This window comes from Panicum virgatum, chromosome 1K, assembly GCF_016808335.1.
Source record: "Panicum virgatum strain AP13 chromosome 1K, P.virgatum_v5, whole genome shotgun sequence".
Taxonomy (NCBI): Eukaryota; Viridiplantae; Streptophyta; class Magnoliopsida; order Poales; family Poaceae; genus Panicum; species Panicum virgatum.
In genome coordinates this window covers 34,681,236-34,753,324 of record NC_053136.1, presented here as the reverse complement: position 1 = coordinate 34,753,324, position 72,089 = coordinate 34,681,236, and the positions used below count along the sequence as shown (strand labels likewise).

Here is a 72,089-nt window from a genome sequence, read left to right as displayed (position 1 = left end):
TGCCGTCTTGTCACATCTTTTTGAAATGTTGGAAGAGCACTGCTATTGGGTTGTCATTTTTTGTCACGTATGTCTGGGCAAATAATGCGACATTTGGGAAACCCGTGATCACCGTGCTGAGCAGTGGCAACCTGTGATCTCGTACTCGCAGCTAGATACACTATGGTTCCTATTTTGAGCTATTCGAGCTTTTTAGCAGCAGACCATGATGTATTTATTAGTTCTTAATTCTTATCGTTATATTAATGTGTGTTTTTTAGTATTCTAGTGACATGAAAAGCTCCGAAAATATTAAGAAAAAGTTCAAAGATTTCATAGACTCCCGGCTACAACTGCAAATTAATGGTAAAGGCTACAACACACAGAGTTAAGCTCTCAACTTAAAACATAAACAACTAATTGCAGTGGCATGTGCACGCGACAAGATAATTTCTTGTTGCATCTAAACCTACCATGCATTATGGAATGTAAAATGCCGGGATTACATGGTACTACTCTACTGAGTGCACCTAGGATATTTGCCCTTCCTAATTGCTTCGGGCCCGGCTTCCTTCGCACTGCGTGCCCTCTCTCGCTTTCTCTCCCTGCCAGCTTCTCGTTCGGCCGCCGCCTTACGATCCACCTCCTCCATCCTCTTGCGGATCTCTTCTTGCTCTTTGTTGCGCTTCTCCTCTTGCTGTTCCTCGTGCTTCATTCGGCGCCAACGTTCTGCAGCCCATCTTGCTTTTTGTTCCACAATGTCCTTTGCCTGCTGCGACTGCACGGTGTCGAACCACTGCATAAAATCACAAAGAGGCGGAGGAGACTTTGTCCAACACAAGTTAGAATCATAACTCAATGTTAGGTCATATAGAAAAATAGCGTATGTTGTTCTGCTACCTTGGCCCGGTCTTTGCCATATCGTTTAGGTGGATCATATTCGTAGTTCTCACACATAAAGAACCTCATGCCGTAGTCATCTCCTAAAATCTCAGATTGCATGAACTTGCATAACGAACCGCAGAAGCACATTGGCACATCAATTCCTTTGGGTACGGTGGCTTTACACTTGCTCCACGGAATGTAGGTTGATCCTGACGAAGACATTGGCGCTATAGTGTGGTGCGCCAAATAACAAACAATAATTTAAGCAATGCACATATCGTATACCAAATCGATGCGTGAAAATATAGGTACTGTTATAATTCTATTGTCTTATACTGCAATATTAATAAGGTACTATAATAATTCTATTCTAATGTATAATTATTTTATTTGAAAAAGTCTGTAATAGTACTCAAATTGCAATACTAAACCAGTGTTCTAAAGCACCAAATCTAATTCAGCTAATCTGCTAATTAAATTAAATTGTTATACAATATCAACGAATTTATACGGAAGTTACCGGTAGATCACAAGTGCGGAATTCGGCAGAGCTTCGCCGCTTCCCTTCTTCTCACCCCTCTCTTTTTTCTGGATTTTTTTGGATTTTTTGAGGTCAAATGAGAGGAGAGAATGAGGGGGAGGCCTTATATAGGCGGCCTGACCCGGTCGCCCGTGGGGGGGGGGGGGGGCGACAGGCCCCCTGTCGCCCGCAGGAGGGGCGACCGGCCCCCCTGGCGCCTGTAGGCTAGGCCCACCGGCTGGTCGCCCCTGGGGTGGGCGACAGGGGCCTGTCGCCCGTTGGGGGGGGCGACAGGCCCCCCTCTTTTTTCTCTAGGGACTTCTTTGCAATTTTGAAGAAAAAAAATTACATTTGAGCCCTGTCGCCCCCATAGGGCGACCGGATTATATTTTTGAAATTTTTCAAAATGGACATATATTTTTGAAATTTTAATTTTTTTTTAAATATAAAAAAGAAAAAATTCCTGCCTTGTACTACTAGTAGTAGACTACTAGTGCAGCAGCCCCGCCCCCTTGTGGCCCATGAGTCTGTCCACGAACGGCCAGTTCGTTACCTGTTGGGCCGCGGGTACACGGACTGTGGGCCGAGAAATCTGGTGCTGCTAAACCATGACTCGGCCCAAGGTTGGAGTACATGTCGACGGGCCGGCCAGCGGCCACTGACTCGGCGGTACCTTTTGTGGTTGCCGAGCTAAAAAGTCGCTCCTATTATTTCCAACCTGGAAACGAACCTCCAGCAGGTCATTCCAGAACTCTCCAGACACAGGGGAACAAGAGGAATCTGACGTGGAACCAAGATGTCCCGCACCTCCGGACACGAAGGTGCTAAGCACGGACTTCAAAGTCTTTGACTGTGTTTAGATGGTACTGTAGCATATTTCATTATTATTTGACCATTAATATCCAATCATAGATTAATTAGTATCATTAGATTCATCTCGTATGAATTAGTTAAACTATGTAATTAGTTATTTTTTAAACTGTATATAATGCTCTATGCATGTGTCCGAAAATTCAATGTAACGAATACTGTGCAAACTTTTCAGTGAACTACCTCCGGATCTGACCGGACACGTTGGTCCACCTCGTTGCTCTTCAGGGTACAGCTCACCCGTTTGTCAATTGTCACTCCCTGCCGCCCGGGCAGCCGCGGTGAGCCGATGCCCTCTTCAAACGGAGCACCTATCACCATGGAATGGAAAAGAAAAAAACAAACTAGTATGTTGACTTGAATTTTGCAAAACAAAAAAGAATGATAACTTGAAACACGAAGATCCATCCCTGGCGACATTCCAATACGACTGAGATTTCTAGATAGAGCGAGTTAGCTGCAACAGCGCTAGCTGCACGTTGCTGCTGCAAACATGTCGATCGATTACCCCATGTGATCGACGTGGTGCTATTAATTTCCGGGCCGTAATCTAGCTAGCCTCACCTTCCCATCAGACGGTTTGCAGCGCTGTGAAACAAGCAATCTCTACCCATCAAACTAATCACGAGCTTCCAACACACCTCTGTCTCGGGCTATGGAAGCAGCAACAAAGCCGCATATCGATCGGTCAATTTGGCCAACAACTGGATAGCATGAGGATCGATGATTCCTCCTCCTGGCCGCAAAGGGAGAAGCTCGGCCAGCTAGACTCATTCACGTCGTGCTCGACTGCTGCATGTGTGGTGGAAATGAGATGGTAATAAAGGAATTTTGGTCTACGACTGGGCGTCGCACTTACTTAGGGCACCTGCTGTGCTGGTTCAAACCGAACTGACAGAGTTCGCTTAGGTATGCTCCAATTCGAGAGTCCATATCACGTTCGATTAATAATACTTTGAAGAATAATATAAAAAAATTCTAATCGATGATGAAATTCCACGCAACACCTAATAGGCGAGGCAGTGCGTGGTTCGACTTGTCCGCAGAATCCGATTTTGGCTCTGGCAAGGAACGGTCGACCTCTGCAGTAGTGTGCTCAATTCTGCAAATCCCATCGTGTTTTTCCCACTATTCGCTTTGGGAGTACATAAATGCAAATAGTCTATTGATGCTGCGGAGATAAAAATGCTCTTGATAAGACCGTCCACAGTGGAAGGAGGAAATGAAGTAGCAAATACACTGTTTGGCACTGTAGATGCACTGTTTGGCACTGTAGACAGAGAGGGCGTGGGAAACGAGGAGGGAGCAAATTTGCTCTTGCTCCCTCCGCTGTGGTCAGCCTTAGGTTGTGTCCAACGGTTATCGCCGGTTGCTGGCTCAGAGCCAATTCCTTATATATCATTGAGAAATATAGGTGATCTCCTACGTGTCATTGAAAATTACCACATCCGTTATATGTCATTATTTATAATTTTTCATCCCCTGTAGCTCGATCAAGCTCGACGTAGTAAATGTAGCTGCTGCCGTGACCTCGTGATGCGTGGATCGACGGCCGCCGATGAGATGGCGAGAGGCGACGACGTCAAGGCGAGTGCTAACATGTGGGTTCTCCTATCCGACAATGATTCCAGCCACAGCAAGGTGGCGGCAGTCAAGCGGAGGCTTGATGGCGTGAAGGCCAAGGACAAGGGGCCCGCCACCGGGGATAGGTGCTAGGCCATGGCCAACGGCGAGCCGGAGAGCAGTGGAGTCAGTGGCGACGCTGCAAGGCACGATCGCGAGGACAAGCAGGTGCGGAACAATCGCAACTAGAAGCAGAAGAAGCCGCAGGCGGCGACCAGTGGCGAGGCGAGCACCATCCTAACCGTCGGGGAGCGCCAGAACCAGGTAAAGAAGGGATCCCAACTGAGAACACTCATGGGATTAACCTCACCCGTGCTGTAGCACAAATATAAAAATAACGGGGTGACAATACCCTTGTGCACATACGAACCTTCACTCCCCATCTCTCTTTTTTCTACAGCATGGGGTCTTGCGAACCTCATTGATGTACAATGTTTTTAATATAATAACTTACTGTTCTTATTAAAACAACTTGGTAATAGAGCATCGTGCTACAGTAAACAGCCGCTACAGTGTCGTTTCTCCTCACAAACTACTATTCAACCAGCTGCTACAGTGTTCTCCCCATCCCAGCCGAACAGGCTGTATATTCTTTGATTCATCATTCATATGTGATTTCTGATGTGCGAATTAGAATAGTTGAAACAGAATTAATTAATGCCTTGCTAATTTAGTGTCATCCTAATTTTGTTGCAGGCTTATTCATCAAGCGTGTGAAGACACCAAATTGAGATAGAGACACCTCATAGTGTCATTGCAGATATCTGATAGTTCAATAACCAATTTCTAACCATGGAAATGGAAGGATTATTTTTCCTTCTCCTCATCAATACCGTGGCAGTCTACTCCTCCACAGTAGGTGCCGCAACAACATCAAAATCAAGCGATGCAGGTGTCGTTGTTTAGCCGCCAAGCCTACTACGGATATCCCCGGAGTAGTTGATTGTAGGCAGGGAGTCGCCGAATCTGGAACTTGAAGATAAACGCAAAGATACAAGACACAAATTTAGACAGGTTCAGGCCGCCAGAATAGCGTAATACCCTATGTCCTGTGTGGTGGTTTGGTATATTGCGCCATGCGCTGGTATGTTTGGCTCTATAGAGATTATTGTTGGTTCTATGCCGATCTAAGTACCCATCCTCCTTTATATAGTCCAAAGAGTGGGATACTAGATGGTCTACAAGTAGAAGTCCTAGAAGGATTACAAAGTAGAGGTTACAGACAAGTCCATACAAGTTCTTCCTTCCTTGCGGTGTGCATAATTTTGTGGGCCCGGGTCTGATAGCAGGTGCTATCGTAGATTTCACCCAAACAATTGTCCATCCGGCTGCCATCCTGGGTCCATGGAGGCGATGTGTATGTCGTGGCACCTTTGTGGGCATCTCTTGTGACAGCTCTGGATGGATCACAAGCATTAACCTCACTGAATAGAGCTGGTCTAAGCCTCTGACCCCCTAGGCATCCTCCCTCAGTGCGCTCGAGATCTTGAAACTTGGTGGAAACAAGTTGACTGGCACCATACCGTCACTCGTTGGGATGGATTCACCGCATTGCCTTATGATTTCTTTTATGGACCGATTTCTCCGATGAAATGGACAATCTCCCCTTGGTGCCATGGCTCATCCCTAATGCTATTGCTGATTGGACCGTACTCCAGATGTTCATAGCCTTCAATGTGTCTATTATCAGTGCATTGCATGTAGCTCTTGTAATAAATTTGAAGTCTCTCACTATGTTGTGGCTTTTATACAACTACGACTGGTAGCTTGCAAGCCTGGCTACCCGAGTTGAGTTCGTTGGAGATCATAGGCTTGAACAACTAGGATGTCATATAAGAAGTTTTCAAGAAAGATTGATGCCTTCACATCGTTTAAGAAATTAAGGCAGTTGTGTGTGTGTGTGTGTGGGGGGGGGGGGGGGGGGGGGGGGGCACTGATCTTTCTATTTCCCTTCGTGCAGGCCAACAACCCAAAATAACGGGCAAGCCACACGGTTAGTTTCTTAAGATGTTATAATTAGCACACATGTGCGATTGCAAAAAAGTTTGCATGTTCACATTATCTATTAGTAGTAGTATATTTATTTATCAAACGAAACAACTTTATTTCAGTCAGTTGGACGTGCGTCGTTCTTTGAAACAATTGAAACCCTTCCTTACCAAGATTAGCCCCACCTTACTCATCGTGAAGGGGGTGCAGACCTATTTTTGATATAAAGAAAATATTTCTACCAAAATACTAATACTTTTTACACCATCAATTTGCTATACCAACTTCTTATACCCACGTATTATTTTTTTATCACATATTTTAATGCATTCGCCTATAATTCACATCGCGTCATTATTTAATTTGGAAGGATAATAATTCACACCATTGTTTCATTCTATATATACTATAAATATCGAACATAATTGAAAACTTTTTTCACCCAAATTGGCTTCACGGTACCCCTCATGTCGGACTCGACTGTAAGGAGCGAGGGAGGTGAGAGATGGTGGAGACTCATAGAAACAGCACGTTTGTTTCTGCCAACAACTAAATTATTTTGTCACCGCACCCACCTCTTACCCGCCTGCCATACCCACTCATGATCCTTCCTCAGTCCCCGTCAATAACGTTTCTCGGCCTTTGTACCCTTCTCGTGCTGCGCTCCTCTTCTCCTAATTGAATCCGCAGCCCCTTGCCCCCTTGGACGCCATACCTTCAACCGAAGCAGGCCGCCCCCTTCGATCCCATGTCTTCCGCCGAAGCAGAATCAGCAGCGCTGCAGCGGCCCTATCTCCGAGAGGAGACATGGCAGTGGCGGCGGCACAATCCACCTTCCCTGCGCCTACGTCCAACAGCAGCACCATCGTCATCCTCGTGGTGAACCTAATCTTTCAGCACGGCCATGGCAGCCGACATCTCGCATGTAATGGGCGATCGTCGGCATCGCCACCGCTGAGGGTAGGTGTAACAGCGCAGGTGCGCTGCGCCCGTCATGCTCGATGGATATGCCGCCTCCGCCACCGCCGAGGGGAGGTGTAACAACGCAGGTGCGCTGCGCCCGTCATGCTTGATGGATATGCCGGTGCCGCCGCCGCCGCCGCCCATCGTCACATCCATAACGTCTTACGTGTTTGATAAAATGCTGCAGTGCTAGCTTTGCTCACTTGTTTTTCTCCTTTGCTTGCTTTCACACTCAGAGGCTCTGAGATCTCCTACTTCTCTGGCGCAAAGAAGGACAACCTATACTCTCGCTGGATTTGGGGTCGCTTGACAGGTAGGTGGGTCATCGAGAAAAAAAAAAGATAGCATCATATCGTAGTCCCTAGGCATGTACAACCCACAGACGGGGTCATCTCCAAGGGACTAGAATCTGACATAGAGACAATTAAAAAAACAGATGATACAATCCACAGACCGTGAGTTATCTACAAGCAACTTAATGTTTTGCATGTAGTCAAGATCAATTGTAAATACCATTTTGTATAATATTGTGTTGCTATTTGCAGATATCAGATAGTAGTTTAGAACCATGCTATTTTCAGAACTAGACTAGATAATATAGAAGAATTAGATAATCCAAGAAAGATAGAATAACCAAGAAAAGTAAAAAAAACAGCATGCATGCTCGCAGGCACTAACAGCCACTAAAACAATGGCAGCTACAAATTAGATAGTTTCTGAACTGAAGAACCACATACGTATTTTCAGAACTTCTATTTTCTGAATTGAACAAAATTGCAGTCATACAATTTCAATCTTCAGAAGCTGCTACCAATGATAGTAACGTGTCTACTTGGAGACCAAACTGAACTTACAGGATACCGCAGGACCATGTCACTGCAAGCTACTTCATTTCGATTGATAAATCAAAGTAAGAACCGAAACAATAAAAAAAATTCAGAAGCAGACCCCATCCTGCTGATAGTTGTACATTCAGGTAACAGTTTTCGATTCTTTCTGGGATCAAAATAACTACAATCACTGAATAGGCAGCATAACAATGGTTGTCAAAGGAGATAATTTCTGAAGCCAAACATAACTGCAATTACTGAATAGGCAGTATATTGAAGTTCCTAAACATAAGCATGTCACACATCTAACTGAAAGCAGATAGCTCTTTCATCAGAACATAGAAGCTCGAGAAGAATGGCCTCTTGTAGATCTGCTCGACAATCACATATGCCTTGATCTTGCTCGCAGCGTTGAAGGCCTAGCCGTAGCTCGAAGATGTCTTCTCGGTTGCCGTTGCTGCCTTCTCCCCCACCGCGCCGGCCAGTGGCGCCGCCGCTGCCAAGATCCATGGCGGAGTCGAGGATGGCGATGGGTGGTGCAGAGGGGGCGTCGAGGCAACGGAGGAGGAGAGAGGAGAGCGCACGCACACGAGATCTGGTCGGCGTCGAGTCGAAGAGATGAGCCATACAACGCCGATGGAGCCGCCTTCTCCACCTCGGAGCACGGGCTGCTCCCGTCGACGCGGCCTCCGTCTCCAAGCCACAACAGAGTGCTTTCTGCAAAATCAACGACGAAGAGACGAGCCGAGGAGACACGTTGCACGTGCCCTACCTACAACGGGTCGTCGTGACCCGTCGACATGCAGTGGATTTTTGCGTTTAGCCCCCCCTTGACCCACATTAACTCCCGAGCCGTCGCCTGGTTCGTCTACAAGCGACGGCCCGTGCTCCCAGGCGCGGCGACGGAGAAGGCGATCATTGTATGACGCGCTGCGGGGAAAAGACGAGCATGGATCCGTTGTGCGCGCGGAGGAGTTTTTGATTCACGCCAAAGGTTCCTGCCAGCCGCAAGGGTCTCTAGCAGGGTATGGTGCTTGCTAGTAATGGCCGCAAGATTTGGGATTCCCATCACGGTGAGGCTCGGATAGGCCAAGGGATAGACATGGACGTAGCTGCGAAGGTTGCGGCACCGGGGGCACGAGGAATCGATCGGAGGTGAGGTGTGGGCATGGAATTTTGGCCGGCCAAATTAGAGCTCCGTGGCTTCAACCGTGAGAAGAAAATAAAGACGGGAGACGGAGATGCACGAGGGGGAGAAAAGGCTGTGCTGGAAGATGAACAGTACAAGCAAGCCAGCAATAAATAGATGCTTAGTAATACTTGTGTGTTCATAATTTCGTAAAATCCATAGTAAAATAAATAATGGTCCAAATAATCTCAAACTTGTTTTCGGGCATTAAATCACCATGAGTTTGCGTGTTAAAGGATGAATTAATCACTCTACAGACAGTCAAACAGACAGCTCATTGTACAAGCTGTTCAGCTGTCTGTTTGTGACAAAAAGACAGCAGCTGTCTATACTGTTGTACTTGCCCGCGTCATAATAAACCTGCCAGATATTCTTGTTTGGTAGTTTTTCCCAACTACTTTAACTTATTTATAATAATCTTTTTTACTAAATTATGTTACCCATGATGATGTGATTGTTCCTAGGGATGCTGGGCGCGCAAGCTGTTCAACTATACCAGGTCCACAACAAGGCTTGTGACAACACACGGTTTAGGAGAATCTATCATACATGTAGATATTCTAAACATCAAAATACATTGCCATGATATATCATGAATTTCTTTTGGGTTCATTGTTCAAAAATTTTCTGTTCTAATTAGGCGCAGGGCATTATCCAATGTGGAGCGAGCAGACAACAAGGTACGCACACGAGATTGCTGTTTCTAGGTGGTAACCCAGATTAGGATGACTGTACTTCAGTTTTAGTTAACTTGGGTGTCTGTTAAAATGGTTTTTTGTAGGAATTGTCCAAGAATATGTTTTAATATGGCCAAAATCCCTTCTAAATTTACCTTGTTTATTTTAAAATCTCTTATATTGAAGTGCACCTTTTGACACTGAATGACTGAATCGAGCTTCTGTGTTTGTTTGATTACATGACTTTTTATGAGCTTTACGCATGTCGCATGCTGGTCTTGGTTGTTGCATGTTGAGCTGGTGGTTTGCTGCCGGATGAGAGGCAATTCGTTCGGTTTAATCTTCCTGGTTTCTCTTGTGCTTCTTGTAAAGGAAAGATGTTCAAGTATCTAGCTATCTACTATTTAATTTCCCATCATTACTCATTTTAAGATTTTAAGAAATGAAAGTAGGACAATTCAAGTTGATTTATGCTATTTTGATAGCCACTATGCTGTTCCAAGCTGTTTGGAAATTCATGCTCAGTTGTTTTGAAAATCCCTTGTTCTGAAAATTGGAGCTTCAGTTGTTTTGATAGCAATTAGAGCATTGGGATGGCAATTTGTACCCATAGACAAATAGAGTATGCTTTTCATGGAATGATTTAGTCAAATAGAGGAAAGCAGCATAACTACTTAATAAGTGGTTTTAAGTTTATGACTGACATGTGGCGTTAGCTTTGGTATGTTGGGATAGAAAAAACAAATAAATGGCAAATTTTTAGCTGCAAAATTTGTTAATATTATGCAATCAGCCATACAATTTTTATGTAAACACATCAGGCTAATATATGATTTTCGTGTTCACAGCCATAGTCCGCGGACGTTTTATTCTGCATATTTGTGTTATTGAAACAATTAAATATTAGCAGATTTTCTGGCTAATGTGCAGGCCAATGCTGTGAAAACATTTGCAATTGGAAATAACTATTTAGGCCTTTTTTAGAACAAATTGATAATTGTTTTTTGCGAGGATGAATACCTGTTGATATCTGCAATTAATGTGTTTTAGAGAAACAAACATAGCAAATTTATATTGCCTTTGAGGTTTTGATGGAAAGTTTTTTTTTACCTAATTGCTTGTGCTTTTGTCGCTTCAGTGTTATTATTAAGTCTGTCGTTGTGCAAAATCAAGGCTAAGATTTTTCACCATATATGCACAATCAAATGAAAAATAAAATATGTATTCATTTAGTGAGCTTAGAACATCCTGGCTTTATTACACTATGTGGTTTTTCCCCTATAGCCACAAAATGTTTAGGCATCACCACTAATTTGGGTGCAATAGGGGGGTTCTATGGCACCGAAACAGTGATTCGGTTGTAATATGCGTGCCTATAACTACTCATAAATTGTGTTGCGATATTTATTTTTTGTGTTGCAACAGAGTGACGCTAATGCAGCCATTTTTATGTTTTGTGTTGCAATTGGTTGGGAATTCCGCTACATCTTTTCTGAGTTGCATTAGCATGTCGTGTGTTGCAATAGAAAGGTGCTATGGCAGCCATACTAGCGTTGGTTGCTTCTGAACGGCAATATAGCAACGTCTGATTTGGGTTGCAAATTTTTTGGTGCGTTGTTGCAATACATGGGGGGAGTAACATCCCAAAAATTCAACAAATTAAATCACGAACTAATTTTTTTTCAAAAGTTTTTCGTCGTTGAGCTCAAATCATTTTTCCCGCCCGATTTCCCGATCTTCCGAAAAACTCGATCCCGACATCCGAATCCATCGCCGTCCCGTCTCCCTGTTCGCCTTGTCCCGCGCGTCACGCCCGACCGGCGCGCATGCGCGTCCGACCGCGGTCGCCGCCGCGAATCTCTCTATCTTTTTCTCTCTCTCCCACTCTCCTTCTCTTTTTCTTTTTCTCTTTTTCTTTTTCCTTTTTTCTTTTCCTTTTTCCTTTTCTCTTTTATTTTTCCTCCCCCTCTCTCTCCTTCCTCCCTCTCCTCTACCGCGCGCCCCCGAGCGCCGCTCAGCTCGCTGCCGCCCTTACCCCACGCGCTGCCGCGCGCACCGCCTCTCCCGTCCACGCGCGCGTGTGCACGCCCCTGCACGCCGAGCCCCTCGCCGCCTCGACGCGCGCCCTGCCCACACGTGCGCACGCGCACCGCGTGGCCGCGCCGCCGAGCGGCACTATGGAGCAACAGCGCCGCCGCCTCGCTGCCCGAGCCCCGCTTCTCGCGAGCAAGAACACAGCAGCCGGCCCCCCTTCCTCCATGTGCTCGTCCTCCCTGCGCGTCCTTGCTGCCCGAACCATCGCGTCGCTGCCGCGAATCGCGCTGCCGCACGTCGCGACGACGAACGCCATTAAAGGCGCACCGCGCCGCTCGCCAGCCTCCACCGGCGCCCCTCCCCTCCACCGCCTCGCCACTCCTACAAATAGGCCCCGGCGCCGCCCACGGCCACCACAACCACCTCCGCCACCTCCAGCCCCCCCTTCCTAGCTCTGTAGCGCCGCCGCCGCGAGCTTCTCTGTCCACGGCCGCCCGCCGCCGTGGAGGGCCGTCCAGAAGCCACCACTGCCCAAGGTGAGTGGGGGAATCGACTCCACAGGGTCCCCTAGTGCTTTTCCCCCTCTCCTTGACCACCGCCGCACCTCCGGGACACCGGCCCAGGGCCGCTGCCGCCCGCCCTCCATCGTGGCTAGGCCACCATGGACCACCTCCGCCCGAGCTGTGGCCGGGGATCGACCGTACGAGCCTCCCTGCCCCTTTTCCCCTCCTCCCGACCGCCCCCGAGGCCCAGGCCGCCGGCGAGGGCCACCGCCGGTGACCCCGCGCCGCTCCTCTGTTTTCCAGCGAGGGGAAGGGGAGGAAGAAAGGAAATTTTTCCTTTAGACCCCTGCCTTTCCTTTTAATTCTTAAGAACCCTCCCACCTCTCAAGTGCTTTTAGAAAAGAGACCTTCCTATTTTTCTTATTCACAAATAAACCCTTCCACCATATAAACTTAATACTAAATAAGCCCCTACACCTTTTAGTATGCCCCAAATATTTCTAGAAATTACAACTAAGTCCTTTTCTATTCCAAAACTATTTACAAATGAGCCACTGGATCCTTATTTAACCCTAAACCCCTCTTCGGCCTATCATTTCATGCGCCAAACAATCTCTGATCGATCTGAAACTTTACCACGCCAATCCTAACATAGTTTTGGCCATGCCATTAGGAAACCGCCCAAAAATATTACTCCTATCTCCATATCTTAATTGTTTATGATTCGAGCTCAACGATAAAACTTTTATTTCTTTTTCTTGATTGTGTGCTTGTTTGTATGCGTCGTAGATCACGACGTGAATGAGGGAGAACCCATCAATGAGCAGTACTGCGAGCAAGTGAACAAGGACCAGTTCCGCGACCCCGAACCTGAAGGACAGTACCTCGATCAGGACTTCCCGGAAGGCTTTGAGAACGGCAAGTTCAATCCCGCCCTTTGATGCATATTTTGTCCTAGTTTTTATAAACACAACCTATTGGCCTGTTCTACAGAACTGCATATGTTTTGCTTGCTAAAAACATGGTTGGATAGCCACCCCTTGATTTGTTATAACCATTCCTTGACCACCTAGATTAATGTCTGAATGTGATGTGTTTGGACGTTAATCGCTGCTAGAACGCTTAGGACCTTAAACACGATATGACTTGTTTTATAAAAAGAAAATGTGTGAGTGTGTGTGGGAAGGGAAAATGTGAAATTTTCGAAGGATGAGTTTAGGCAGGATGGATGGCATTTTTGTGTGATTTGCCGAATGGTGTGCTCTAACCTGTGTGGTTAAGCAAGGAAGGGAGATATACGTCTTGTCACAATTAAGGACCGAGTTGGTGTGTCGTCTCACCTAACTCCACTATCGTGCAAACCACTCGACCGTTGAATGAGCAACGGCTTAGCATAAACCCCACTAGTTAGTCTGATAGCCATCAGGAGAGCTGAGAGCAACAGGTGATCAAGGAGAAGGGATTAGCTCTGTGTGACTTATGCCCTGGTTAAAACCTCTGTGATAGGTCAATAACCCCTTGGTGGATCCTGTGATGGCTAGTCAGATCTAGCTAAGGTGGGTAATGGCTTTGTTGGTCGAGCTGTGGTACCCCGCTTGTGGGTAAAGTTGCACACCTCTGCAGAGTTAAGAATCTATTCGAATAGCCGTGCCCACGGTACTGGGCGAGTTATGGTGTGGTCACATAACTAGTGTTTCTTCTGGGATTGGATGGGTTGGCGTGAGTGGTTTTGGAAAAGTGTCCGGCAGTTGTGCCGTGCGCTACGGCGGATGAGGAGTCCGGTAGCAGCTTAAAAATTAGATCCTGTGTGGGTCAACACTACGTGTTACCCGGTACAAGTAAAATTTGCTTTGAAAATCCTTTCTTTCAAATGAACCCCTGCATAAAAATTTGCTTTCCGCAAATTAAACCTAGCCTTATTCTTGAATTACCCTACGCATTATATTCTATTTATACCCCTCCGTGGGTGTGGTTGGACTTGCTAAGTACGTTTGTACTCACCCCATTCTTAATTTTTAAAGAGGAAGATCCAGACTTCATTCCCGAAGACGTTGAGTAGTGGTTCCGTCCTGTACCAAACCTTGCCTATGGATAGGGTCACCCGCAGGAAGTTCTGTATGGCGCAAGACTCTGATGACCCCCTCTTCGTAGTTAATATCATTGTGTGGGTGTTAGTTGTTATTCTCGCGATAGTGGCGCTTCAGTGCCCACTTCCGCGTAGAGTTGTACGGTGATGTATTATCTGATGTAATAAAAGTGTTATCAGCCTCCTGGGACTGATATTGTATCACTTTTAAGTCTTCTCTTATGAGGGGATGCTTCAGGGGGCTATTGCTTCCTTTCTTGCCTCAAGATGCAATATCATGTACGTATTGCCACGAAATTTTGTGGTTGCACTAGCTGTTGTAGTCGTTGCAATTGTATCAGACTTATTGCAACGAGGTCTTCCTTGGTTGCACTTAAATTTGTCTATCGCCACGCTTTTTGTTCCTACAGGAGAGCAACGATCAGATCGGGGCTCATCCTTGATCGAGACCCGATCGAATTCCAAGTCTGATACAATTGCACATAGATGTCATATATAATTGCATAGACTCATCGGGGGGCAGCGCAGGTTCTCCACGACATCTAGATCTCCATCTGGATCGGAAGGCGTATACCCACGACATCAACCAACATCTGCGGTGCCACTGGTACGGTTGTCTTGATCTCGTATATATCTCCCCTGCATATATATGCATATTGCTAGATCATGGTCTCTAGGTCATTTCAAACATGCATGCAGATTAATGGTATCACACGAAGATAGGAGTTGGATGCGCTTGCCTCGACATTCAGAGGTGTGGAAGAGGAATTTCCGATCTTTTATTCAAACCTTTGGCACATCATCGCGAGGTCTTGCATCTATTGCGTGCCCATGTACTTCATGTCAATGCATGATCAGACATAACTTGTTTGAGATTCAAATTCATTTAGTGAATAGAGGGTTTGCTGATTGTTTCATCAATAATGAAATCGAAGGCCAAACTAGTTCATCAGTTGAGGGTCGTGTGAATCATGATGTCAGTCCTGATCTCAATAATGCTGAACCTGAAGATGCACAACCTACAGCTGATACAACACCTTATTTTGGAGAAGACGACGAATAAGACGCATGTGATGACCGTGCTTCCACTAATACTCTGATTAGAAATATTATCAGTGGCTCTATACATGGACAAATCATAGATGCTGAGGAGCCAAATAAGAATGCAGATATATTTTTGAAACTATTAGAGCAGGCAAAGAAGGAATTGTATTCAGGATGCAAAAATGCAACTAAGGTCTCTTTTATCGTGGAGCTTTTTCAGATAAAGTGCTTGTATGGAATTAGTAACGCAGCGTTGGAGGCCATACTTAATCTGTTTTCAAAGATTCTCCCTGAAGGCCATTGTCTTCCTGACTCCTTGGATAAAGTGCAAAGGGTGGTTCGAGACCTAGGCTTGTACTATGTCAAGATACACGCATGTAAGAATGATTGTGTGTTATTTTTTGAGGAATACGCAAGTCTGGAGAAATGTCCCATTTGTAAGGAGTCAAGGTGGAGAGTTGTAGAGAAAACCTATGATAATGACAATACAGGTGGTGGTACTACTGTTAAGAAGCGGTTACCAGTTAAAATCCTATGCTACTTTCCTCTTATTCCTCGACTGCAGAGAATGTATATGTCGAAGCGCACATCAGAGGAATTGCAGTGGCACAAGAAAGAATTGGTCAATGATGGAAGAATGCGTCACCCTGATGACTCATTGGCATAGAAGCACGTGGATAAATAATATAGCTGGTTTGCAGAGGAAGGTCGTAATATTAGGCTGGGTCTTGCTTCTGATGTCTTCAATCCCTTTGGGATGCAAAATGTTACATACTCCATATGAGCTGTTATCCTAATACCTTACAATTTGCCTCCATGGTTGTGTCAGAAACAATCTAATTGGTTGTTGTCAATGTTGATACCTGGTCCAAAATCTCCTGGAATGGATATTGATGTATATTTGAGGCCCCTTATATTGGAGCTCAATGAGCTTTGGGAAAAGGGTGTTACAACATGGGATGCAGGGACTAGGAAGAATTTTAAATTGCATGCTCTTCTTCTTTGGACAATTAATGACTTCCCAGCTTATGCTATGCTTTCTGGTTGGAGCACGAAAGGAAAGTTTGCATGTCCATACTGCCACAAAGATACTGAGTATTTATGGTTGAAACATGGGAGGAAGCACGGCTACATGGGACATCGACGTTTCTTGCCCCGGACCATCCATGGCGCAACAACAAGGTCAGCTTCAACAACAAGGTCGAAACCAGGGAGGCACCAGTACCACTGACTGGTGCACAGGTACTTGAGCAAGTTTGAAAGTTTTGAACAAGTGAAATTTGGAAAGACGACAGCATCAAAAAAAGGAAGAGCGACGAAGACAAAAGATGGCACAACTAGAGGAAGAAGAGTATTTTTTTTGAGCTCTCTTACTGGTCTTCTTTGCTCATCAGGCATAATTTGGACGTCATGCACATTGAGAAAAATATATGCGAGAGCATATTAGACACTCTTCTTGAATTGGAAGGTAAATGTAAGGACGGGGAGAAGGGCCGGCTTGACATGGAGCATCTACGGATATGACCAGATCAGCATTTTTGCCAGAAGCTGTTGTCATCGCATTGATTCAGCTTAGTAATTTCTTCGATGCACTATGTTCCAAGGAGCTGGTGGAAGCAGACTTGAACAGACTTAGCAGTTCAATTAGGGAGGCTGTTTGTCGACTTGAGATGCTATTCCCACCTTCATTTTTTGATATCATGATGCATTTGCCTGTTCATCTAGCTGAAGAAGCTAAACTTGGCGGGCCCATGTGTTACAGATGGATGTATCCAGTGGAGCGGTACCTACGTACTGCGAAGGGATATGTGAGGAACAAGGCGTACCTTGAAGGTTCAATAGCCGAGGGATACATACTCGAGGAGTGCCTTACATTTTGCTCAAAATTCTTGGACGTGGACACGAATCTGAATTGTGTTGAACGACATGAAAGAATTGCTGTGAATGAGCCACCATCTGGTCTGAGCATATTTGATGAAATGGATTACAAGAGGAGAGGACAGACTATCGAGATCATTGAAGCAAATGAGATGTTGAAGATGAGGCACTACATAATTTCAAATTGTGATGAAGCTAGACCATGGATCGAGTAAGATACGTTACTCAACATCATTACTTTTAAATTTTAAACTAACAGTAATATTCATTTCTATGCAGTGCGCATTTGGAAGAATTGAAGAAATATGGATCACGAAATCTTAATAAGCGGCACGAGGATCAAATTGTAAGATGGTTCGAAGGCAAGATCAGAGATCTATATGCGAAAGGGGAAGTAAGTTCAGAGATGTTTGCACTTGTTCAAGGACCAGACAGTCGAGCTCGTACATTGCATAGATGTCATATCAATAATTGGTTGTTTCGAACCGCTGACATTGAGAAAAGCCTCGTAGCACAAAACAGTGGTGTGCTTGTCAAGGGCGACAGTACTAGTGGCAACATGAACTGGTATGGGGTGATTAAAAGAATGATCTCACTAGAATTTTCTGGACAAAAAAAAAGTTATTTTGTTCCAGTGTGACTGGTTTGATGTGCCTGCTGCCACTACCAACAGAGACAGAGGATACAATAAGGATCAATTTGGGGTTATTGATATCGATACTACTCGATACAGGTATAAGAATGAACCCTATATTCTGGCGGCACAGGCAGAGCTGGTGTTTTATGTGAATCTGGTAAACAAACCTGGTTGGAGCAGTGTTATTGCGTTGAAACCAAGGGACTTGTTTGCCATGCCTGAATTAGAACTTGAGGACTCAATTGATGTGGGTATCGAAGGCATTAATTTACTCGGTGGACAGCATGATTTGACGAATTAGACAAGATCGGACAAGGAAGGCAAAACCAGGGATGTCTCAGTTATTACTCAGCTGCAGGTCCAAGCAGTTGATGAACCAGACGATGCGGTCTTTGATGTTGATGATGAAGATGATGAAGATGACACATACATTGGTGATGGAGTTGTTGCACCAGTTGCTTCTGCGGTACAAGGCCAAGATGATGACTTTTTTATTTGATAATTGCACGATTTTGTTTGGCGTCTCAAGAGACAATGAGCCATTTAATTTGTTTGGCGTCCTCATAGAGAGTCTACAAATTTTTTAAATTTTGTTCATGAATGTGGTTGTAGGGTGACCACACAAATTCAGTCGCGTAATGATCTGCACTTATAATATTGTATTCTTATTTTTATCTGTGAATAAGTGATGTTTAATAGCTTAGTAATAGTTTCAAATCAAATTCTACAAATTTTTTTGAAATAATTTGATTTTTTTTTGAATTTGGTCCGATATTTCTGATATATCTTGTTTATCCTATTTATCTATGACCTCCGATAAATTTTTATTTCCGATAATGAAAACTTTGGTCCGGCTGTCAAATTTCCGTTAAGTCTTGACCATTGTCCAACGTATGTATACTGATTTGTGGGTCATGTGTGAGCCAAGACGTGGCTGGGTCCACGCGTCAGGGACATAAGGGGATTCAATTCTGTGGAGGACTGTCCCAACCCACTCAAAACATAAAGAATAACCGCCGCCCCTTCGTCTCGCACTCCCCCATTCGCCTCTCTACAGTGCAGACTCGGATCACTACCACCCCACAGTCAGCCCCTCACGCGATCCCATCTAGCGGAGGCCAGCAGATCGAAGATGGCCGACTCGTACTCGATGGCGGAGTCCAGGGTTTTGGTGCGCCGTCATGCAAGGAGTCGGGCACCAAAGCCCGCATTGGCGGCAGCATCGAGGCGCCCGGAGACGGTGGCGGCGGCGGTTGCGAGGGGTCCAGCGGTGGCGGCGGCAGCGGCGGCGGTGGCGGAGTGGGAGTGCTTCCCCGATGTTCCGCCAGGATTCAAGAAAGCGGACGCTGACCCCGCTCGGATGGCTCTGAAGTGCAAGGCCGACGAGGGTTTTCTGCACCCCAACAACAAGAAGGCCAAGAACGAGGATGCTTCATCGGACGAGGAGGAGGAGTACCCTCCAAAATTTCCGAATTTCGACTGGCTACGTCCGGTAAGTTTTGTTCCTCCTACCAAATTGCCCCCTTTACAAATCGAGAACTCAATTTTTGATTCTCCAGATTATTCAGTGTAATTAATTTCTGCATTTAATCAGTGTAGAACTATGTTCATTCATTTCAAGTATTACATAATTCAGTATTAATTCATGACTCGGTTTCTTAATTCAGGGATGTGGGCCGAAGGTGACGTATGAGCTGAACTTTCCGCGAGTGAGGCTCTTCGTTGAATGCACTGAAGACAGCGATGATGAGCTCTGCCGGCCCCTCACGCGTAGGGCCCCTCCTAACGCCGAGGTATTTGCTTCATTCCCTATGTTCCATATGCCCATATTAATGTACTTATCTCTGATAATGCATACTTAAAACATGTCAGATCGAGGCTATGGTGGAGGACCTTCGCGTGGCGATCAAGCGTTGGGTTTATTTCTGCCCATAGGATACGAGTCAGCTTGAAGCAGTAGCTAGGAGCCATGTTTTAGCTTTTGTGTAATCACCAAGTAGGAATCATGGCTCGCTTTTGTGTAATGGACTCATGAACAAGTAGGTTTGATGAATTGGGAAGTCCTTTTGTGTAATGACCCTTGTGAAGTGGCATTACTTCAGTGTAAATATATGGTCCCTCACCTTTACTGAATTAACTAAATATATGGTCCCTCGTATTACTGTGTTCATATGTTTAGAAGTTTTGCAGTTTGATGCTTGGTACTCGTGGCGCAGGTTCTGCAGCGAGGAGTGTCGGATCCGCAACGAGTGTGATTGGTTCTTCTACACAGTCATGGAAACGTTGAATGAAAAAAACTTTGCCAGGCAAAAATCCCCATGACTCTACCAAATGCAAAAGACCAACTTCCCAGTGTGGCAACTTCTCCTATCTTAAGCTACAGCTGAGTAGACCAAATTTTATGTGTACTAGTGTGGTATGAGGCACAAAAAACTGTACTATTTTTGTTGATGATAGAATCATATGAAGTTTAATTTCTTTAGTTTTTTTCATTGTGTTAAACGAGTGCTGTTTGGTGAATACTTAAATTTGAAGTGCTTTTTTTTGGACTCTAATCTGAATTCCCCACTTCCATCTTCGCCTCCGTATATTCCAATCTAGTTAATGCGGCGGGTCCCACAAGTCGATGCCGCTGCTACTGTTCCCGCGCTCAGAAACCGAGGAGACGCGGCGAAACCATCAAGAACACGCCCTTCCCCTTCCCCTTCCCCTACCATCAAATTGGGGTTTTCTCATTTGTTCCTCACATCCAATCGATCAGCATCCCCTCCTCACAGCCTCCCAGCGCGTGCCCTCTGCATCCTTCGTCTTCCTCACATCTGATGGAGAATCTCCCGACTGATATTGCAGTTGAGATCGCTGCCCGCCTCGCCGAGTCATCAGACTTCGCGGTTTCCGAGGTCGGCTCCCTGAGGGCGACCTGCAAGAAACTGCGGCAGGTTTGCCGTATGCCGCAGGTCGGGCGGCGCCTTGCAGTGCATCCCCTGTTGCCGATTGGGTCGTGGGATTTGTACTACGACAACGGCTTCCGCCAGAACCTCATCATCAATTTGTCCAAGGTCGGCAACCCGGTGGCGTGCTTCTTCGCGGGGATGCGCGTGTTCTTGGTGGAGGCGCACGGCGATCTCCGGCCTAGCCTCGACATGCTCGAGTGCGCTGCCAAGGCCGGGCATCAAGTCGCCATGTATGTCCTCACCGTGTACAAGTACAGGCCCAACAGCGGTGCCGAAGAAGATGCCAGTGCCATAGAGCTATTCAAGAAGATTGAGGACGATGACGCAGGGGCGGGAGCACCGGTGACATGGGCGAACACGGCTTGTGCGCGGTTTCGCCAGCAGGCCCTGCTGGTGTCGGCGAACGTGGTGCCCCTAACTCCTCGTAGGGTTCCCTTGCAGAAGCCGGTGTCTCGCATTCACAGCGACCATCGATGCGCCAGCCGGCCCATGTGTGGTTCGGACGCCGCCTGGGAAGGACACCAACTCTTTTGCAGTGAGGAGTGTAGGATTAGATCAGAGAGCGCAGCTTACTTCAATTCAGTATGGCCTTGATTATTGTAGCTAAGGTAGCAATGCAGGTTGGTTATCTGTGTGTAGTGATATATTTTGCTGAAGATCTTGCAGACTAGATGCATCAGAAAAGGCATTCAGGAATTTAGTTAACATGTTTGCTTTATAAAGTAGCAAATGGCATTGCGGACAACACTTTAGTTGGACTGGTACAATCTTAGTTTATCTGCAACTTTGTGATTGGTTATATATTTTGCTGAATATCTTGCAGACTAGATGCACCAGAAAGACATTCAGGATTATATTTTAGTTAACATGTTTGCTTTCTTTCTTAGCTGCTACTCATCAGGAATTCAGTTAACATCAAGAGTTCAATTGTTCTGACAGTTCAATTGACTACTTTCTTATTTCAGTTAACATGATTTCAGTTAATATTAGGAATTCAGTGAGGAGAGGGATGATGAAGACAAGAGGTTCTTAGATCATATCAGGTGATGGTCCTTCACTTGAAGCAGTTCGGCATGCTCTCGGGCGGAACTTCAAGAAGTTCAGCAAATAAACTTGAAGCATGTCTCTGAAGTTGTGTCTTTGGTCGATGTGTCTCTGAACTTGTGTCGATGTGGATCATGTTTGTGATCCTTAATTAGTGTGGTGTCCTCGTGGCTCGGGAAGCCTATGTGTAAACTCAGTCCTCATATATCGTATGCACTGGTTGCCTATCCTTAGTTGGTTACTTAATTTGTGTGATGCATGTTACTCTGGTACTAAATTTTTGTGATGCATGTTATTCTGGTACTGTCTATCTGGATGATCTTGCGTGATCTAGAAGAATATTATTCTGGATGATCTTGTTATTCTGGATGATCTTGTGTGATCCGGGTTCAGTTAAATAGTTAAATAGTTAACTACTTTAATTTATATAGAAACATTATTAATAAAACTCGATAAAGTTCAATCATTCGTCTTTACAAATATAAATTAAATAGAGTGGGACCCGCACTTCAGCGGGACACACGAAAACTCACTCCTCAAATACGCCAAGCGTTCCGAAAATTTTGTAGCCATCGATTTGGAAAGTGGCGCCAGTTTTTCCATCCGAAATTTTTAAGAAAGCGCCAAACTACCGCGCTATCATCACTGGCCCACGTTGTTGCGAAATGCCGCGTTATTTGACTACTACTCGTGCGTCTTTCCCTCCCTAATCCCCTCGCAAAACCAATCTAGATTGGTCAGTTAGGGTTAGTCGACGACAGGCGCCGCCAAGTTGGTTCCCGCCTTCCACCACGTAGGCGAAGAGGATGTCGACGTCGAGCGAGGCGGCAAGGGGGCCCCTTACTCGTCGGAAACGCTGCAAACACCTGCGTCGGCGTCGGCGATGCTACCTCCAATGTTCACACCAACCTCTGGCATGGCGACTGATGGAGCTCCCATCTCTAGCAGGCCTAGGGCAACGACTTTGCTCTTTGGGTCAGCTTCGTCCCAAAGAGCATCACAGCGTTCGGCCGATGAAGATGCACTCATCGACGGCCAAGATCCAGAATATTTCCTACCTTCGTCTCAGGACGAGACCGAGACCAGGTACACTGTTTCCCCTTTCGATCATAGCCTGCTACTGCCACCCTAGATTTCATGCATTTGTGCAGGCACTGCTACCTTAAATTTCATGCATTATTTGTGCACGCGATTTACTGCAAATTACTGCAAATAATTGAAATGCCATTGATGAATACGCAGAACCGATGATAGATAGATCATGCATGTCGTTTGCAAGGGGAGTGAGGAGGGAGAAGAACGTGTTAAGACCTATAGAGCTTACTTGGGTCAAATCACGATTGGTAACTTAACATCAATGAAATCAAAATTGAGGTATCGGTCCAGGGACTACATGTACTACAAGAAGAGAAGTGTTGAAGCTCCTACGGAAGCAACACTTAATGAGATCGAGTTTGATTTTGATGTAGATACAATGATAAAGAGTAACGAGGAAGAGAGGGAGGTCAGAATAGTTTTGTCAAATAATCCAATAGCAAACCCGTCTGTAGCCATAACACAAGTAAAATCCAATAGAGTTTCCTCAGATCATGATGAAGAAGAAGAAGTGCAAGAATCTGAATTAGATGCATACAAAAATTGACTAGCTTATATGTATACAAGGAACCAAGCCATGGATGAGTTATAGTAAAGCAAAATATTATACACACACACACACACACACACTATTCTACACCTCTACACCCAGCTGGCCCACCCTCCCCCCGCGTCAGACCCGCTTGGCCCATCTTGGCCCAGCACGCCCCCAATACCCCATCGCCCCCTCACCAAACCCACCCCCGATCCCGATTCAAATCACCGCGGCGGCGCGAGCGGGATGGAGCGCGGCGGACTCGAGCGGCGGATGCACAGCACCGAGGCGGTGGCAGCGGCAAGGAGCGTGGCGCGGAGGTGGCTTGCGGGGCGCAGGAGCTGCGGCGGCGTCGAGTATTGGTGCGCGGAGGCTGCGGCGGCATCGAGCCGCGGGGCACGGAGGCTACGGTGGCTCGGAAGAGGCGGAGGCGTCGAGCAGCGGAGCGTGGAGGCTGCGGCGGCATGGCGCGGAGGTAGCTCGTCGGCGTCCTCGACCGTCGTCCCTATCCCCACGTCAGGCCCTTGCACAGCGGCCGCGGCGACCTCAAATTGCGAGGGGTGCGGGATGAAGGCTTCCCTCTCCTACGTGCCTAGCGCTCCCTCTCCTGCTATGCCCCGAGGGTGTGAGCGGTGGCGACGGGAGTTCGAGCGGTCGCGGTGGCCTCGAGCGTGCCCCGCTGGGCATCGAGCAGGCCTCCTCCCTCCCGTGTTCCTCTATGCTCACCGCATGTTACTCTGGTGAGCAGTATGCTTCTAATTTTTTCCCCAATCCTCCGATCTGAAATTGGTGTGCATATATGTGCAAATCGAGCAGTAATCAGATTCTCTGATTAGGCGACCCATCCTGATATGCTTATTCCGATCTTCTAGTATCAGATTTAGTGAGTGTGAGACTGAAAGGTGTGTAGAATTGTGATAGTATCCTTTCAAAAATGCTTTTCCTACGTATGTCTTGGATTAAAATTATCCGTTATTCAGTATTTTTATTATGTCCATCCATTTGATTTTCTCATATTTTTCTGGGTGATTCGGGATTTTCACCAACAACTTTTTTCATACATTCATTTCGATTCAATAATGAAATAATGATGAGATTCAGTAATTCAGTATTTTTATTGAGTTAGTACAGTAGTTGTGTTAGCATCTGCTATCAGTAATTTTTTATTAGGTTAGTAATACCAGGGCTTTTTGTTGCTTAGGCTAAGTAATATTCCTAACACCACCTTTTTCTTTGTTGGCAATTACTAAATGCTGATGCTCAAAATTGATTAGTTAGGTCAGCAGAGTCAGTAATTAGTTAGGTTTAGTGTTTAAACCAGCATTTTTTTCCGACTCCTCCGAGGATAATCTGAACCGAGTAGGTAGTTTAGTAGTTCAGTAATGAAATACTAGACTATCGAATTACATAGATTGGAATAGAAATAGAGCTCAGCGAATAAAATTACTGAAACTAAAAAAAACTATTGAGCTCAATCATCTCATGAATCATCTAGAGCCAGATGCTCAACATAGTTTTGAATAGGCTAATTACTGAATCATCTGCACAATTTTTTTGACCAATATATGTTCTAAATTTTCTCAGGGGTATATTGAAAATGGAAACATGTTGATCCCATCGAGCTAGTCATTAAGCAAGCAACGACTCTAACAAATTGAGGTGAGAACAGCGAGCAATGCTTAATATCCAAAATAACATGCCCATTTTTTGACGGCGACTACTGAATACTTCAATACTCTAAACCGTGTTCAATGTTGGCTAGTTAGGATTTAGTATTACTTCCTCTAGTAGTTCTGGTAAGCATTTTCAGTTCAGTAATTTGTTATTGCAACCATAGTAGTTGTTTGATCCAGTAGCTCATTACTTTATTATTTCAGTAGTACCAAAATAGTTGTGTTAGCATCTACTAGTATCTGTAATTTTCAGTCATTACTAAACCTTTGATGCTCTGAGTTAGCATAATAGTACAGTAGTCATTAGTCATTACTGAACTACTGGATCAAATAACGAAATACCAGAGTAGTGAACTACATGAGATTGATAGAGCTCAGTAACAAAAACTACTGAAACTAAACAAATTATTGAGCTCGTGAAATTTTATATCCGGTAGCTCAACATAGTTTGAATAAGCTAATTACTGAACCATCTAAAGCATGCCCATATTTTGTCGATGATTACCGAATATTTTGATGCTCTAAACTGTGCCCAATGTTGGCTAGGTAGGCTAGTAGTTTTTGTTTGGAATTAGTATCAATACTTTTTAGGTTTCATAGATAGTCCAGTATTTTTTTATCACTGATGGATGACAAAGAACTAAACCTCAATTTCTTCGGATATGGGGTCATCCTACCGCTCTCATCTTCGGTATGTCTCAAGTAATCTAGTAATACTTACAAATATCAGTAATCCCTTGGTACCCTAGAATTACTTGCGTATTTTTCAGTAATTCTCTGTAAACCAGTAATACTATGTAGCACTTCAGTTATTCTCAGTAAAGCATTAATCTAGTAATTTAGTATCATGCTGGTCTTGCTAAGTTTTTCTCAATGATCTTTTCAGTTTTATTACTGGCGGCAGGTTCATGTGGGCATGGCACCCCCTTTCCAACTCTGTCACCTCATGCACATGACAGTGATACTACTGAACATCACAAGGGAGTGGGTTCCAAGTGAAGAAAAAGAGGCCTCAAGTGTATTTTTAAGATTCTTTTTTAGGGCTACACGATACAATTTAATCGTGAATAATATGTGTAAATTTCTGTAGTCACCACCGAACAATAATATATGCATATGTTTGGATTCAGTAATCCATAGGAAGCTTTTTATTTTTATATTATGCACTTCTCCATTATCTTCCTTGTGTTGCTGGTGGATTGTTATTTCTAGTAACACCATACCATTGTACATGCTTGGATTCAGTAAATCGGAGGGGGGGGGCAGGGATGGTTTTATGTGAATTCAGTAATTTGGATGCATATATAGCCTCTGTGTTTTGATTCAATTACCAAGAGACTGGAGAAAAATATTCAGTTGATTTATGCAATATGTATGTAGTAATTTCTTCAGTTATTCAGTATTTTTATTCATCCAATAAATCCATAATTTCTTTTGTGATCCAGTAATGCAGTTGTCTTGTATTCAATAATCCAGAGCTACAATAATAAATATTCAGTAATTTAGTACTACATGTTCATCAACATTGTGTGGGACCTACATGTTCACCAACACTGCATGTTGGTGTAGTAATAAATATTCAGTAATCTAGCAATACCTGTCCTTCTTGATGACAAAACTATCAAACTCGACACACACTGTAGAACTCATATGCAGCATCCAATTACTCAAAGTAATTTTTCAATTAACAGTACGGTTGTGAATGGATTATTCTCCTTCAGTAATTTTTGTTAATCCCTTCGCATAGCCTTAGCTTCACCTCTGCTGCTGATCCCCACGCGTGCGCTGCATCCCATCCGTGCTAGGCTGCGCCACTGCTCCCGCGGCCGCCCGTCTCGCAGGGCGAGCTGCGCGCGCTTGCCGCCGTTGTTCACCGCGCACGGCCGTCACGTGGCCCCTCTGCGGACTTTGCTCTATCGCACACCCGCAGCTCCTCGGACAGGCGCTGCTGGCCTGCCCCGCTGCCGCCTCCCACATGCCGCACCACATCGTAGCGGCCTCCTGTGCCTGCCAGCTCCTCCTCTGCCCGCAATTACTGAGAGAGAAGCACAATTGACTCCTGAATTTGCTGCTCCCGTGCAACTGGACGCTGCTGCTCCTGGAATTCCCCAACGCCGCACGTTCCTCGCCGCCCAAGCACGTCGCGCCGCCGCCTACCCACCAGCAGGCCCACGCTGCTGTTGTAAATATGCCCCAGAAGCAATCATATTTTCTTGTATTCATGATTAACAAAGTGTTCCTTGAATATCCATGGATGACAACTTGTATTGATTAATGCTTATGTGAAATATTTGTGAAACTCTTTACTTATATGGACATTCTAAAATATTCCTAATCGGAGTTCATGTGAGGACACACATGAATATTAGACTAGCACATGTATTAGTTGATTGACTACGTTTCACAAGTCATGGACATGGGGATGTCAAACTAATAATGTGGGTTCATGTGAGACATGAGACAGAACTGACCCAACACGAGATGACGACTTCTCATTACACAATATGTACGCTGTGTCCTAAGACCTGAGATCGTCATATGTACTCAACATGTGAACCGATTTACTTAGGAGCCATCAAACGCTACACCGTAACAGGGTAGTTATAAAGGTGGCTTTCGGGTCTGTCAAGAAGCATGCTGTGAGACATAGTCGGTCAAGATGAGATTTGTCCATCTCTATAAGAGAGAGATATCTCTGGGCCCCTCGAGTGATTCGGATAAAAAAATGCATGGCCATGATAGGGTTAAGAGTTAACCAAGGATTCCGAATCACAAAATCGAGAAAGAGTGGTTGGCTTTAAGCTAGACCAAATATCGTGAGTTAACCAAGGATTCCGAATCACAGAATCGAGAAAGAGTGATATGATCTTTATATGCGCATAGGAGTTGACATGTCTTGCTAGAGGCCACTGTCTACTATTGGGCCGAATAAGAGTACTCGGGCCATGTCTATTCGCATGTGAGCCCATAGGGTCACACACTTAAGGGAAAAGGTCTGATAAGGATGAGATCCGAATTAGACTGGGCTTAGGTGCACTAATGCGTCATTTAGTCCCAAAAGGGGGCACCCAAGGTGGGGCCCAAGGCAGCCCACCTAAGGGGCTATATAAACATATCTCATGCTTCGGATATGTGCATATGGAGATATGCGTAGTTTCAGATCGATCTATGACCTAGTTTCGTAAACTAGCTGTGAAGGTTGTGCAACGACATACTCCTACCGGTCGGTTTTCGGCCATCGGAGTTAAGTGATGCACATAAACCCGGTCGCTGCGGTTGGAGATCAATGTGATTGGTCGAATCGAAACTTTGAGCATAAGCCAGATGCATGAGATGCATAGGGCAGTAGATTGGATCTACTACGAATTCTGTTTTGTTGCAAAAGCGTGTTTTACAGTAAAACAGTCATAACTTTTGCATACGAACTCCGATTTAGGCGAACTTTATATCGATTTGTATCTACAGAAAAAGTTAGACTTGGTTCAGAACAATTGCTATTTTCGCAAAATTTAGATTTGTGAAATTCAGCCCAGAAGATAGAGTTTTCGGCATTTTAAGTTCGGACGTCGGAATCGCATAACTCTATTTTGCAGGTTTTGTGATCGGTATGACCTCTATGTGTATGTGATGCATGTGTGTAATTGTTTCATGACCTACGTGTCGTGCTTATGACAATTCGGCCAGAGCCATATGAATTGTTGCATTTGATGTAATGGCATGCGTGACAATCTGTGATGATCCAAGTCGTGAATGTAATTTTATTTACTAGCTATTAGGTGTAATAGCAAGTTCTAGTTCTTGGAGTTTTCATCACATGAAGGATGGTGCACATGTACATGGAGATGGAGATCAACATGGTGAACAAGTTCCATGAAGATGGAGATCTACATGGCGAACAAGTTCTATGGAGATGGGATCACCAGAAAAACAAGGGCCATACTGATTCACAATTATGTGCTTGCCGTTCTTGACGTTTTACTACTACGTGTGTCATAGTAGAAGTAGAACGATCCCTCACAAACTTCGAGATATCATGCCCTACCAACTAAACCTTGCACTGTCACATGTCTTGTACGATTGGTGGTGGGTCTATGAAATTAGGGCACCACTGGTTTTCCTTGACTAGACAGACTGTATCGGATACATGCACGCATAAAGGGTTGGTTAGCTTGACAAGGTCATCTTAACGGTTAAGGACCTAGGGGCATAAAGGTTGGGAGCGAGACATGGAGATGTCACCCAACAACAAGAGTCATATGTGATATGATTAGCAAAGAGTTGCTTACCGATCTATCTAGTTTTCTAGCAGTGATGCTAAAGCTTACTAGTCGACTTGATAGTTGTGGGTCTTGAATCGCTAAGAAACAATAGAAGGATATTGATTTTAGTGGGAGTAAATTCTGTTAATTGCTTAATATCGTTCACTCCATCATGAATACGTTTGTCTTAGTATTTTGCATTATTATTTTGTTGTAGATCATGGTCCGCAATAACACCCAATCCTTTTCATTGCGTTCGGTCCTTGAGAAGGACAAACTGAATGGGACTAACTATGCGGATTGGATCCGCAATCTGAGAATTGTTCTCAGGGCAGAGAAAAAGGAAGATGTTCTAGATACCCCATTACCAGAACATCCTGCTTATGATGCACCTGCTGAGGAAAAGACTGCTTACAGAAAGGCTTGTGACAACAACCTTGAAGTAAGCTACCTTATGCTCACTTGCATGGAACCTGACATACAGATGCAGTTCGAGACAAACCATGAGGCACACGATATGATCGTGGCGCTTCAGGACATGTTTCAAACTCAGGTCAGGACTGAAAGGTTCAATGTGTCCAAGGCCTTTGTCGAGAGCAAGCTGGCAGAAGGCGCTGCAGTGGGTCCGCATGTAATCAAGATGGTTGGTTACACACAGAGGTTGGAGAAGCCGGGCTTCCCACTTGGCCAAGAGTTGGCCACTGATTTTATTCTCGCCTCTTTACCGCCAAGCTATGGGAACTTCATCTCGAACTACCACATGCACGGGGCTGAGAAGGGCTTGAATGAGTTGTGCGGCATGCTCAAGACGGCAGAGAGTGACATCAAGAAAAGCACAAGTGGTGGCCATGTGATGGCTGTCCAGAATAACCTTACTTTCAAGAAGAAAGGTTCTTCTTGAAAGAAGAAGAAGGGCAAGGCTAAGGTTGCGAACCCCAAGCCAAACCCTACACCCAAGGCTAAACCTGGACCAGCTGCAGACAAGGAGTGCTTTCATTGTCACCAGCCAGGACACTGGAAGAGGAACTGCAAGCTGTACCTAGCCACACAGAAGAATCGTTCTTCCACCTCGGGTACGCTTGTTGTTCATACTACAGAAATATTTCTCGCTGACTCTTATGTTAATTCTTGGGTATTTGATACCGGATCGGTTGCTCATATATGCAATTCGATACATGGAATGACAAAGAGTAGAAGCGTTGAAAGAGGAGAAGTTGACTTCCGCGTCGGCAATAATGCAAGAGTTGCTGTAGTGGCCGTCGGGACGATGCAACTTCACCTACCATTAGGATTTGTCTTGGAGCTTAGTAATTGTTATTTTGTTCCTAGTTTGAGTCGAAATATTCTGTCTCCTTCATGTTTGATGAAGGATGGTTATTCTTTTGCGAGTGAAAACAATGGTTGTGCTATCTCTAAGAATAATATGTTTGTGGCTTTTGCGTCCATTGTGAATGGGCTATTTGTTTTAAATCTTGATGATTCACCTATCTGTAATATTAATGCTAAAAGGCCTCGGCTTGCTGATTTGAATCCTACCTACATGTGGCATTGTTGTCTCGGTCATATAAGCGAGAAACGCATGAAGAAGTTCCATTCGGATGGACTTCTAACTTCGTTTGATTTTGAGTCATACGAGACATGCGAAGCTTGTTTGCTAGGCAAGATGATCAAGATGACATTCACAGGTTTTCCAAAGAGAGCATCGGATTTACTAGAACTCATACATACTGATGTATGTGGACCAATGAGCTCGATTGCTAGAGGTGGATTCCAATACTTCATAAGTTTCACTGATGACTTGAGTAGATATGGCTATGTCTACTTGATGAAGCATAAGTCTGAAATTTTTGAAAAATTCAAAGAATTTCAGAGTGAAGTTGAAAATCAGTGTGGCAAGAAAATTAAAACTTTATGATCTGATCGTGGAGGTGAATATCTGAGCCACGAGTTTAGCAATCATCTAAAGAGTTGCGGAATTGTTCCACAACTTACGCCGCCTGGAACACCTCAGAGAAACAGTGTGTTTGAGCGATGTAATCGAACTCTGTTGGACATGGTTCGATCAATGATGAGCCAGTCGAACCTACCGTTATCGTTTTGGGGTTACGCTCTAGAAACAGCAGCTTTCACATTAAATAGGGTGCCATCAAAATCCGTAGATAAGACACCATATGAGATATGGACTGGCAAGACTCCCATTTTGTCTTTTCTAAAGATTTGGGGTTGTTAATCATTTGTCAAACGACTCCAGTCTGACAAGCTTGCACCCAAATCGGATAAGTGCATATTCGTGGGATACCCAAAGGAGACCTTAGGGTATTACTTCTACAATTGATCTAAGGGCAAAGTGTTTGTCGCTCGGAACGGAGTTTTCCTAGAGAAAGAGTTTCTCAAAGGAGAGAAAAGTGGAAGAACAGTGCAACTCGAAGAAGTTCGAGATGAGCCAATAGAACAAGACTCTACAAGTGACGCTAATGTAGCTGAACAAGTTGAGATGCCTATGGCAACAGAAGCACCTCCGCAACCATGAAGGTCAGCAAGGCTCTGCGCAGCGCGGGAATTATTATTGTTAGACAATGATGAGCCTGCAACATATGCAGAGGCGATGGCAGATCCTGACTCTGAGAAATGGCAAGATGCCATGAAATCCGAAATAGAATCCATGAAGTCAAATCAAGTTTGGAACTTGATAGACCCGCCTGATGGTGTGAGAACCATCGAGTGCAAATGGATCTATAAGAAGAAGAAAGATATAGATGGAAATGTTCACATCTATAAAGCTCGACTTGTCGCAAAAGGTTTTCGACAAGTTCAAGGAGTTGACTACGACGAGACTTTCTCACCCGTGACGATGCTTAAATCTGTTCGGATTATTCTAGCTATTGCTGCATATTTCAATTATGAAATATGGCAGATGCATGTCAAAACAGCTTTCCTTAATGGAAATCTGACCGAGGATGTGTATATGATGCAGCCCGAGGGTTTTGTCGATCCGACCAATGATGGAAAGATATGCAAGCTTCAAAAATCCATTTATAGATTAAAGCAAGCATCTCAGAGTTGGAATATTCGTTTTGATAAAGTAGTCAAAGGGTTTGGCTTCATTAAAAATGAAGAAAAAGCTTGTGTTTATAAGAAGGAAAGTGGGAGCTATGTTGCATTTCTAATCTTGTATGTAGATGACATACTGCTGATTGGAAATAATATTCCTATGCTTGAGTCCGTAAAGACTTCATTGAAAAATAGTTTTTCGATGAAGGATTTAGGAGAAGCAGCATACATACTGGGCATCAAGATCTATAGAGATAGATCAAAGAGGCTTATAGGATTAAGCCAAGATACTTACATTGACAAAGTGTTGAAGCGGTTCAACATGGAAGAGGCAAAGAAAGGATTATTGCCTATGTCACATGGCATACATCTTAGCAAGACTCAGTGTCCTACGACGACTGATGAGCGAGAGCGCATGAGCAAAGTTCCATATGCCTCAGCAATTGGATCTATCATGTATGCAATGATAAGTACACGCCCAAATGTTTCTTATACTCTAAGTGTTACGAGCAGATAGCAGTCTGATCCGGGTGAGAGTCACTAGATAGCTGTGAAGAACATTCTTAAGTACTTAAGAAGAACTAAGAATGCGATTTTGGTCTATGGAGGTGAGGAAGAGCTCGTTGTAACGGGTTACACCGACGCTAGCTTCCAAACTGACAAAGATGATTCAAAGTCCCAATCAGGTTACATGTTCACAATAAATGGTGGTGCTGTTAGCTGGAAGAGTTCCAAGCAGGAGACGGTGGCCGATTCTACGACAAAGGCCGAGTACATCGCAACTTCGGAAGCTGCGAAGGAAGGTGTTTGGATAAGGAAGTTCCTTATTGAGCTTGGTGTGTTTCCTAATGCCTCTAGCCCGCTGGGTCTCTACTGTGACAACAATGGAGCCATTGCGCAAGCCAATGAGCCAAGGAATCACCAGAAGAGCAAACACGTTATGCGGCGATTTCATCTCATTCGAGAGTTCATCGATCGGGGTGAGATCAAGATATGCAAAATACACACGAACCTGAACATTTCAGATCCGTTGACAAAACCCCTTCCACAGCCCAAGCATGAGAGGCACACAAGAGCAATGGGTATTAGATACATTCTGGATTGACTCTAGTGCAAGTGGGAGACTGTTGGAAATATGCCCTAGAGGTAATCATATTTCCTTGTATTCATGATTAACAAAGTGTTCCTTGAATATCCATGGATGACAACTTGTATTGATTAATGCTTATGTGAAGTATTTGTGAAACTCTTTACTTGTATGGATATTCTAAAATATTCCTAGTCGGAGTTCATGTGAGGACACACATGAATATTAGACTAGCACATGTATTAGTTGATTGACTACGTTTCACAAGTCATGGACATGGGGATGTCAAACTAATAATGTGGGTTCATGTGAAACATGAGACATAACTGACCCAACACGAGATGACGACTTCTCATTACACAATATGTACGCTGTGTCCTAAGACCTGAGATCGTCGTATGTACTCAACATGTGAACCGACTTACTTAGGAGCCATCAAACGCTACACCGTAACAGGGTAGTTATAAATGTGGCTTTCGGGTCTGTCAAGAAGCATGTTGTGAGACATAGTCGGTCAAGATGGGATTTGCCCCTCTCTATAAGAGATATATATATATATATATCTCTGGGCCCCTCGAGTGATTCGGATCAAGAAATGCATGACCATACTAGGGTTAAGAGTTAACCAAGGATTCCGAATCACAGGATCGAGAAAGAGTGGTCGGCTTTAAGCTAGACCAAATATCGTGAGGCAAAGGGAACAGCATGTATATGATATTGTGGCGGCTCGTCTGATATGATCTTTACGTGCGCATAGGAGTTGACATATTTTGCTAGAGGCCACTGTCTACTATTGGGCCGAGTAAGAGTACTCGGGCCATGTCTATTCGCATGTGAGCCCATAGGGTCACACACTTAAGAGAAAGAAGTCTGATAAGGATGAGATCCGAATTAGACTGGGCTTAGGTGCACTAATGAGCCATTTAAGCCCAAAAGGGGGCACCCAAGGTGGGGCCCAAGGCAGCCCACCTAAGGGGCTATATAAACAGAGGAGGGGGCACCTAAAAACCCTAACCCTGGACATCGCATATTAGATATGGAACTGGTGAAGATATGGAAAGGGTGGCATATTAGAGAGATCCAGAAACTGGTGAAGAGCCCAATGATATGGAACTTTGGTTTATAACTCACACAAAGGATGGGCACTGGAAAGACCAAGAATCTAGGAATGTCTACGTGAGTTCTCACTGAATTTGTACATACATTACTATATATAGTCCATGCAAATATAGAATGCAAGCAAATTCTTGTTCAACTAACTCCTCCATCTGTGCCTTGTAAATGTTAGGACAAAGCAAGCAACCTTATTACTGAGGCGGAATCAAATGCAGAGGAAAACTTCGTTACCCAAAAGGAAAAGAATGAGATTTTCCAGAAGGCATACAAGGCAATCACAGAGTGCAAATCAACCAAGTTGCATGGTAATGGGTACCTGGCAAAAAAAACCCAACTAGAAGGCAGCAGCTGAATGCGGATCGCCAGGAACAAATTCGTAGGGAGGAGCAACAGCATCAGGAACACGTCGAGCTCATGGAATCATTTGGGCAGCTACAACAACAAATGTCAACATGGGAAGCTGACAGGAAGCCGAAAGGAGAGAACATGCACGACAAATTGAAGAAATTAACAAGGCTAGAGAGGCGGATAAAGAAGAGCTTAGGCGAGAGTTCCTATCAATGATGCAAGCAGCAAATGGACAGGCACCATCTCAGCAGGTACTAGTCAAACTAGTTATTGAATGACTTTCTTTCCATAGGTTCTATATCTAAATGTATGTATTCTTTCATATATTGTCCAGCCAACAGCTGTCCAGCCAAACAACAATGTCGCTGCATCTGCAGAGGTGGCGGCGGTTGCATCAAACATGAGTACTGAAGAAGTACAGACAAACTCACCGAATGTGCTCTCTTCTAGTCAGGTTGTTCGTGAATTGACAACTTTTTACTTCTATCATCAGATACAGAACAAAATCGAACCTAATTTTTTCCTTCCAAATTTTTTGTTCCCTGAAGTCGGTAGTAAACCAAGGGCAGCTAGCATTCGCACTACAAGAAGTAGTAAAGCTGGTGAAACACATTCCGTCCCGCCCGCAGCATACGTTTCATCACAACAGTTATAGGAAAAAGCTGCAAATAGGAAACGACAAAACGCCAAGAAGACAGGAGGTGAAATTTTTGTACTCTACCTGCTGTGAATGTTTCTGTTTCAGCTGTCAAAGTGTTTATAGTTGTGTTAATTATTTGCTGTCATTCTGATAATTTTATGATTCGCAATGAAACTTTGGCTTGATACATGCTGTTGTTGCACCCTTTCCATTATTACAGATTATTTGATGCTTACAAATGCTATTAATTCTTTTCAGGAAACTAAGCCATTTCGAATGGAGCAAACAGGTGATGGGACCTTCTTGGAGTCACTCTTTGCTGATCAAGTGATGTGATCGTCTTGAAGTCATCCCAATAATGTGTTGAAACAATGTCCTGTTAAAAACTTATTAGTATTATCAGTTAATGGTTGAATGTTGTTTCATGAATTATAAATGCATAATTATTATTGATCCTGTATTTTAATGTTTTCAATTATTGCTGCTACAAATAAATGAGTGTGGCAGAATAGACATATGGCGACCTACAAAACTATGGCAGCAACACCTTTTGTTGCAAAAGAGAATTCATCCTATCGCAACCCATATTTTTCGGTGTCACAAAGGCTTGTGGCAATAGTAAGTTCCACTTGTAGCAACCATGTATTATGGTAGTAATAGAGACATGAACTTTTGGCAACCAAAATATTTTCGAAGCAACAACGTAGGAAACATCTTACAACCAATCAATCTAGGTGGCATTAGCGTGCTCCACATATTGCCTCCAACCTATATAATTTGGTGGTAATAGAATATTCCACCTATAACAACCATCCTTGCTGCGTGGCAATAGAGGCTACCACCTATAGCACTGTAATCAACTTCGTGGTAATAAAGGGAACTACATATAGCAACCAAACAACTTTTGTGGCAATAGATAACACCACATATAGCACCGAAATCAACTTCGTGGTAATAGAGGGAACCACATATAGCACTCAAAACACTTTCGTGGCAATAGAGGTGCTTCCCCCTATAGCAACCACAACTAGAGTATAGCAATACAATACTTTGCAACGCAAGATTTTACAAATTGCAACGCATTGGGTACGATGTAATTGCACCTATGGCAACACCAGATGTGTCGTATTATGATAATTTGCAACCAACACGAGCGAGGACGTAGATGCTAGTTGCAACGTCTCATTGTGTTGTAATAGAAAAACTAATGCAACATAAAAAAGACATGCGTCGCTACAGGCTAATGCAGCGAGACATATAGCTGCGTTTTCTTACGACACAAATTGGTTGCAATTGCGGCTATTACAACCAAATATGACATATTGCAACACATTTCGTGCGTTGTATTAGGGGGGAAATCTAGTAGTGTTAGGACATTTCATCTCCCTGGTTTACATTGTACACTCTGAACTTTGGAAACATCTTCTATTTATTTTCACCATAAATTTGGAATGGAAATGAAATAAGTTAGCAAGAGAGTGAGAGATTGCAACCACTGAGCTCGATAGGTGACCATTGGTCTGCACTTTTTGCATCAGTAGTATATTTAGCACTACTTTTCTGATAATTACATGCTCAATGTCATGATTAGATGCCTGATGTTATTTTCATTATACTCAGGTGAATCTTCATGATGGCTAGATACAGAAAAACTTTCAAACAAATTGGCATAGTTTGAAAGACCGCCAAAGCCACCACACTCAAAAATCCCAGGTTTCGTCAAGCTAAAAAATACCAAGGGAGAGGATGATGGACCCATGGGAGACCAACCATCAAGGCCCAACAGTCGCCGCCGCTGCATCCCGGCTAGCTCTAGCGTTGGTGGCCGGCACAGAACTTGCTCCACCAGCTGCAGCTAGCAGAGCTGTCGATCTAAGAGGATGCATCTCAATATGCGCGAATCCATTATGGCGCGCGAGCGTCAGCAAGCGTGCTGGCGCTCGATTCCAGACCGCCCAATGTTTCACGTGGGTGGAGCCTGCTGAACTATTTTTTATTTCTCATCCAATTCATTTCCTTGCACGCATCCAATTTCTTTCCTCACATGTTAATATGGCTTGTGTTAACTAACTTTTCCATGCGCACATCGCAAGCTGTAAGATATAAAAGTCTAGTTATGTAATTTAGAGTCACATACTCTTTTCTTTACCTTTTTTTCAATCTTTTTTTGTTTTACCTTCTTTATGTTTTGTTTTACCTTCTTTATGTTTTGTTTTCAATGTTCTTTTTGACAAATACTGAGTTCAAAGTAAGCTAAAAAGTTAACTCGATAAGTTGTATTTTTACAAGTTGTATCATGAACTTATGCATCAAAGTTGTGTGAGAAGTTTTGGTGAAAATTATGTTCAAAGTTATCATTTGGTAAGGAGGTTGGAAGAAGTTATGCGTAAAATTTATAGGTGTCATGTTAAAAAATTATCCTACAAAAAGTTGGTTGAAAAAAGTTATGCATAAAGTTACAAGTATAGTAAAAGTTGTGCTGAAAAATTATCATCTAGAAGTAATAGTTATGCGTAAAAATTTATACGTGTCAGTTAAAAAATTGACCTACAAAAAGTTGGTTGGAAAAAAGTTACAAGTATAGTAAAAGTTGTGATGAAAAATTATCATCTAGAAGTAATAGTTATGCTGGAAAATATCATCCAATAGTTGTCTAAAAAAAGTTATACATACAACTTTTACTCATAACTGTTTCAGCCTACCTTTACTCATAACTTTTACCCATAACTTTTACTCAAATCTGAACATAACTTCTATGTAAATGTTATCAGAAAAAATTCTCACACAACTTTGATGCATAAGTTTGGCATGCGTGTGTAAAAAAATACAACTTCTCGATATAACTTTTTATCATAATTTGTATGGAAATATTTGTCATAAAAACATCTTCCAAACACAAGGTAAAAGAAGGTAAACAAAAAAGATAAAAGAAAAGAAAAGAAAGAGAATACTAGATATCGCACAATGTAAAGGAAAAAATTAGAAAGGAAAAGAAAAAATAAAGTAATTGATACCAGGCACATCACGTATGCAACTGGTATGAGAATATGAATTCCAACTAGACTAGACGACAAAAGCATATACACGTAACCATCTGACTGTAATTGGATTTGAGGGAAAAGATGCTTCGTGTGGAAAAAGAAAAACAGAAGGGAAAAACAGTTGAGGGCCAGGTGCATGCGGTCGGATCGATCGCCGTGAAGCTCGCTAACGGACGCCATAACTACCTGTCGGAGACCGCGCGCTGGAATCGCTCCTGGCGCGTGCGCTGATTAGCATCCCCCTCAATATGAGGTACAGAAAGCCTGGTCGTCTGGTTCTATTCTTATTACAAAATCTCTACTTAATAGTTATTAACTCATAGCATATTCTTGATCACTCTTTAAGCCGTGGATTAAGGTACCATAATTTGTGCCGCACTGATACTATGAATTGGTAAACTGGCACAATACTATATTTGATACGTTTATACTACTATAGATCACACTAATCTGATAAATTGTATTATCTGTTTGCTTAGAATTGTTGTTCAGAGAATATTTACACAGTTAACATATCTACTTTTCATTTATTTTTGAAAACACGTGCGTATCGCACGTGCACCTTACTAGTGGGACAAAAAAACATGTATTAAGAAAAATAAATGAGATTGTCGTTTGATGGAAGAAATATTAAATTACGTGCCATACATCTCCACTGGTCACCTGGAAATTTCATGGCGGGCCTGGCACGTGTTGCCTTCGCACGGGCCATTTTCCGATCCCGTTCCGTCGAATCTCATCCCCGCGTGCAGATGCAGGATCATCCCAGCGGGCGCCGCGTGGCACACTCGCTGAATGCACACGCGTCCCTCTCGTCGACCAGGTCGCCGGCCGTTTCCTGCGGTTTCGGGCTTTCGCCGGGTGTTTAAACAGGGACTTCAAAAAAGTCCCAGGGATTTTTATTAGTATTTAGAAGTATTAAATAAATATTAATTATAAAACTAACTCAGAACCCTTGGGCTAAACTAAGAGACGAATCTAATGATGTATCTTAATCTATGATTAGCGAATGGTTACTGTAGCACTACTGTACAAAAATTATGAATTAATTAGGCTCATTAGATTCGTCTCGCGAAAAAGCACTCAGCTGTCAAAAAACATTTATAAACAAATTTTATTTAATAATATAAAATAGTAAGATTCTTTTTGATGTGATAGGAACTTTTGAAAAAAATCCTGGAGCCAAACAGGCCCTAAGCATCGTGCAGCCGTGTGCACGCGGCCGCCGTGGGGGCGCTGCCACTAGCTATCCCACTGGCCGCTTGCGACGGCGAGTGGCGGCAGACTGGCCGGCATGCGCGTGGACTGGCCCGAGTAGACCAGTGGGACGTACATGGCCGGGCTGTGGCCGACGGCGACCCCCTGCCCCTGCTCGGTACGTGTGCTGCGTCCGCGACACCAGATGACCTCGAGCGCCGCGCGGCCTCGGCTCCGCAAACACCTGGGTGGAGCTCGACGGCCGGCCAGTCACAACCGCCAGGCAAGGCGTCCACCTGGCCCCCCCGCGTGATCGCGGCCGCTTTGGCGGCTCTTGAGCTCCTCCGCCGCCCCGGCCGCCCGGCGCCCCCTCTCTCAATTCCCTATATAGCCCGGCCCCGGCCCCGCGGGGCTAGTCATCAACTCATCCCGCTGCTCCGCTCGAGGACGTACGATGCCCTCCTCCGCGCCTCGCCACCACGGCGCCGCCGGCCACGCGCTGCTCGCCGCGCTCCTCGCGTCCGCGCTCGTCGCCGCGCGGGCGCAGGACGGCGGCGGCGACGCGCCCGGCGGCCAGGAACAGAACCAGCAGGACCAGGTCAGCACGGCGATGGTCGCGCTCCTCGCGGCCGTCGTCGCGGTGTTCGTCTTCATCGCCTCCGCCACCATGTACCTCCGCCACTGCAGCGGCAGCGCGCCGCCGCCCGCCGACAGCCGCGCGGCCGTCGGCGCCTTCTCCGCTTCGCGTTCGTCGCGGTTGTGGTGGCGGCCGCGGCGGCGCGCCCCGCGCGGGCTCGACGCCGGGGCCGTCGAGGCGTTCCCCACCATGACGTACGCCGAGGCCAAGGCGCTGCGCGTCGGGAATGGCGGCGACGGCGGCGGCGCGCTCGAGTGCGCGGTGTGCCTCAGCGAGTTCGAGGACGGGGAGCGGCTCCGGGTGCTGCTGCCCTGGTGCAGCCACGCCTTCCACCCGGACTGCATCGGCGCGTGGCTCGCCGGCCACGTCACCTGCCCCGTCTGCCGCTGCAACCTCGAGCCTCGAAACAAGGATGCCACCACCAGCAGGGACGGGGAAGAGCCGACGGGTAGTTTGCCGCCGATTCCGGTAGCGAGCAGCATCTCCAGCGACACCGCGGCCGCGTGGCAGCGCGCCGGCCCGCTGCCGGTGGCCGTGGTGATCGACGTGGCCGCCGAGGAGGAGGAGTGGCGGCAGGAGGCGCTGGAGCTGCACCGGATCGGGACCCAGCGGCGGGCCATGCGGTCGCGGTCGGGGAGCGGGCCGGCGACGATGGCGCCGCCGCAGCTCCCCCGGCGGCAATCCCTTGCGGCGCGGCTGGACCGCGACCTGGAGCGCTTCACGCTGCGGCTGCCGGAGCACGTGCGCAGGGAGATCGTCGCCGCCGCGGCCGAGCACAGCCTGCAGCTGCGCCGCGAGCGAGGAGCCGCGGGAGGCGGCGGCCGCAGCGCGCCCCTCGTCGGGCTCGGGCGGCCGGGCGGGTGGCAGTCGCTCCTCGGGACGGCCTTCTCCGGGAGGCTGTCCTTTTCGGCGCCGAGGGTACCGGCGAGCTGCTCCGGCGGCGGAGAGGTGCCGTCCTCCTCGTCGTCTTACTCGAGGCTGAGAGGGAAGCGCGTGGCCGCCGTCGATGCCGACGACGACGTTGCTGCTACGGGGAGCAGCAGCAGCCCTGACAGCGCTGGAGTTGGGGGCGGCGGTGAAAAAGGTGGCGGCGACAGCGGACGTGGACAAGGAAGTTAAAAAAGTAGGGCGGGAACGGAAGATTTCGAGCGTAGTAAAAACTTGAAAGAAAAGGCAGTTACGGTGCTGGTTGGACGTAGGCTGAGGCCGTGTTTAGTTTATTTGGCCAAAATTTTTTGAAACAGAATCTTACTATTTCAAAGTACTAAATGAAGTTTATTTATAAAACTTTATAAAACTTTTTACACGGATGAATTGTAAATCACGAGATAAATCTAATGAACATACTTAATCCATAACTAATTCATAATTAGCAGATGGTTACCGTAGCATCACTGTTGCAAATCATGAATTAAGTAGGTTCATTAGATTCGTCTTGTGATTTACAATCCACCCATACAAAAAATTTTGTAAAAAAACTTCATTTAATACATCATGCATATGTCCAAATATTTAATGTGACGTTTTTTGGAGTAAAATTTTTTAATCTAAACACAGCTTGAGAACAGAGGATTTTAAGCCAGGCAGCAAGTATCTACAGATGTCTGAACATAGATAAATTTTTACTTTGTAGTCAGTTCCGTTCTGTTTCTATGCATTTTAGGCCCTGTTTAGTTTCTAAAAAATTTCCTACAGTACCCGTCACATCGAATCTTCGGACATATGTATGGAGCAATAAATGTAGTTGAAAAAATAATCAATTACACAGTATAACTGATTAGCACGAGATGAATCTTTTAAGTCTAATTAATTCATGCTTTGACATTATTTGTCAAGTATCAACGAAATGTGCTACAATACCAAAATCCAATTTTTTTTACCAACTAAACACACCCCTACTAGAAGACATCCACGGCCGTGTCTGGTTTGTCTTGAAAAAAATTTCATGAAAACTTTTCGCGCCTTTGACCTTTGATTAGAGGTGTTAAATAAAGTCTAATTGCAAAACCACCTCCACACTATGGTACTGTAGCAGTTACTCTAACTAATGAGGTTTTTGACCGAACGATTAGAAAATGATTAGACGTGGTTACTGTAGCATCACTGTAGCCAATTATGATAAAACTTGACTCATTATATTCGTCTCGAAAAGTTACGTCTAGTGAAAAGATTTCATAAATAAAATTCATTTAGCACTTCATGCATGTATTTGTCTTTTTGTGAAAAAAAATCGTGTGGGAATACAAACACGACCCACATTAACCATCTCCCCTGCCTCCTGCACCATCCACCGCCTATCCGCATTATCCTTTCCGCCTTCCCGGCCCCTCGCCTTCGGAGCATTCCCAAACATCCGGACGATATCTATCATTGATTATATTATTGTATAAGTTTTAGCTTAAGTGGCACTACAATAAACGGAAGACATAAAGTCAAAGGACGAAATTAGGTCATGTGCAAGACTCGGTTTCATCACAAAATCGAAGACACTAGTTGGTTTGTATCGACATAAGGTAGTATCTTCATGATAGATGGAGAAACAAATACCATATGATAAATGGATAGGGCAAAAAATAAATTCATCACGACACTAAGAAATCATGTGTTGCAAAGTTTAGTCTCTGAAAGAGATATCTTGCTTATGTGGTAGCATAGACATAATCTCATTTTATGCACATCATAATATGTTGGAATTGCCCTCGTACTCCTTGCGTCCAATGGTGCCCGTGCCCCCTTCGATCCTCCATCAGACCATCACTTATCCAGAGATATGCCTTAGTCCAGTCTCAGTGTTTAGGTCATAAGAGTGTCATGACATTAAATTTATTAATATGTATCAATAATATAATGAGAGAGAATATGAGAGTATCATAAAATATGAAAGGAGTGTCATGATGATGACTCTCCACAGTTAAGATTTCAGTTTAGATAACTGTGTCGATGACACTCCCACTAAAACTGACCTTAGATCACTACCAAGCCAAGCGTCCGTCATCCCTGGCTGGCTGATTGGCTCTTCCCTACCAAGCAAGTAAGGCTGGACGAAAAGCTCGTGGCTCGCTAGCTCGCTCGGCTCGGCTCATTAGTGGCTCGGCTCGGATCGGCTCGTTGAAAAAAATTAACAAGCCGAGCCAAGGTTTTAGCTCGGCATTTTATCGAGCCGGCTCGCAAGCCGCTCACGAGCTGAAACGAGCCAGCCCAAGTTACTAAGTCGGCCCAGGAATCAAGCAGTCCAGCTGCCCAACTCCCCCCCCAAAGGCCCAACCAACGAAACGTTGAAACCCTAAACTCCCAGCCCCTCCCTTCCCCCTGCGCTTCTTGCGCAAGCCGCCACATAGCACCGCCCTGCAGTCCCACACCTCCGCCGGCCGCCGCCACCGGGCCTGTAGCCCCGCTCGCTGCCCGCCAGGCCGCCACAGCGACGCACTGCACAGTCTACACTGCACCCCCATCGCCACCGGCCTGCTCCTTGTCCGCCATGCCAGATGCCACCATAGCGCCGCCCCGCCGCCCTGCACCCCTGCCGCCACCGGCCACGGCTCTGGTTCTATCTTGCAGTCCTGTGCACCTCCGACGATCCGGCCTGCCCCCTGCACTGCCCAGCCCCTACGCTACTCGGTGTGATGGCGACCGGGGCTGGCCCCCTCTCCCCACAGCCATGGAGGAAGACCCTCGAGACCAAGCGCAGGAGAACCCAGACTCTAGGCTTTGGCTTGAAAAAAATCAAATTTAACTCTACCCTCGCATTCAAATAAGGTCATAGCTACGAGTTCCTTTGGCCTCCCACCTGTCCTCACGAACTGGAGTCGGCTAGCTGCGCTCCTACCGCGTCTCGCACGCCAGGTCATCTGGTGTCAGAGTAGCGGGGGTTAGCTGGATCATCATTTAGGCCCTGTTTAGTTTGTTTTATCTGTAAACGCAAAAAAAAATTGCGTGGAAATCTTGCCAATTTGAAGTACTAAATGAACTCTATTTATAATTTTTTTTGCACATATGAGTTGTAAATCGCGAGACGAATCTAATGATGCTAATTAATCCATGATTAATCAATAATTAGCGGATGGTTATTGTAGCATCATTGTTGCAAATCATGGATTAGGTAGGCTCATTAGATTCGTCTCGCGATTTACAGCCCAACTATGCAAAAAAATTTGTAAATAGAATTCATTTAGTACTTCAAATTAGTAAGATTCTTTTTCACTTTAATGCGTTTACGGTTTTTTTGCGGTTACAGGGTGGGAACTAAAAAGACCTTAATGTTTGGAGCAGCTGTGCCTGTGATAGCAACATGCAACCAATGGGAACCAGCAGCGCTGCGCCAGAGCACATACCGCCCGTGTCGCGCCGGCGACTCACCAGTCGCCCGTTTTCCTTCTCTCTCCTATTTCTCTCTCCCACGTCAGATTGTGCTGATGTGTTCTGCCCATTCGGCAGCTGATTTGGCCTTAGATGAAACGCAAAAAAAATTATGATGAAATCTTGCTAATTTGAAGTACTAAATAAAGTTTATTTACAATTTTTTTCACAGATGGGTTGTAAATTGCGAGACGAATCTAATGATGCTAATTAATTCATGATTAATTCATAATTAGCGGATGATTACTGTAGCATCACTTTTGCAAATCATGGACTAAGTAGACTCATTAGATTCGTCTCGCGATTTACAGCCCATCCATACAAAAAGTTTTGTAAATAGACTTCATTTAGTACTCCATGCATATGTCCAAACATTCGATGTGATGTTTTTTTTGCATTTACGGGGTTTACGAGTTGTGATCTAAACAGAACCATAATACTTGCTCTAACTAAGTTTGGAGTTAGATGAGTCCCAAAAAATCAAATTTAACTCTACCCTCGCATTCAAATAAGGTCATAGCTACGAGTTCCTTTGGCCTCCCACCTGTCCTCACGAACTGGAGTCGGCTAGCTGCGCTCCTACCGCGTCATCACAAAGGGTGCGCTCCAGCACGCAGAACGGGAAATCTGATAAGATTGTCATGCTCTGAATTTCAGTGCATGTAGTATCCAGCAATGGAGTGAACCTGTTCAAACTTGCTCTCCAAATTTTTTTTCTGGCACTTGCATGGAGACTTAAATCTAGACGAAATAAAAAACGCATTGCGACTGCTGTCTGTAAATAGCGAGACGAATCTAATGAACCTAATTAGGCTGTAATTAGATGCTAAATTGCTACAGTAATGCTACAGTAAATAACCTCTAATACCAGATTAATTAGGCTCATTAGATTCGTCTCGCGATTTACAGACGAGTTCTATAATTATTTTTGTAATTAATCTATATTTAGTACTTCAAATATTGAAAGATGTCATTTCAAAATTTTTACAGCCTGCAACCAAACACGGCCTTGGTGTATGCGATCTGCGTGCATTTCCTAGACTCTACTGTCTACGGACGACCTTCGGCCTGATTTTTACGTGCACCCAGGGCCAGGGCACAAAAACGGGGACCACCGGAAAAAGCCAAGCACCACCAACCAGGCAACCATGACTACTCCGACATGCACGGGCTCTAGACGTACTACGGAAACAGAAGCGCAGAGTTGCAAAGCCAGCTAGCGCGGCGAGCTGGTCAAGCGCGTCAAGCTGTTTGAAATAGAGTTGAGACAACACCGAGTTAAAGACAGCTGGTTACAACACCAAGCGTGCTTGGTCCACTGAAGAAATGAACTGTACGTCTGTACGTACGTCTGTACACCAGTATAACTTATTAACTTGTGTGTGTGCGGCCATTTTTCTGCCATTTCGAAGAGAACCTCTAGATCGCCGGAACAAAAAAATCTGCTTATGAAAACTTATCAATCAGTCTAAAATAACTAATGGTGAGATCCGGATGATTAGCAGCCCTAGTTTAATTCTGGCAGAGGGCTGCCGGCCAAGAAGCCCAACTTAGTCCGGTCGTGGTCGCCGATCGGCCCAAGTTGGAGTGCTTGTCCACGCACCATTTATTATTTTATTATTTGGCCAACAAATGAAGCTTCCACATTCCCTCTCAAGGCTTAGAAATTCTCACGTTAATCGGAGAAAATAAGAGAAATTAAAATTACCCACCACTGCCATTATGATAAAAATCAACCCAAAATATCCCTGTGTCTGACTAAATATAGCCCACCGCACCATTATAAAGAAATTAATCCAACTTATGTTATTATGATAAAAATCGACTCAAAATACCTCTATGTCTAACTAAATATAGTCCACCACGCTATTATAAAGAAATTAATCCAATATTTAACATAGTAATGAGACTCTAACAACTAGCATTGGCTAAGTTAAGAGATTCTTAAAAATTACAATCATAATTTTTAATTTCTACAGACATAAACATTGATAAAAAATTTCGGACAAGCTTCAGAAAAATATTTGCACACCATAGCACCACGCTGGAAAAAATAGAAAAGTTGTAGCCTCACATTGTACTAAGATATCTTATTATTTGACCAACAAACGGAGCCTCCACGTTTGATCTCAAGGCCTAAAAATTATCACGTTAATCGGAAAAAATAAGAGATATTGAAATTACCCACCACTGCCATTACGATAAAAAATGGCGCAAAATACCATTGTGTTTGACTAAGTATAGCCCACCATGCCATTATAAATAAACTAATCCAATATATAATATAGTAATGAGACTCCAAACAACTAGCGGTGGGTAAGCTAGAATATTCTTAAAAATTGCTATCATAATTTTTAATTTCTGCAGGCATAAACATTGATAAAAAAAATTCGGACAAGCTTCAGAAAAATATTTGCACACCACAGCACGACGCTGAAAAAAGTAAAAAAAAATTGTAACCTCACAGTTTACTGAGAAATACTATTATTTTAGTTGAATAATTGTAATATTATTTTTAGCATACAATCGAAACATGTACAGACAAAGTTAATATGTGTTCTGTTTACTGACATTTCAGTCAAAAGTTATGTTGAAACTAATAAATGGTGCTAAAAAAACCAGAAACAACCTTATGTCAACTATTGTTTATTTTACTGTCTTAGTCAAATCAGTTGCAACATATTTGAATTGATTAAATGAGTACCGAAGGGTAAGAGAGGAACAAAATAGGTAAACTAAATTCATATTCCATTGGAAATGATAAGGGGGATGAGAAAAAATAAGAAAAAAGGAAAAGAAAAATGAGAAAAAGAAAGGCCATAAGCTTGCGCGGATACGGAGTGGACGACGCGGAAGAGTGGAGTGTGGAGTGTGGCGGAACTTTATTGGATTAGGGGCAACAACGAAGAAATGAATGGTCGGGGTGAATAGGATTCACACGCTCTATCGATTCTACGAATTAAGCTGGAAATGAGAGAGTAAACCTCTTCTTTTTGTCTCTCCCCTTGAGCAACTAAGATAATAGCAAACAAGAAACAACAACACCAGCAAGTGAGTACCATTAAGACGCCAAGAAGCTGCCGCAAATCATTGACATAGAATTCAAATTAAATAAATAAATAAATTATGCTACAACATTAATTGTTACACATAAATCTAAAAAAATGCTTAAAATTTTCTTATGTAAAAAATAATACTACCTCCAAATGAATATTATCTATTTGTCATTGACGCGATCCTCAAAACACAACTTTGAGTACTATTAAAAAAATTTACACTTTAGTGAAACTAAATATTTTTTAATCAACATATACAACAACAAACTAAGAACTATCTCAAAATGGTATCCAATTCAAACGTAGGAGTATGAAAATAAAATCAAATTATTGATCCTCAAAATAGCTTTAATAGATCTTGATTTTCGTAAAAAATGCTTTATGAAAGCTGATTAAAAAAGTGTAACTTTAAATATACTTAAGCCACAAAAATAATAAATATAAATAATTTAATAATTTAAAATATAATATTAGAGATGGTAATATCTAGCCGCGACAGTTCTACTGTTTGTCGGTCAGTCAAACATACTGGACGTCGCGCCGTGCTTCCATTTTTTATTTTCTTCAGCCCTGTTTAGTTTGCGAAATTTTTTGAGTTTTGATACCGTAGCACTTTCGTTATTATTTAATAATTAATATTCAATTATGTAATAATTAGGCTTAAAAGATTCATCTCGTGCTAATCAGTTAAACTATGTCATTAATTATTTTTTCAACTATATTTAGTGCTCCATGTATGTGTCCAAAAATTTGATGTGACGGATACCGTAGAAATTTTTTTAGAACTAAACAGGGCCTCAGTATAATTCACTTTCCCTGTCTTTGCTGTCCATTTGTGTACCAACTTGAAATGCCGACATGAAGATGAAGCTGCAGTCTGTTGTTTTCTAGGACGGTCCAACAGCTTCGGCTTTTCATGTTGACCTCCTAGAGCGCTTCCAAAAAGCATGTTGTTTGTATGGTTATTTTCTTCTATCTTAATTATAAAGATGCGCAAATCTTTTGTGTATTTGATAAAAAAAGATGAAGCTGCAGTCTATTGTCGATCGAGAAGAATTCGGCTAAGAACAACTCCAACAGATTGATCTTCCCCTTTCTCATTTCCACTTTTTCTCAATATAGAGGATTGATGTTGAAAAAATCTACTCCAGCAGATTGATTTTTCATCTCTCTTTCCTCTTTATTTTTTTTTCAATCCCCAATCATTTCTCTCCAATCGCCAATAGAAAGGGGAGACATCGCATCTCCTTTTCCATATAGAAAGGGGAGAAAATCAATCTGCTGGAGCACTTCTTCCATATATATTGAAATTAAGAAAGAAGATTTCCCTATATGGTGAGAAAGAGGAAAGGAAAAAATCAATCTGTTGGAGTTGCTCTAACTCCGGCCGTCGCCGTCTTGCCGGTGTCCACGCGGGGATCTATCGATCCCAAATCAAAGCCAGGCGCAGCGCGCTAGATCTAGATGAACTCCAGAAGGAGGCGACGATCCCTGCCTTTGTCAACACCGCAATGAAGTCATCTCCGAAGCCCGGCCTAGTGGCCTATAGCACACCCATCAAGCTGATGGTGATGCGGTGAAATGAGTCCGGAATTCCCAAACGAAATGTTTGCCGGCCGACCTAGGCCGGGGGGGGGGGTTACGCTGGCGGCCAAAAAGTCGCAGCAGCATGATCGAGCTCAATTCACCCTGTTCGCTAGGCTGGAGCAGCTGGTTGGGGCTGATTTATGTGAGGGAGGAGTACTGTAGTGATGGTGGTGCTGTAGTGGCTGGTTACTGTAACAAAAGGTTACTCTAGAGTTAGTCAAAAAAAATTACTGTAGAGTTTCAAATACCGAGAATCTGACCATATGCAGGGGGTAATGTAGCAACGGTGATACTGTAGCGCTGGTCCGGCTGGACAAGCCAAGCGAACAAGGTGAACAAGGAACTACTAGTTCCGGTCGCGATAATATAATGCACGTCTCAGTTGCTACTAGTGTGGTAGTTTTCCTCCTGTTGACGCAAAATCTGGTCACACACTCGAACGCGCTAGAACGCGCAGCAAGATCGTCAAAACGATCAACACCAGCAGCCTCCCTGCGCCGACCGGTTAGACCGGTATAGCGGACCGGTCAGACCGGTACTCCAGGAAGACGGCGAAGACCTAGAACCAAGAGCTCGGGAGGGACCCCGTCGGAGCTCGTGGATCTAGGGTTGCTCTGATGTCGGCAGGCCACTCAGAACATCCTTGAACGCCGTAGAGACGAGCGAAGAACAACATATGAGATTGGAAAAGTTAGGGTTTGGAGGTAAAAAGTAAAGGATAAATATGTGAATCGATTAGGATTAACCTCAAGCGGCCTTAGCCTTTATATTTATAGGCCGGGGAAGACGTACCCCTTCACGAGTAGGATTACATGAGAACTCTTTACAAAAACCCTAATTCTACTCGGACTGTACAGACCAGACCGGTCTGACCGGTCGGCCCGACCAGTTAGACCGGTCGACCTCAGCAGGTGCCAAATTTGGCTGTCAACATATGCCCCCCTGCTTTTTGGTGAATTTGCATGATGTAAGCTCCCCTGCTTTTTGGTGAATTTGGCTGTCAACATATGCCAAATTTGGTTTGTCAACATATGCCCCCCTGCTGTCAACAGGTGCCAAACCAGTCTTCATCTTCACGCACTTTGCCAAACGCTAGGATAGACATTCACCTTGCACCGTCTCCACCATAGATGAATTTCCGGAGATAACTTTGATAATCTTGTATGGACCCTCCCAACTTGGCGACCATTTGCCAAACTTGTTGCTTTTCATCCCAAGAGGCAAAATTGTCTTCCAAACTAGATCCCCAACCTGAAAAGATTTAATTTTAACCTTTTTGGTGTAAGCTCTGGCCACCCGAAGCTTGTCTTTCTCAATCTCCTTCAAAGCCTTCAAACGCTTGTCGGTCACCTCATCAATATTATCCATCATCAAATCATGGCAATCAACAGCGGAGAGGTCATTTTGCTTTGCCAATCTATATACGCCCAGATTTACCTCAACAGGTAAAACGGCCTCTTGATCATACACAAGCTCAAAAGGAGTAACCTTAGTAGAACCATGTCTAGATATACGATGAGCCCACAATGCTTCGGATAACACTTCATGCCACCTCTTAGGATTTTCTTCTATCTTCTTCTTGATGAGTTTGATCAAAATCTTATTACTAGACTCAGCCTGCCCATTGGCCTGAGCATAGTATGGAGATGAATTGAGCAACTTAATTTTGTAAGATTCGGCAAAGGCACGCACCTCTTTTGATATAAATGAAGAACCTTGATCCGTCGTTAAAGTTTATGGAATGCCGAATCTATGAATAATATGCTCAGTAATAAACTCAATTACCTCCCTATGTGTCATATTCTTCAAAGGAACTGCTTCGGTCCACTTAGTAAAATAATCTGTAGCAACTAACACGAAGCGATGCCCCTTTGAAGATGGAGGATTAATCTGGCCAATGAAATCCAACCCCCAACCTCGGAACGCCCACGGTTTAATAATTGGATGCATCAACGCAGCAGGTACCAATTGCAAATCACCAAACCGCTGACATTCTTCACATCCTTTATAGTACTCGAAACAATCGGATAACATAGTGGCCCAATAGAAACCGGCCCTTCTAAGTAACCACTTCATTTTGGGAGCCGATTGATGAGTACCACAAATTCCTTCATGAACCTCACCCATAGAAACACGAGCCTGATCCGAGTCTAAACATTTAAGGAGCAAATCTTCGGTAGTTCGACGATAAAGTTCATCGTCAATTAAAACATACTTGAAAGCCAAACGCTGAATATTTCTCTCTGCGCCACGACCAGGATCTCTCAAATACGACATAAGAGGAACCCTCCAATCCTGAGCTTCGGACGAGACGATTGAATCATCTTTTTTGGCCGAATCAGAACTAACAGCTGCATCACCGGTCAGACCGGTCTATGGACCGGTTTGACCGGTCTGGGCGGTCAGACCGGTTTCGCTGACCGGTCGGACCGGTGCGTCCAGAACCAGACACTCGGCTTTCGTTTGCATCGGCTTGCGAATGTTGAAATATTTTTTCGTAACATTATAGCCAGATGCTTGTTGCGCCAGAATATTCGCCTTTCCATTCTCCTCCCTCGGAATATGTTTGATAATAAATTCATCGAAAGAGGAAATAATATCGAGGCATTTATCAAGATATGCATTTAGAGAACCATTATAACACTGCATACCTTAGATACTTGCTGCACCACCAGAAGAGAATCTCCAAAGGCTTCAACATGCTTCACGCCCATGGATTGCAAGAATTCCAAGCCAAATAGAATAGCCTCATATTCAACATTGGTTATTTGTGCACTCTTCTTCCAATCGGTTTGAAAATTCAAAAACAGCACCATTCGGAGAAGTAAGAACAGCACCAATCCCTTGACCATCATCACAAACCGATCCATCAAAGTACAACTTCCATGGTGTGCAAGTAATATAGCCGACTTCTTGTCTCCGCATCAATAAGTCGTCGGCTTATATAAGTGATGACATACTCCTTGTCTTCGGTTCTTGAGTCAAAACAGTCCCAATGACATTATCTTCAACAGCCACATAAAGCCTGAAAAGAACCCCTCTCCTAAACGCCTTGAGCACAGGTGTTGAAGACAAATAAACCTTGATCTTTTCAAAAGCCTCTTGCTGTTCTGCCCCCCAAGTAACCAAAGAATAGAAGTAAGAGCATCAATATGCCTTATTACAAATAGTTTGCCAATTTTCTAACTCGAATTGAAAAACTTCTAATTCGGCTTTTATCCGCTGATGTTGCAATTTTCAACCAGCTCAAGACCTTAAATACTTGATCAAAGTCTTGAGAGCCCCTTGCACACTGATCTGTTGCATAGAAACTTCATGAGATAAATTATCATTTGCCAATATTTTGCCCCCCGAGCACTTAAATGTCGTCGAGCTCCATATTGCTGCTCTTTTGGTGTAGCCTCATGATCCACTAGCTCCTCACTGCCTTGTACCGAGAATGCTAGCGGTGTTTCTCCATCGCAAGGAACCGAAACGGGCATTGCCAATTCGGCTTTCTATTCTGCTGAAACCTCAACCGGTCTGACCGGTTGCTCTGGGCAGTTAGACCGGTCGCTTGTACCGGTCAGACCGGTCTCCTGAGGCGGTTCGACTAGTCGTGCTGGCTGGTCAACTGCTTTGACCCTCCATACCTTGCCTTGAGGGACCATTGGTCTGTAGTGGTTGGATTGTTTGTCCCTCAGCCTCTTGAACTCTTTTTCCTTCTTCTCCTGAGCACGTAGACGTTGCAGCTTCCTTCTTTGAGTACGAGTCAACCCTGAAGGACACCATCTTGGTTGAAAGTACTTTGATATCGAGTTACTGCTGCTGGCCTCATGATCATTGGCCATGATCGGCCTTTGGATAGAAGGATTGACCGATTTACCAAAAACCATCGGCCTTGTACCCGCATCATTGACAACCACTTTGATATTGCCGATTTGCACAACATCATCAGCTTTAGCTTTCTCTGGATCAATAGTGGGTTGTACCTCTTCTTTTTTCTCCTTGACACGGTAAACCTGTCTCGGAGAATGAGCTTTGCCCGGCCTCTGATGAGACCGGTCTGACCGGTCAGCGGCGACCGGTCTGACCGGTGCAGGCTGTCGCCTCTGACCTGATTGGATGGATCTCAATCGGTCATGCACTGGTCGTGCAACCTTGCCGAACACAGGCCTTCTGTGATCCTCCTCCCTGTGGTGAGATGGTGGGCATAACATCGGATAATAATACATCCAAATTCCTTCATGCCCCCATGTAAGACAAGAAAAACCCGATGCCGGTGACGCCCATGACGTAGCAGCATACACCTTTTGAGGAGGCAATACTGTAGTGCTATCACCCCTACGCTTGCTGGATTCTCCCCTAGGAGAAGAACGCTTTCCTTGACGCGGAGGTGAACTTGGTTCTTTTTTTAGTGGCCGATCTTTTGGAACGGCCTTTGTGTATTTGTGCTGTAACTGAGCGAAGGTAAGCTTCTACTTTGTAAAACTCTCCTGCACCTTTGACTCATTAACCTTCTGAGTACCTCCTTCCGGCCGCTTAGGCTTGAAAGTTCTGGGGCGGCCTTTTGTCTGACCGGTCTGACCGGTCGTGCCTGAGTTGCAGGCCGACTCGTCTTTTGAGAGGAACTTTCTTTCCCCCCGAGCCTTGAAGTTTTGACAGTGATCTTCAATGACTCCTTTCCATCAGGAGTTTTCTCCATCGTCACTTCCCTAGCCTGAATCTTGTCATTGATATTTTTCGGCCTTGGCTCACCAATGATAATATTTTTTCCTTTTGCTCCTTCGGCTTGTTCCGGCCGAATGAGTACCTTGACATTATCCAAATCAATCATATGGACAGAGAATGATGCCTTGTCATCTTTTACCTCATGCATTACCAATCGTCCTTCATCAACGGCCGATTGGATTTTTCGACGAAAGATATTGCAATCATTAGTTGCATGAGAAAAAGTATTATGTCACTTGCAATATGCATGCCACTTCGGCTCCTCAAGCGGCGGTATGATATGAGACAACTTGATGTTTCCGCTTCTAAGCAATTCATCAAATATACGATCACACATAGAAACATCAAAAGTGAAACGAGCTTGTTCTTGCCGATTCTTTGGAATCGACTTAAGTGATGAACAAGAACATGGCTTTGCATCTGATGGCCATATGAATTCAGCAACATAAGCTTCCTTTTTCTCATCGTCCGAATCGGATTTACAATCGACATGTATGGACCGATGAGTATTATGGGCAGCTTTTGCGCTCTGGAGTCTAAATTCTAAACCCAAAACTGTCATGTGCAAATAATTAATAGTGTAGTACTCAAAGCCTTCGAGTTCTTTTTTCAAATAAGAACGCAAACCATCAAAAGTCAAATCAGCCAATTCCTTTTCAGAAACTGTTAAATTGAAACATCGGTTCTTTATATCTTTAAACCTTCGGAAGTAATCCGAAGCAAGCACATCTTGGTCTTGCCTAACCTATGCCAAATCCGACAGTTTAGCTTCATTGTGCCCATTATAAAAACGATCATGAAACTTACATTCCAACTGATTCCAAGATTGAATAGAATTCGGGGCCAATGAAGAAAACCAAGAAAAAACGGTTCCAGTCAAAGATAATGAAAATAAGCGAATATGTAAAGCCTCATGAAAACCAGCTTTTTCCAGTTGTAAGATATATTGGTCAATGTGCTCCCAAGGTGCTTTATTATCATCACCACTAAATTTCACAAAATCAGGAACACACCAACCAGCAGGAAAAGAAACTAAATCAAATTCAAAAGGATATGACTTTTGGTATAATGTAGAATTACCTATATCCCCACCGAATTTAGTTTTCATCGCACTAGCCGGATCCTCTTTTAACCTAGCGGGATCGGCTTTGCATCTACCACTCGTGGATGCTTGTGCTACAAAAGTAAGACGATGTTTTATAGGATTATCTTGTAGCATCATCTGAACCGAACTTATCGGTGCATGCCCCGCAGAATTTTCATGTACATTAACAAAAATCGGTTCATGTGGAGAACCAGATTCTTGTGAAGGAGAAGGCTGCACACAATTTGTCATCTCATTGGTTCGACTAAGGATTGCCGAGCAAAGAGTAGACGTGTTCGGTGTAGATGTTACTGGGCTGACCACCATCGCACCGGTCTGACCGGTCCCACCGCATTCGGCTGTACCAGCTGCAATGGTGATGTTTGCCCTGCAAAATAGCTCGTCGGCATGCCATATAGTGGTTCTTGAATAGATGCTAGCATAGCCGATGAATTAGCAGTTTGGAAAGCACAATTATCATCTATGGATTTGCCTTTTTTCATGATATCTATTTGATCTTTTAAATCATTTATGGACTTGTATATATCAGCAATTTTCTTATCCATAATAGATGATAATTGGCTAAACAAGTCGGAAGATGAAGTGTTTACATTGCTTATTACCTCGACTTGCTTATTCTTGAGCGTGAAGGAGGGCATCACGAAGTCATGAACCCTCGTGACCTGGCCTTGCTAATTTTTCTTGAATCCCTTCAAGAATTGTGCTTTGAAGTGCTCCCTGACCGCCAAGTACTCTTGGCACTCCTCCTCGTTGAGTTCCTCGATAGATGTGAAGATGTTGCCATCGTCGAGGTCTGTGATGACGCCCATCTTCTTTGAGAACTAGATTAGATCGGTTTAAAAACCAGATTAATCTGTCCCCATCGGAGTCGCCAAAAAGTGTGTTGACGCAAAATCTAGTCACACACTTGAACGCGCTAGAATGCGCAGCAAGATCGTCAAAACGATCAACACCAGCAGCCTACCTGCGCCGACCGGTTAGACCGGTATAGCAGACCGGTCAGACCGGTACTCCAGGAAGACGGCGAAGACCTAGAACCAAGAGCTCGGGAGGGACCCCGTCGGAGCTCGTGGATCTAGGGTTGCTCTGATGTCGGCAGGCCACTCAGAACATCCTCGAACGCCGTAGAGACGAGCAAAGAACAACAGATGAGATTGGAAAAGTTAGGGTTTGGAGGTAAAAAGTAAAGGATAAATGTGTGAATCGATTGGGATTAACCTCAATCGGCCTTAGCCTAATTTATAGGCCGGGGAAGACGTACCCCTTCACGAGTAGGATTACATGAGAACTCTTTACAAAAACCCTAATTCTACTCGGACTGTACAGACAAAAACCCTAATTCTACTCGGACTGTACAGACCAGACCGGTCGGCCCGACCGGTCAGACCGGTCGACCTCAGCAGGTGCCAAATTTGGCTGTCAACACCTCCACTGCGTGAGACCTAAACCCCGTCATTCTATGCACGCGTAGAGTTCAAATTTGTCGTACTTCGATAATACTAAGTTTTGTTCCGGAAGTACGTACTCTGCCCCTTTATAGTTTGACCTGCCAACCTTAATATGCTGAGGTCACGGCAAGCGCGCGTGCGTTCAGGCCGCCATATTCCGTAGTTTGGAGCTTTCGAGGCCAGGCAACTCTCTCCTCTCCCATGGTGGGCAGTTTCCACTGCCGGAGTTTCATTTCCTTCCATGCATCTAATAACATGGCTCACAACTAAATACTACGACACCATACAAAATTATAAAATGAAATTTTGTATTAGAGAATTTTATTTCACTCACGAACTTAAATGTACTTAAATAACATGATACTATATGAAATAGTGAAATGAAATCCTACACCAAGGAATACGATGATTAAGCTCTCGCTCTGCGGAGCATCAGGCCACCACCATGCGAGGAAGACGGAGGCCCATCAGCGCCCTAGCCCCATTGTGCGTCGCCTCTTGCCGGCCGGAGAGCAGGGCAGGACCAGGACGCCGCCGATTCGGTCCGATATAGGTATCGTTGCGTAGGGATCGTCGGGGACGGTCAAACAAAAGCACCTCATTAATAATGGTAACGTGCCACCACCACCACCTCTCCACCCAACTCCCATCCTCTCGTCTCTCCCCTGGCATGGCATCGCATCGTATCGCCCCCTGCCTGGGTCAAGTCGTCCCGGAACGAAGCCGTATCTATATCTCCTGGCACCGGGCCATAAACAATCGGCTACTCAATCACCCCAGAGAATACCGTGCCCGACGGCACGGCGCGCGTGGAGCACCAACCTTTGACCATGCAATAATTCGGAACAAGGGAACACCTTTTGTTCCAAGAAAAAAAAATGAACGTGAGGAGGCACTGTGGAGAAGTTCCTTTCTTTCTTTCTTTCTTTCGTGCTTGTTGTTGAGATATGAACAATTTGCAATTGGGGAAACTGAAAGGGAAAATTGGGGAAGGGGGGGGGGGGGGGGGGAGGCGCGCCGCACGCGTGATCTATCCGGCCGCGCGATCGAGTTGGGCGACCTGCCATGCCACGCTTGGTCCGCCGCTTTTCTCCCGACACTTTAGTCTAGGTGCTCGGCAGCTGGATCATCGCCCTCTTTTTACCAGACGGAGGAGCATTCAGACTCGTTCATGCATGCTAATGCCAATCAGCTAACGCTAATGGTAGCAGCGTTAGTGGTGTGCTCGAGGCGGGGTGCGCTTTTAGGTCCACGTTCAGTAGGGCTGCCGGCCCGCCACCAAAGTGGTGAACCACTGTGTTTGGCAGCTCCACCAGCCTCCAGTTCAACAGTGTTTTTCTCTCACTTCGCTCCAGCACTAGTCTCCAGCCACCAGCCAGCCAACAGTATTTTTCTCTCACACCACTCCAGCACCAGTCACCAGCTCCAGCCCAGCGAACAGAGTGGTTGGAAAGGATGCTCTAATCTCTGAACACAGCCTCCTGCCTGCTGCCTCGCCATTTCTGTACCGCGGCAGGTTCAGCACATCCTTTGCCTTTGCCTGTCTGTAGCATCCATGGCGACGTTGACCTGCCCTGGAGGTGGGGTTCGTCGAGCACTGATGATTGGGATCGGTGATCATTAGGGTTTAGGAGTCAGATACGATGCTCTCCTCCCCCGGCAAATCTCATACTATACCATGTGCCATGCTGGACTGATATTCTTTCTTATCCTAACAACTGTGATGAACATGCCTCAGGAACCACGCACCGCGTGCAATGTCTCTGTCTCCCCAATTGTTTGACTGATACTAGGAAGGAGTAGTTGCTTTCAGACGACGGCTATGGGATGCGATGCGATGCGATGCGATGCGACGGACGTGATGCATGCAGTGGCATAAACTACTAATTAGTACTCCAAAATCATGGGTTCCTTGCCGACCCGGTGATCATGCGGATTTTGTTTGACCGTATGAGAGGGGCAGCCAAGTGATTTGGACAACAACAAACAACAGGAATCGGGTTGAATCGAACCATGAAGATGAAATTTTCTCATCCTTTAATTTCCTTTTTTTATCTACCAAAATGATTTACCCATGTACAGGTTTGTCTTCCTCCCCGGTAACCAATTTCTTTTCTCCTCTATCAACTTCCACCCATCCAAGAATGCGAATCGAAAAAAAAAACAGAGGAATTTCCCCTGTTCCATACGCCTACCGCCCATCCATGGCGTTTGGCATGCATCACCCGCTTCGCGTGGTCGCCGGTCAGAAGGGCATGATGTGGCTGGTCTTGGAGTCGTACCCGCCGAGGCAGCTCTTGCCGTTCACCTTGAAGATCTTGAGCAGCTCCGACGCCATCTGCCGCGCCGCCGCCGAGCACCCGCTCTGCATCAGCAGCAGCAGCCGCGCCAGCCCGCCCTCGCACGCCGCCGCCGCCGCCGCCACCGCGCGCCGGTCCCGGTACCGGTGGCACACCGCCCACAGCACCGACACGGCCGCCTCCGCGCCGCCCATCCCGCCCTTCATCATCCGCGACACCACCGCCGGGACGGCGGTCTCCGCGGACTCGCAGATCGCGGCGCGGCCCTCGGCGCACCCCACCGCGGCCTCCAGCACGCGCAGCGCCTGCGCCGAGCACCCGGCGTCCGCGGCCAGGACGCGCACGGCCGCGGGCACGGCGCCCATCCGGACCATCTCCGCGCGGGCGCGCCGCGTCGCCGCGATGGCCGCCAGGCACGACAGCCCCGCCGCCACGGCGCTCCGGTCCAGGCCGCCCTTGTCGTCCGCGGGGCCGATGAGGCGGACCAGCTCCGCGACCAGCGGCTCGGACTCGGCCACCGCCGCGCGCGCGCCCGGCGCCGCCGCATTGCGGAGCAGCGACTCCACCAGCCGCGCCGCGTCGACGCGGGCATCCAGCGCGCTCCCGCACCGCAGCACGCGCGCCAGGGACGCGGCCGTGGACGGCGCGTCGGCCGCGAGCGCCACCGCCACGCGCCGCTTGTTCTCCTCCTCGATGCAGTCGGACGCCGCGATCGCGGCCAGCACGCGCACTGCGGCCTCCGCGGCCTCGAGGCCCTCCTCCTTCTCCGCCCGCCGGAGCACAGACGCCACGGTCTCCGCGGCGCCGGCCGCCCTCGCGAACGCGTTCTTGTCGAACTCGTCCACGTCGTCGTCGTTTAGAAAAGCCGCGAGCTTCCGGAGCGGGGGGCAGGGGTCGGCGCCGGGGCCGGCGACCCGGCGAAGGAGCTCAGCCGCGGCGGCGGCCGGCGTGGGACCGACGGCGGACGCCGCGGGGGGCGACGATGAGGAGGAGGGAGAGGCGGGCGCGGCAGTGGACGCCCAGAGCGCGATGAGGCGGCGCAGGGTGAGGTTGGGAACAAGGTCCGTGGAGGGGAGCGGGAGCATGGTGGCCGGGCAGGTAGTGTTCCCGGAGTCGAGCCAGCGCTGGATGGAGGCGCGCTCGTAGGTGACACCGGTGCAGAGGCTCACCGGCGACCGCATGACGTCCAGCGAGATGGGGCACCGGAAGAGGCTGGGCACCTTCACCTCCAGGCCCTGGTACTCGGCCGACAGCCGCCCGCTCATCTCCCGCCTTCCCATGGACGGAACGATGGATGTTGTTCGATCTGATCGGCTTCCTTTTCGTTGCCTCGGAGCTTGCTGCAATATCGTTTTTTTTTAGCAGTGCCGCAATATCGTTGGCGGCAGAGAGAAGTGGGGGCGGAGGGAATGGAGAAGATAGGGAAAGCGTTGAGGAAACCAGGGGAAGGAGAGTGTGGTATTATAAGCAGCGGTGGTCTTTTCGTTTTACACCCTGGGTTATTATTCTGTTCGAAAAATAGTCCCTGATGGGGTTTTGCTCTCTTGCTCGCTACCCGTTTGCGTATTTGAAAGTCACCGAAATAAGTTGAACTGGAAATGACTTGTACAGTACAGTTCATCAGTGTTGAAAAAATCTATCTTCTAGACCAATGCGTTGACATAGTGTGTGTAAAGGCATAAAATGTTTTCTTTTTTGAAAAAACAAAGACATAAATTAGCGGCGGAGGTCAACGTCTTTCAAGAGAGATCCAATCAGCACTGGTTATATGCAAAATGCTCTAAATTGCAAAAGAAATAGGACAATTGAGTAATTATTACTCCCTTCGTTTTAAATTATAGGTTGTTTGATTTTTTTAACTCTAAATTTGATCACTCGTCTTATTCAAAAATTTGTGCAAAATATCACTTTTTTGTTGTAGATTGCTTTATCAATACAAGATCTTCAAGAATAATTGAAATTGGGCAATGTTTGCATAATGTTTTTGAATAAAACGAGTGATCAAACTTAGGATTAAAAAAAGTCAAACGAACTACAATTTAGAACGGAGGTAGTAGTAGTACTATTCACAGGAACGAGGGGCCAGCACCCGCTTCACCAGTGCGTAAAATGTATCTTTCAATTTTTATTACAACCGTTCACTTTTGCTCAGAAAACTAGCAAAAGAAGACATGTTAGTATTCCACATGGCAACAATTAACAGAACAATCTGTACCAACCCTTTCTTCGGTTCATACAAGGCACTAGCATCAAAGCATATTATTGGAACTCTTTCCATGCTTTGAACAAAACGTGGCCACACACATAGGAAGTCACGCAGCAAGTTTGAACATTGCTGGAACGACAGGGACCAGGGACACATTTATAATAAAATAGAGGATCATCCAAGCTGCAGCACGCAGTGAAGCTAACTGGAAACCCACTAGCCGGTACCACCATGGGACATGCAAATGTTGGGTCTCGGAGGGTGCGAAACGAAAGAAGGGAAAAGGATTAAAGGAAACAGAAAGAGGAAGAAGGAGAGAAACTAGGCGTGGGAAATGCGGAAAGCTGGCGTGGAAAGGGGCTAAGAGAGTCAAAGGAGCCGAATTGAGATGACGTATGGACCGGGCGCCGGATCGCTTTCGCTCCATGCTATTGATGCTGCCCTCTCTCTCTCTCTTCCAAACATGTTTTTCCTCTTTCCAGTTGTTTTTGTTGCCAATTGGCAAAGGTGCCCGAGTTCTTCGCTCTTTATTCTTTTCCAGCGTTGGAGCAGATTAAAGACGACCAGTTTCGGTCAACAATTCGTAGCACTGCATTGCTGTTGGGTTTTCAGCTTTCTCACGTGTGGTCAAGATCGGCATGCATTAGTTATTTGGGACACAATCGTGATTCGTGAAGGTAGGGAACCATTGAGTGAAAGTTATCCGTTCGATAACAGTAGTGGTATCAACTCGAAAAAAAAGTTTGTTTTGGCTAGTGACATGGTCTCCGAAGCTTAACTTTGACTTTTTATTTATATAAAAATATTTATCGCAAAATAATATATTTATATTTTTATAAAAATATTTTTCAAGACAAATCTATTCATATAATTTTTTGTATTTTGAAACTCAACAACTTATGAATAATTTATATTTTCAATATTTGAGTCAAACTTTGTTCAAAACGACTTTCTTTTTTAGTATGAAAGGAGTTCTGATTAGTTTCGTTGCAAATCCTTTTTAAATGATATCAAAACAGGAAAACCTTTTTAAATTCGTAGTATGCTACGATTCGTGTTGATTTTTTTTTCTGGATATAGAAATGAGCACAATCAGTTTAAAATGTAGTGTAGAATTCTGGCCGAATAGCCTCGAAAATATTCCAGTGGAATTCTCGCGGGTCACACGAGTCGCGCATACGGACCACCCAGAAGGTGAGGCGGAAGAATTCTCACTGTTCTAGAGCTAGCGGACAGCACATGCCACGGTGTGACGGCTGCGCAAGAGGTCAACCTAGGAAGCCAGTCGGCACGCCCAGCGTGGCAGCTGCCGCTCGTCGGCGCCCACGCCGGCGTGCGTGACGACCACGCTCGCGGCCCGCGGCCCAGCTGGAGGAAGACGCCAAGCGGCGCGGCGGGTATTCTCGTTGCCGGCCCGGCCGGCGGCTTGGCCGCACGCGCGCCACGCGGCACCGGCCGTTTACCCGATCGCTTGGCCGAGCCAGCTAGGCTCGCTGCCTGCCAGTAGAACGCCGCCACGCCGTGGGCGCGCGGACCCGCCGGACGGCGCCGCGCCGCGGTGGCTCTCGTTCTCGTATCCGACCCGTCGCCTTCGGTCGACGGCGACGAGGCCGCGGCTGCCGGCCCGGGAGACGAGTGGCCGCGCGCGAGCCGCGCTAGGCAACGAAGCCTACAGCTAGCGGCTGGGCACGCTGCCAGCGGCGGCGCCACGGTTGCTTGCTGCCACCGATGTCGATCGTCCGCGCGCGAGGCAAGGCGAGGCGACGGATTCTGGAAGCGAATTGAAGGTTCTAGACGGCGAGGTACGACGCCGGACCAGAGGTGTCGACGTCGCCTGCTCCGCCGCTTGGCCCGCCGGGGCGCGTGCGGTGTGGGCGCCGCTGTGCTCCGAGATTTTTTTTTCGCCCCCTTCTCACCGGCCGGCCACCCGTTATCCTGCTACGAACACCCACAAGAAGAACCGGCGAGCAGGTTGCTGCAGCTTGAGCTCAGATCACATGCGGGCCCTTCCTTAACACGTTGGACAGCCGTATGAACGCACGTCCACGGTAGCCAGGCACCGGACCGGATCCTCAGTCAATTACCAGAAAATAGTAGAATCTACTAAATACAGATATGGAATCTCAATACAGAAATCTTAATGCGCGCGCGTCAGCTTGGACCGTAACCATTTGGGTTGCGGCTTTGACCTACACTAGCTACATCTACATATCTCGGTGATCTTCTCTCAAGAAAAATACTAATAAGAAGGGGCGGATAGCGTGATAATTGTTGTACACGCGGCGCTGATCTGCCGTTGGGTCCAACTAAAATCTTCTTCTGCTCTTGCAAACTACCCGGTTCAAATCAGGCGCCTCACGCGGCGGCGTGCACCATTATCACGTCTACTGGCTGCCAATTCACCAGCCGTACTGGTGCCGATCGAAGAAGTCAAGCTGAGAGGCCAGTCGGCAGCGAGCGCCCAGCCACGCACGCCACGGCCAGCGCTCAGCTCCGATCCATCAGTCCGACAGCGACGGCCGCGGCCGGCTCCGCCCGTCCGCCGACGTGTGGGGAGACGCGCGCGCGAGGAGGCTCCCGGCGGCGCTACGGAACAAAACTCACAGCTAGGCCTGGGCCCAGCACGGAACAAAACCGACGACGCGTGGCTCGCTGTTCTCGTGTCCGCGCGCGCGAGACGACGGGTTCTAGACGTGCAGCGAGCAGCCAGCAGGGACGACGACGGGAGGCGTCGACGTGGGTCCGTGCGGCTCCGCTCCGTTGCCTTTCTTTCTCGCCGCCGATTTCTTCGTTCGCCGTTCCCTTTTGTCGTGGCTAACTAGCTATCATCATATATACATGTGGATCCTTAGTTTCATCACTTCAATGAGGGAAAAATTAAAGTATATCTTTTGGGCTACGATGGCTCTTCGATCGTGGTCACATTATCTGCCATGCAATTCACAAACCATCGTCCTTCCCACTTGCGAATCTATCAGGAAATCGCTCAATAGGTGATCGGCATGCATTTTTTTTTCAAGAAAAAAATTGTGCATGATCCAGTGGCCACTCCGTGTGTTCGTTTGTTATGTGTTTTTTTCATTCTGAAATAGCTCATCCATGCATACCATCGAGTTAGCCTTGATGCCCAATTTGATCACTGAGGTAACTGGAAGGTTTGTGAAGCACGTACGTAGATCTGTCAGCATCTGCATTCTGATGTTAACCCTAGACTAGACTAGACTGCTGGTCAAATTAACTAATGAAGTTGCTCAGCTCGTCGTTCGAACTTGTTTTAACTACCCCATTATAGTTATATTTTGTGGGCAATTATATTGGCGAGGTGCAAAGAACTCCCCCTGCTCGTCCTTTCTGTTAGCACATCCGTAGCAGAGATTAAGATGAGCGGCGTCGATCCCAGTCGACCATTTGATTTGCACCCTCATCTCAAATGTTCGTTCGCACTGCCTCGTGCTTCGTCTTTACGTCCACTCGTAGTCAAGACGATAGGCAAGCATGATCAGGTATTGGGAAACATGATGGCAATTTGTGGAGGTAGGCAACTGTCACGTGACACTGACAAGTTAAAAAAAAATGCGTGCTGCATCAGAACGAACACGAGTACCTCGGTGGTCTGCATTCTGCAGCACGCGCACCTGCCCCCAGCCCATCCTTCGCTTTCGCTCTCCATGTACGGATCAGGTCGCAAGGCGTGATCAACCGCAGCCCAGCCGGAGGATCGGCGGAGTCGGACGGAGCACAACCAACAATATGCATGCCACCGCTCTGACCTCCGCGTCGACCGCGCAGCAAACAGCCAAGAAACAACCCGTAGTACTACGTGCGAGTAGAGCGCTTCGCCACGTGTGCGCGTATCTGCCCGCCGCGTTGCCGGTCGCCCGTAGCATCGTCCGCGCGGGTCCAACGACCGGGCGACAGCGATGACGACCGCGGCGAGCGAGCGCCGACGACGTGTGGACTGCGCGCGCGGGGAACCACAGCCGGCGACCTCCGATTTCCGGAAGGAAGGTTCTAGACCGACGGGGGCAGGCCGGCGAGCGCGTGGTGTGCCTGCTCTCTGATCGATTTTCTCCTGGCGAAGGTTCTAGAGAGATGATCGACTGAGCGAGGACGCGGACACGACGAGAGGCGTCGACATCGCCACGGCCGGAGCTCGATTCCGAGTGGCCCAACTAGATCTGGATGGATGGCGATGGCGCAGCGTTTCGTTCGTTTGCTAAGTTACCGCACGGTCGACAGGAGTGCGCTGCACACCACACACGCACGCACACCTCCCTCAGGGCCGACCTGATGATATGATCGCAGTCTCCGTTTGCACGCCATGTAGTAGTTCGCTCGTTTCAAATGATGCGAGACGCTACCTGCTGCTTGGACCATGCACTAATCATGTTGTTGGTACTAGACAGGCTGTTTATACGTGGCAGGATGGCACTCGACCGTGAAGGTTTGAAACCAAGACATCAGAGAGGAAGAAACTGAGACCGCTAGTTACTGTTGAGTACGGAAATCTAGTACTAGTTGACAGCGGTGAATGAATCCGAAACGAAATATAATGTTGGGCAGCTGAAACGAAGGGAAACCAAGCAAGCGTACGTGCCTCTCTCTACCTGTGGTGCCCGTACGTTATGGGCCACGTCCAGATCTGATACTGGACCTTGGGTCTACGCCACGTACGTTGTTATGGGCCGCGATTGAGGCCCAGGCCGCCAACGGCCACGTCCAGAAGCTTCTGGGCCGCAATGGGCAAGTCCCCAACATCAAAGAACAGAATCTGACCCAAACACTGCAACTTACGTGCTCGTCCTGGTTTGCGCACGTCCTCTGAATCGCTCTCGCGTCATCAAAGTGACTGCATCAAGCATATTTCCACTCAACAAACCGATATGCTCCGGTCCTTGACCATGTTTGGATCCAGAGATTATTTCTAGCCCACCTCTTTTTAGTCTAAAATAGTCTAAACTTCCCAAACATAAGTACTGGTTTTTTGTTATTTGTAAATAACTTATCTAAAAAAACTATCCCACCCTAAGAGTGATTATTTGGACTATTTTGGGTGGACCCCACTTCTCACTCTCTCTTGAAAAATGGCATACCTCTCCATCCAATCTGGCTCTGTAGCGCGGGCCTTGGCCTCCTTTCTCCTTCGGCACGCACCTGGGCCTCTAAAGCCAGCATAAGCGTAGGTTGTAGCGTTGATGGATGAACACTATCCTCCTCCATTCCAGTGTAAGCTCAGCTCCTCGTGCAGCTAATAATCCAGACCCAGCTGCACTACTCTTGCTTTCTAACCAAAGTCACTGGTGCAGTCGTTGCAGGGCAATGAAAGCCACTCCAAATAGCTTTCACTAGTAGCCTTGCTACCAGCGTTGGCAGAAAAAGCTCGAGGCTCGTGAACCCAGTTCGGCTCAGTTCAACTCAACTCGATCTCTCAAACGAACCGAGCCAAACCTCAATTTTAGCTCGTTTTCTTAACAACCTATAGCTCGTAAACTGCTCACGAGTGACGAGTTGTTCGATTATTGGCTCATTGGTCCCGACAAATATGGTAATATCCAATTTTTTATAATACATATATATGTATTATTATTATTATTATTATTATTTGGCTAAAATAAACCTGTCATTCAACTTATAAGGCAAATAGAATACTAATCAAGCCTATTTTGAGTCTTCAATTAAACTTACGTCTATGTTATCGTATTATCTCCTTTTATTTTATCATTAATTAATGCTGAACAACGCTTTCTTGTGAGGCAACAAACGAGCCGGCTCGAGCTAACCTTAACGACGCGAGCCAGAGCTAGGCAGCTAGCTTGTTACCAAACGAGCCAAAATGAGCCGAGCTAGCTCGTCAGCCACCCCCCAGAATGCGGCCTGCATGACCCTCCTTTTTTTTTTGCGAAGATGACCCTCCAAATCACAGACAGCTGCTACATGTACTTGCACGAAGACGAAGCCCAGGTTGAAGCAAACAACCTGGGATTGGCCTAGGAATATGCAGTTGACAGGCAGCCTGGCAGGGGATAATTATTATTTAATAAGTTGATCCCTAGCTCATTTTGGGGGGGGGGGGGGGGGGCGGCTAACTACCCATGTTGTTCTTCAGTGGTTGCAGTGACGTTGCCTGCATGCACTATTTTCTGCTGGCTGCTAATAGTGTTTTTCTTTCACATCAAACCAGCACCAGCCACCAGCTATTAACCAGCTAGCAGTAATTTTCTCTTATAATAAATCAACATCAGCCACCAGCTGCAGCCAGCGGAATAGAACGATGGTTTGCTTGCTAGTTGCCCATGTGCGGGAGCGCCGAGAAAGGCCAGCAAGGAAGAGGGATGACGTTCGCTCCTAGCGACCGCTCTGGCGATGGCGGAGGCGACACGGCCGACCCTCCCGACCTGTGCGCCGTCGCCGCCGCAGATCCACCATACACCCCGCCGCCCACCACCACCACCACCACCACAGCCTCCACCACACCTAGCCCGCCGCCGACCGCCTTCCCTCGCCTAGCGCCGCGAGCTCGTCCTCGTCTTGATGGCCGACACAGTGACGGCGCGCAGCTGAGGAAGGATCCTTCGCGACGTCCAGGGAGCACCTTCCAAGATCGCCTTCTCCGCGACTACCACTCCACTGCCGTTCCAGGTGTCATCATCCGTTCCACTCCTGCTTGGGTCTGGGCAACTCCTGCCTCCAACTCCCCGCATTACAACCTTGCCTTCGTCAAGAACATGCTTAACTTCCTGCTCACTTCCGGTCCGGGTCGCCTTAGTGTCCGTCGTGTGGGTCCTAGGGTGTTTCGTTTTGCTGTAGCGTGCAAGAATGTTGCGAATGTCCTTGTCGTCGGGGGTGATCTCTGCTTGGGTCCTTCGGTCCTCCGCCTCCATGTCAACCTGCCGGACGCCGAGCGGGCGGCCGGCTCGGTTGAAGACGCGAGCACAACTCCCGAGGTGGCAGTTAAGGCGCACCTACCAGAAATGCCTATATTTACGAGGGGAGGTTCAAACAGCAGCGAGTTAAGCCGGCACGGGGCCCCTGTCTGCGCTGTCAACTGCCCTGCTGTGGTTCTCCCGGCGCCTGAGATCTCCGCAGATACGCTCGGCACTGTGCCGCCCTCTAATGCCATCTTGTCAGCCCGGCGGACAGCGTGTAGGGACGGAACCGCGTGCGACGCCCACTCCGCCCTCCATCCCACACTGATTGCTCCCCACCCACCCCGCCAAACTTACAAGCAAGCCCTCCTTTCACCCCCCAAAGCCAGCCAAAATGCTAGGCAAACGCCCCACCCCCATCACTACCGCCGCCGGCTGCTTCCACTGCCTTGCAACCGACCACCAAGTGAGCGCTTGCCGTGACCCGATCCGCTGCCGCAACTGCCGCGGCAGCGGCCACCGTCTACGCGAGTGCAAGATGCCCATCGCCCGTGTTCTCACGCCCATGCCGCGCCGCCGCCCCACCGTCGCCAACCCAACGCCACGCGCCTCCGTCCGCGCCATTCCCTTCACCCCCCACAACGCCGCCGATGTCCCTCCGCCCGCTGCACCTCCCCCGCCCACGCCGGAGCACTCCATGGCTGCTTGCGCGGCTTTTGACCCCTTGGGCATGATCGCGTCCTCCATTTCTGATGCCCCCGACTGCGAGCTGCCTAGGGGCCTCGCGTCTGCAGTGGAAACGCTGCGGGCATGTGCGGTGTTCCTTGCCGCCAATCAACTCCAGCTTACCGCGCTCCTTGCCGCCACCAAACACGCGCTGCTTCCATCCACCGCCACCGCAACTGCAAAACCCACCCTGCTGCCAGCTCCCTCCAGAGACGACACACCTCCACCACCACCACCATCCCCAGCTGCCCCCTCCCCACGTGGACTGCGATCGGTGCGCAGGGGCCGGCGCCCCAGGGTTGGTCTGCTACTCAGCGCGGCGAAGCCTCAGCGCCACAGCAAACGTTTGGCCGAGAAAGCGGCGGGAATGTTCGTTGACTCTACTGACAAGGCCGTCCAGCTCAAAGTTCTGAAGAATGCACTCGCTCCCTGTTCCAACAAACTGAAGCAGGCCGTGGAGAAGAAGAACCTCCTGGCTCGTGCAAAGCTACCAATTGCTGTTTCTGATCTGCGCAAGCTGGTTGCTGCTGCCGGTTTTGATGCCAAGGCTACTGACAGCATTGACGAGGTGGAGCCTGTCGCCGCATGAGTATCACGCGCTGTGCAAACCCCGACGGCGAGAGCTGCGCCAATCTGCCACATCGTGTCCGTCGGGTTCAAGGCAGATGTATCCTGTTCTTTGTTTCGTGCTATTGTCTGTGGTTGTTAGCTCCGATCTGGGGGAGTAGTCCTTTCGTTTGTGTTTGTCAGACACTCGGCATGCTGCGCCAGGCTCGTGCGTTGCCCCCTTGTTGTTTCGGTTGGAGCCGGGTTTTGTCTTGTGATCTCAAGCCAGGGCTCTTGAGAACTATGTGCTTGGATCCCTGTGGTGTCTATCTGGTGATCAATGAGTAATGGGTTTTAGAACTTTCATATTGTGTCATGGAATGTGTGTGGGTTAGGCGACCCGGACAAATGTGCGGTTGTTAAAGATGCTCTTGTCTCTGCCGCGCCTGCGGTTATCTGTCTCCAGGAGACTAAGCTCCGGGATGTCAACCGCTTCAAAGCACACAGCTGCCTCCCTCCACACTTCACGAACACCATCTAGTACGTGAATGCCGCGGGCTCTCGCGGCGGCATTTTGACAGCCTGGAACACCAACACCTTCACCCTAGACACCTTTATCAGCCGACGGCACACCCTCACCACCGTTCTCTCCTCCACTGCCTCGGAGCAATATTTTTCAATCACAAATGTCTATGCACCCTCAGATCATCGTGATTCTGGGACCTTCCTGGATGATCTCCTTGAGCTTCTACCTTATATTTCTGGCCCCTGGATCCTCGCCGGTGATTTCAACCTTGTCCGGAATTCAGCTGAAAAGAACACTGGGACCCTAAACGTGCCTCTTTGTTCACACTTTAACGACATGTTGGACCGCTTGGGCGTCGTTGAACTGCCACTTCTCGACCGCCTCTACACTTGGAGCAGCAAGCGCTCCAGCCCGGTGCTGGCGCGCCTTGACCGTGTCTTCATGAACCATGAGCAATGCTCCTCATATCCCAACACCACACTCACCTCTTTGGTCCGCCCTACATCAGATCACACACCACTTCTAATCTCCATCTCCAGCACTATCCCCAAAACAAACCTTTTCCGTTTCGAAAACGCCTGGTTGCTTAACAACTCCTTCCTGCCCTCGGTGCTCCCTGCCTGGCGCAATGCTCCCTCTCACGCTGATGCTGCTGGTAAGTTGGCTGGTTGCCTCAAGACGACACGCGCTGCGGCAAAGGTTTGGGCTCGGCGTATGAGGGCGCCTCCTGCATTTATCCCCAACTGCAAATTCATTATTATGCTACTTGATTATTTGGAAGAATGCCGCAACCTCTCTGCCCAGGAAACTTTTGTCCGCTCCTTATGCCAGGAACGTCTCGGCCAGGCCCTGAAAGAGAAAGCTGCTTATTGGAAACAGCGCGGCAAGCAGAAAGCTCTCCAAGAAGGCGACTCAAACACCAGTTTTTTTCATGCCCATGCAACTCAGCGTCTGCGCCGCAATGCGATCAAAGTGGTGGAAGTTGATGGGGTGCGTGTTACTGCACATGATGGGAAAGTGGCAGCTCTGACCAACTATTTCAAGGAGGTTCTCGGCACACCAGGGGAAAGTCGCTTCACATTCGACCTGGCAGGTTTATATGAGGGTAGGCCGATTGCCAGCAACAAACTCACTAAAGCTTTCTCTGAATCTGAAACACTGCAGGCCGTCAGATCAATGAATCAGTGCAGCGCTCCCGGACCTGATGGCTTTGGCCCAAGTTTTTACACCACAGCTTGGCCAGCATTGAAATGCGAAGTCATGAGCTTCCTGCATGCGTTTCATGAGGGCACTGTCCATCTTGAGCGGATCAATCGCTCCCATATGGTTCTGATTCCCAAGAAACCAGGAGCAGTGGAAGTCGGCGCCTTCCGACCAATTTGTCTACAAAACTGTAGTATGAAGATCGCTGCCAAAATCCTTACCACAAGACTACAGAGCGAGATCTCCTCACTGATCGACCTTGATCAAACCGGTTTCCTGAAAGAGCGAACAATTGCAGAAAACTTTGTTTATGCGGCTGAACTGCTTCAAGCTTGCCACAAACGTGGAGTGCCGACACTAGTGCTGAAACTAGACTTCGCCAAAGCTTTCGACACCGTGAACTGGGATAGCCTCATGGCAATTATGGAAGTGCGGGGCTTTAGCGAGCAGTGGAAAGGGTGGATCAACAAGCTGTTATGCACGTCGCATACTGCAGTCCTCGTCAACGGGAGCCCAGGGCCTTGGATCACATGCAAGCGGGGGCTGCGCCAGGGCGACCCCATCTCGCCCTACCTCTTTTTGCTGGTAGCCGACGTTCTACAGTCTCAAATACAAAAAGATGCCACGGTCCACAACCCGCTGGACAGCTCCAAACCCTGCCCTGTTCTACAGTATGCTGATGATACGTTGATTGTGATGAGAGGGGATCTCGGGGAAGTTGGCCGACTCAAGCAGATGCTCGACCAGTTCTTTGATGCCACCGGCTTGCGGATCAACTATCACAAAAGCACTGCAGTCCCAATACACATGAGCAAGGACAATATCCCAGCTTGCATCGCGGCGCTTGGGTGTTGCCGGGATGGGTTTCCTCAGACTTATCTCGGCCTGCCACTGTTCTTACGAGAAGCTCAGGCTCTCGGCTTTTGACCCGTACATCAGCAGGGCTGATCGTCACCTGGCTGGTTGGTAGGCATCCTTTCTGAATCCGATGGGCCGAGCTGTTCTCATCAACTCTGTGCTCGATGGACAGCTAGCGTACCTCATGAGCGCACTCATCCTGTCGCTGGGAG

The 72,089-nt window shown here is 46.5% G+C and overlaps 2 protein-coding genes across 2 annotated transcripts; one reads left to right on the top strand and one right to left on the bottom strand.

Moving 5' to 3' along the window:
• Positions 1-39,992: 39,992 nt before the first annotated feature.
• On the top strand, positions 39,993-42,078 carry LOC120704084 (E3 ubiquitin-protein ligase Os03g0188200-like). The gene is made up of 2 exons (XM_039988341.1): positions 39,993-41,583; positions 41,955-42,078. The coding sequence occupies exon 1, from the start codon at positions 40,202-40,204 to the stop codon at positions 41,501-41,503; it is 1,302 nt and encodes a 433-aa protein (XP_039844275.1). The 5' UTR covers positions 39,993-40,201; the 3' UTR covers positions 41,504-41,583; positions 41,955-42,078.
• A 16,569-nt stretch (positions 42,079-58,647) lies between these two features.
• LOC120704074 (U-box domain-containing protein 27-like) lies at positions 58,648-60,308 on the bottom strand. Its single transcript, XM_039988330.1, has one exon. The coding sequence runs from the start codon at positions 60,224-60,226 to the stop codon at positions 58,892-58,894; it is 1,335 nt and encodes a 444-aa protein (XP_039844264.1). The 5' UTR covers positions 60,227-60,308; the 3' UTR covers positions 58,648-58,891.
• Positions 60,309-72,089: the final 11,781 nt, after the last annotated feature.

What these genes read in the sequence shown, in the direction of transcription:
- LOC120704074 (XM_039988330.1), bottom strand. Translation starts at nt 60,226, where the DNA reads ATGGGAAGGCGGGAGATGAGCGGGCGGCTGTCGGCCGAGTACCAGGGC.
- LOC120704084 (XM_039988341.1), top strand. Translation starts at nt 40,202, where the DNA reads ATGCCCTCCTCCGCGCCTCGCCACCACGGCGCCGCCGGCCACGCGCTG.